The sequence below is a fragment of the Oncorhynchus gorbuscha genome, unplaced genomic scaffold, assembly GCF_021184085.1.
Source record: "Oncorhynchus gorbuscha isolate QuinsamMale2020 ecotype Even-year unplaced genomic scaffold, OgorEven_v1.0 Un_scaffold_472, whole genome shotgun sequence".
NCBI classification, from domain to species: domain Eukaryota; kingdom Metazoa; phylum Chordata; class Actinopteri; order Salmoniformes; family Salmonidae; genus Oncorhynchus; species Oncorhynchus gorbuscha.
In genome coordinates, this window is record NW_025745304.1 from 1 (window position 1) to 71,859 (window position 71,859).

The 71,859-nt window shown below is 46.0% G+C and overlaps 4 protein-coding genes across 5 annotated transcripts in view; 2 read left to right on the plus strand and 2 right to left on the minus strand.

Moving 5' to 3' along the window:
• Positions 1–264: 264 nt before the first annotated feature.
• On the minus strand, positions 265–41,110 carry pibf1 (progesterone immunomodulatory binding factor 1). The gene is made up of 10 exons (XM_046333581.1): positions 40,559–41,110; positions 38,090–38,190; positions 36,802–37,000; positions 34,195–34,314; positions 33,042–33,175; positions 32,763–32,871; positions 31,992–32,173; positions 29,219–29,344; positions 21,559–21,657; positions 265–534 (listed from the first exon to the last, which is right to left on the minus strand). Exons 1-10 carry the CDS (start codon positions 40,817–40,819, stop codon positions 513–515), a joined length of 1,353 nt encoding a protein of 450 aa, XP_046189537.1. The 5' UTR covers positions 40,820–41,110; the 3' UTR covers positions 265–512.
• Positions 41,111–43,318: 2,208 nt separating this feature from the next.
• On the plus strand, positions 43,319–45,656 carry LOC124018309 (tRNA methyltransferase 10 homolog C-like). The gene is given in 2 exon segments (XM_046333580.1): positions 43,319–44,476; positions 44,479–45,656. Coding segments are annotated over 2 exon segments (1,359 nt in total). The 5' UTR covers positions 43,319–43,617; the 3' UTR covers positions 44,979–45,656.
• Positions 45,657–51,047: 5,391 nt separating this feature from the next.
• Positions 51,048–58,571, minus strand: LOC124018311 (golgin-45-like). Of its 2 annotated transcripts, none has more exons than XM_046333582.1 (7): positions 58,369–58,571; positions 57,175–57,334; positions 56,509–57,017; positions 53,836–54,035; positions 53,517–53,645; positions 51,871–52,117; positions 51,048–51,566 (listed from the first exon to the last, which is right to left on the minus strand). In XM_046333582.1, the coding sequence occupies exons 2-7, from the start codon at positions 57,200–57,202 to the stop codon at positions 51,372–51,374; spliced, it is 1,308 nt and encodes a 435-aa protein (XP_046189538.1). In that variant the 5' UTR covers positions 57,203–57,334; positions 58,369–58,571; the 3' UTR covers positions 51,048–51,371. The 2 variants fall into 2 exon arrangements, with proteins under 2 accessions (XP_046189538.1, XP_046189539.1); XM_046333583.1 differs by having other exon boundaries at positions 58,364–58,571.
• A 41-nt stretch (positions 58,572–58,612) lies between these two features.
• LOC124018315 (DNA excision repair protein ERCC-5-like) overlaps positions 58,613–71,859 on the plus strand; it is a 25,629-nt gene continuing 12,382 nt past the window's right edge. Inside the window, 9 exon segments of the mRNA XM_046333586.1 lie at positions 58,613–58,748; positions 58,855–58,960; positions 60,081–60,256; positions 60,855–60,970; positions 63,283–63,430; positions 63,724–63,867; positions 69,158–69,365; positions 69,992–70,520; positions 70,567–71,359. Coding sequence (XP_046189542.1) covers positions 58,873–58,960; positions 60,081–60,256; positions 60,855–60,970; positions 63,283–63,430; positions 63,724–63,867; positions 69,158–69,365; positions 69,992–70,520; positions 70,567–71,359 — 2,202 coding nt within the window. The 5' untranslated portion in view covers positions 58,613–58,748; positions 58,855–58,872.

The following is a 71,859-nucleotide window of genomic DNA, read 5'->3' on the forward strand; positions in this document are numbered from 1 at the left end:
TTGTGGAAGGATACCCGAAACATTTGACCCAAGTTAAACAATTTAAAGGCAATTGCTACCAAATACTAATTGAGTGTATGTAAACTTCTGACCCACTGGGAATGTGATGAAAGAAATAAATGCTGAAATAAATAATTATCTCTACTATTATTCTGACATTTCACATTCTTAAAATAAAGTGGTGATCCTAACTGAACTAAAACAGGGATGTAAAAAAACTAGGATTAAAATGTCAGGAATTGTGGAAAAACTGAGTTAAAACGTATTTGGCTAAGGTGTATGTATGAACTTCTGACGTCAACTGTATAAACTGTTGTTTCTCAATCAGAGCGTCAGTTTGTATTGTATTCTGTTTGAGGCTGACGCAGAGAGACTAGCTGTGGAGGGGAGTCACCAGTTTACTGTTTTACTCCTGAGTTTCTGTTGGCCGCATAGGCAAGTCCGGACAGGGCATATGGCACCTCTCACACGGGCTCACCACCACACGCTCCAGGGTTTCCGTTAGCCCACATCTAATTAGCGCTGGCAAATTGCCTGGTAGAAGAAAGAAAAATTCTAACATTTAATGATTAAGCAAGAACTTGTGTTGACAGTTTGGCAAATTTCTTTAAAAAAAAAACCATGTTATAACATTGGTAACCATGTTATAACATTCATCATTTTACACACAATACCCCATAATGACATCACAATACCCCATAATGACATCACAATACCCCATAATGACATCACAATACCCCATAATGACATCACAATACCTTATAATGAAAAAAACAAAAACAGGTTCAAGAAATATGACATTTACATAAGTATTCAGACCCTTTACTCAGTTCTTTGTTGAAGCACCTCTGCCAGCGATTACAGCCTCGAGTCTTCTTGGGTCTGATGCTACAAGCTTGAGTGGCTGCTGCCAACACACTGTCATTGACACTGACCCAACTCCAGCCACTTTAATAATGGGAATTGATGGGAAATTATGTAAATATATCACTAGCCACTTTAAACAATGCTACCTTATATAATGTTACTTACCCTACATTATTCATCTCATATGCATATGTATATACTGTCATGTTTGTCATTTATTATCATGTCTTGTCCCTGTGCTCCCCATTCTATTCGTTTCCCTCTGCTGGTCTTATTAGGTTCTTTCCCTCTTTCTATCCTCTCTCTCTCCCTCCCTCTCTCACTCTCTCGCTCTCTCTTCTCTCTATCGTTTCGTTCCTGCTCCCAGCTGTTCCTATTCCCCTAATCATCATTTAGTCTTCCCACACCTGTTCCCGATCCTTTCCCCTGATTGGAGTCCCTATTTATTCCTTTGTGTTCCGTTCCTGTCCTGTCGGTTCCTTGTTTAGAATTCACCGTGCTGTGATTGTGTATCGCCCTGTCCTGTCGTGTTTTTGCTGTGATTGTGTATCGCCCTGTCCTGTCGTGTTTTTGCCTTCATCAGATGCTGCGTGTGAGCAGGTGTCTCTGTCAACTACGGCCTGCGCCTACCCGAAGCGACCTGCAGTCTGTGGCCGCTTCTCCTGTTATTCCCCTCTACAGACTAGAGGATTTCTGTTATTCCCTGTTTGGACTTGAATAAACTCTGTTTCTGTTAAGTCGCTTTTGGGTCCTCTTTCACCTGCATGACATATACTATTTTCTCATATGCATATGTATATATTGTACTCTACATCATCGACTGCATCCTTATGTAATACATGTATCACTAGCCACTTTAACTATGCCACTTTGTTTACTTTGTCTACACACTCATCTCATATGTATATACTGTACTCGATACCATCTACTGTATGCTGCTCTGTACCATCACTCATTCATATATCCTTATGTACATGTTCCTTATCCCCTTACACCAGGGGTGTCAAAGTCAAATGGACGGAGGGCCAAATAAAAAATTTAGCTACAAGCCGAGGGCCGGACTGTTCGAATGTTCATTGAAAAATTTTAAATGACGCATATAGTCTAGTGAACCTAATTGAACCTACTGAAAACCTAACAAATATATTCCAATATGATCAGATAAATAAAGCAATATTTTCTTATGGCTCTGTCAGTAATCTTTAATTTTCAACAGACACAAAAGACAAATTTCCTTTATATAAAAATCCCCATAACATGAACATTAAATGAAAGAAACCGGTATTCAAGGCACCATCAGTAGCCTATATTTTCTATTTTAGCAAAAGTGGGCTAAATTTACTTCAAAGAAAAAAACAATAATAGCAATTTTCTATCATCCACTCAACTGAAATATTTTTAAAATATAATTGGATTGAAATACAATAAAATAAAGTGCAAAAATCTATTAATCAAAAACAACACTTTGTTTAAGGAGAAGTAACATGCAGTGAAAACAAATATTAAACTTTAACTTTTAAACTTGAACTGAGTAAAAACTCTAAATATGTGATTGCACAGTAATGTTCACTTGTTTGAGGTTGAGGGTGATACTTGGTGGTGTCCCATCTTTTCCACAAGTTCATCAATGTTCGGGGTAAGGCTCTGAGCTGAGGAAATCCTCAGAATTGAGTGGAGGTGTTCAGCAGTAAGTCGACTTCTGTGTGATGTTTTGTTCAAGTTCATCAAAGAAAACAGTTGTTCACACAGGTATGTGCTGCCAAACATAGACAACGTTTGAGCAGCCTGGATGCGCAGCTGGGGCATTGTGTCGGGAGGAAACGGGCGAACTCCGCAGCACCCACTGCCGCATATTTTGCCCTCAGTGCATCATTGCATTGGAGGTCAATCAACTCCATTTGGAGGTTTGGTGGTGAGCTTTCCACGTCAACAGCAAATGGGTTACCGAGCAGTTCCAACCTGCTTTTTTGTGCTTCAAAGTCAGCAAATCGGCGTCGAAAGTCAGCGGCAAGCATACCTATTTTATCAGCCAACTGTGCGCTCGGGAACGCACTGGTAGAGAGCTTCTCTTTCATGGTCTGGCAGCTGGGAAAGTGGCTCAAATTTTCTTTCCGCATCTGCGTCTCCCACAGAGTCAGTTTGGTTTTAAATGCCTTCACTGTACTGTACATATCAGAGATGACACGATCCCGACCCTGCAGCTGCAAGTTCATTGCATTCAGATGACTCGTAATGTCACACAGAAAAGCCATTTCACACAGAAACATTTCGTCTCGGAGTTGTGTTGTGTCTTTCCCTTTGCTGTCCAAGAACAGACAAATCTCCTCACGAAGCTCGAAACATCTTTGAAGCACCTTTCCCTGGCTTAGCCATCGCACCTCTGTGTGATAAGGCAAATCACCATGCTCCGTTTCTAACTCCGTCAGAAATGCCTTGAACTGGCGGTGATTCAAACCTTTGGCTCTGATAAAGTTAACTGTGCGCGTGATGATGCTCATTACATGCTCCATTTTCAAGGCTTTACCGCACAACGCTTCCTGGTGTATGATACAATGATAAGCTGTCAGCTCACCTGTCGCATTTTCCTCTTGCATCTTTTCCCGTATCTTCGCCACCAGTCCGCTCCTGTGTCCACACATCGCAGGTGCTCCGTCGGTTGTCAAACCCACAAGTTTTTCCCAAGGCAGCTCCATCTCATTTACACATCTTGACACCTCTTCATACAAATCATGCCCCGTAGTTGTGCCATGCATAGGACGTAAAGCCAAAAACTCCTCTGTCACGCTTAGGCTGGAGTCCACTCCGCGGATGAAAATTGACAACTGGGCAATGTCAGAAATGTCGGTGCTCTCATCCACAGCCAAGGAATATGCAATGAAATCTTTTCCCTTTTTCACAAGCTGCTCTTTTAGATTGATGGACAACTGGTCTACTCTCTCGGCAATGGTGTTTCTGCTCAGACTCACATTTAAAAAGAGTTGCCTTTTTCTGGGCAAACTTCGTCACAAACTTTAATCATGCAGTTTTTGATGAAATCCCCCTCCGTAAATGGCCGGGCTGATTTAGCGATCTCTTCTGCCAAAATAAAACTGGCCTTGACAGCAGCCTGGCCTTGTGATTTGGCTTTTTTGAACAGAGCCTGTCGAGATTTGAGGCCTCGTTTTAATTCCTCTGCCTTTTGTAGCCTTTGTTCCATGTCCATATTCTTGTTTTTGTCCGCGTGTTTCGTTTCATAATGTTGTCTCAGATTATACTCTTTCAGTACCGCCACACTTTCTCCACACAGAAGACACACAGGTTTTCCAGCTACCTCCGTGAACAAATACTCCGACTCCCACCTTGTTTGAAACCCCCGGTTCTCAGTGTCCACCTTCCGTTTTGCCATTTTTGATGGGTATCTGAAAGTTAATTTTACTGTGATGCTGACAACTGCTGTGCCAATAAATATTGAAATGAAGCAGCCTACTGCTCGGTGCGTCACCGTTGCATTGTGGGAAATGTAGTATTGGTGCGTGTAAAAGATCTGCGGGCTGCCGGCTTGCTGCGGTCTGCGGGCCGGTTCTAATAACAAATCAAGATCATCCCAGGGGCCGTAAAAAACCTTCTCGCGGGCCGGATGTGGCCCGCGGGCCTTGACTCTGACATATGTGCCTTACACTGTGTATAAGACAGTAGTTTTGGAATTGTTAGTTAGATTACTTGTTGGTTATCACTGCATTGTCGGAACTAGAAGCACAAGCATTTCGCTACACTCGCACTAACATCTGCTAACCATGTGTATGTGACAAATAACATTTGATTTGATTTGATTTGGCACAGCTGTATTTGGGGAGTCTCTCCCATTTTTCTCTGCAGATCCTCTCAAGCTCTGTCAGGATGGATGGGGAGTGTCGCTGCACAGCTATTTTCAGGCCTCTCCAGAGATGTTCTATCAGGTTCAAGTCCGGGCTCTGGCCTGGCCACTGAACGACATTCAGAGACTTGTCCTGAAGCCACTCCTGCGTTGTTTTGGCTGTGTGCTTAGGGTCGTTGTCCTGTTGGAAGGTGAACCTTCACCCCAGTCTGAGGTCCTGAGTGCTCTGGAGACGGTTCTCATCAAGGATCTCTCTGTTTATCTTTCCCTCAATCCTGACTAGTCTCCCGGTCCCTGCCAATGAAAAACATCCCCCTCAACCTGATGCTGCCACAACCACCATGATTCACCGTAGGGATGGTGCCAAGTTTCCTCCAGGCCTTGACGCTTGGCATTCAGGCCAAAGAGTTTAATCTTGGTTTCATAAGACCAGAGAATCTTGTTTCTCATGAACTGAGAGTCCTTTAGATGCCTTTTAGAAAACTCCAAGCGGGCTGTCATGTGCCTTTTACTGAGGAGTGGCTTCCGTCTGGCCACTCTACCATGAAGCCTAATTGGCGGAGGGCTGCAGAGATAGTCTTGGTGGATCCAAACATTAAAAATGATGGAGGCCACGGCGTTCTTCGGGACCTTTAATGCTGCAGACATTTTTTGTTACCCTTCCCCAGATCTGTGCCTCGACACAATCCTGTCTCGGAGTTCTACAGACAATTCCTTCGACCTCATGGCTTGGTTTTTGCTCTGACATGAACTGTCAACTGTGGGACCTTATATAGACAGGTGTGTTGCCTTTCCAAATCACATCCAATCCTATTGAATTTACCACAGGTGGACTCCAATAAAGTTGTAGAAACATCGCAAGGATGATCAATGGAAACAGGATGCACCTGAGCTCAATTTAGAGTCTCATAGCAAAGGGTCTGAATACTTATGAAAATAAGGTTTCTGTTTTTAGTTATTTTTAATACATTTGCAAAAATGTCTTAAAAACCTGTTCCCACTTCGTCAATATGGGGTATTGTGTGTAGATAGGCGGCGCGGTATCCTAGTGGTTGGAGCGTTGGACAAGTAACCGAAAGGTTGCAAGGTCGAATCCCCGAGCTGACAAGGCACACATCTGTCGTTCTGCCCCTGTTCCTAGGGCCACCATTGTAAATTAGAATTTGTTCTTAAACTGACTTGCCTAATTAAATTAAGGTTAAAAAAAAATAAGATTTACGAGGTAAAAAAAAAATATTTAATCAATTTTAGAATTAGACTGAACAGTAAAACAAAAGGTGCAAAAATAAATCAAGGGTCTGAAAACGGAGGTGTAGAAGACTTACGGGAGCTATTAAGGTGAAGTGCCTTGCTCAAGGGCACAGTGGTAGATGTTCCACGTGGTCAGGGATTTGAACCAGTGGCATTTCTCTAGTGTTACTGTATCAATACTGGGCCATAATGTCGAACTACCATAAAAGAAGTCTGTCTGTGGCATAGTGGCAAGCCTTTCTCTAGTGTTACTGTATCAATACTGGGCCATAATGTCGAACTACCATAGAAGAAGTCTGTCTGTGGCATAGTGGCAAGCCTTTCTCTAGTGTTACTGTATCAATACTGGGCCATAATGTCGAACTACCATAGAAGAAGTCTGGTTGTGGCATAGTGGCAAGCCTTTCTCTAGTGTTACTGTATCAATACTGGGCCATAATGTCGAACTACCATAGAAGAAGTCTGGTTGTGGCATAGTGAAAAGGCAGGTGAAAATGCAGGTGCTGGCCTGCGGGGAAGGAGAATACCTCCACTGAAAACCACATCACTGTTGATTAATACAGGTGTTGGCCTGCGGGGAAGGAGAATACCTCCACTGAAAACCACATTACTGTTGATTAATAAATACACTGGAATTATTACCAAATCATATCAGTGTTTGGAGTTGGACACCACTGACATTAGAGACCCAGTATATAATGTGTTCTGTTGGGGGTTCTGGAACCACTGACATTAGAGACCCAGTATATAATGTGTTCTGTTGGGGGTTCTGGAACCACTGACATTAGAGACCCAGTATATAATGTGTTCTGTTGGGGGTTCTGGAACCACTGGCATTAGAGACCCAGTATATAATGTGTTCTGTTAGGGGTTCTGGAACCACTGACATTAGAGACCCAGTATATAATGTGTTCTGTTAGAGGTTCTGGAACCACTGACATTAGAGACCCAGTATATAATGTGTTCTGTTGGGGGTTCTGGAACCACTGGCATTAGAGACCCAGTATATAATGTGTTCTGTTAGGGGTTCTGGAACCACTGACATTAGAGACCCAGTATATAATGTGTTCTGTTGGGGGTTCTGGAACCACTGACATTAGAGACCCAGTATATAATGTGTTCTGTTGGGGGTTCTGGAACCACTGACATTAGAGACCCAGTATATAATGTGTTCTGTTGGGGGTTCTGGAGGACTGGAACCACTGACATTAGAGACCCAGTATATAATGTGTTCTGTTGGGGGTTCTGGAACCACTGACATTAGAGACCCAGTATATAATGTGTTCTGTTGGGGGTTCTGGAACCACTGACATTAGAGACCCAGTATATAATGTGTTCTGTTGGGGGTTCTGGAACCACCGACATTAGAGACCCAGTATATAATGTGTTCTGTTGGGGGTTCTGGAGGACTGGAACCACTGGCATTAGAGACCCAGTATATAATGTGTTCTGTTGGGGGTTCTGGAACCACTGGCATTAGAGACCCAGTATATAATGTGTTCTGTTGGGGTTCTGGAACCACTGACATTAGAGACCCAGTATATAATGTGTTCTGTTGGGGGTTCTGGAGGACTGGAACCACTGGCATTAGAGACCCAGTATATAATGTGTTCTGTTGGGGGTTCTGGAACCACTGGCATTAGAGACCCAGTATATAATGTGTTCTGTTGGGGGTTCTGGAACCACTGACATTAGAGACCCAGTATATAATGTGTTCTGTTGGGGGTTCTGGAGGACTGGAACCACTGGCATTAGAGACCCAGTATATAATGTGTTCTGTTAGAGGTTCTGGAACCACTGACATTAGAGACCCAGTATATAATGTGTTCTGTTGGGGGTTCTGGAACCACTGACATTAGAGACCCAGTATATAATGTGTTCTGTTGGGGGTTCTGGAACCACTGACATTAGAGACCCAGTATATAATGTGTTCTGTTGGGGGTTCTGGAACCACTGACATTAGAGACCCAGTATATAATGTGTTCTGTTGGGGGTTCTGGAACCACTGACATTAGAGACCCAGTATATAATGTGTTCTGTTGGGGGTTCTGGAACCACTGACATTAGAGACCCAGTATATAATGTGTTCTGTTGGGGGTTCTGGAACCACTGGCATTAGAGACCCAGTATATAATGTGTTCTGTTGGGGGTTCTGGAACCACTGACATTAGAGACCCAGTATATAATGTGTTCTGTTGGGGGTTCTGGAGGACTGGAACCACTGACATTAGAGACCCAGTATATAATGTGTTCTGTTGGGGGTTCTGGAACCACTGACATTAGAGACCCAGTATATAATGTGTTCTGTTGGGGGTTCTGGAACCACTGACATTAGAGACCCAGTATATAATGTGTTCTGTTGGGGGTTCTGGAACCACTGGCATTAGAGACCCAGTATATAATGTGTTCTGTTGGGGGTTCTGGAACCACTGACATTAGAGACCCAGTATATAATGTGTTCTGTTGGGGGTTCTGGAGGACTGGAACCACTGACATTAGAGACCCAGTATATAATGTGTTCTGTTGGGGGTTCTGGAACCACTGACATTAGAGACCCAGTATATAATGTGTTCTGTTGGGGGTTCTGGAACCACCGACATTAGAGACCCAGTATATAATGTGTTCTGTTGGGGGTTCTGGAGGACTGGAACCACTGACATTAGAGACCCAGTATATAATGTGTTCTGTTGGGGGTTCTGGAACCACTGACATTAGAGACCCAGTATATAATGTGTTCTGTTGGGGGTTCTGGAGGACTGGAACCACTGGCATTAGAGACCCAGTATATAATGTGTTCTGTTGGGGGTTCTGGAGGACTGGAACCACTGACACTAGAGACCCGGTATATAATGGGTTCTGTTAGGGGTTCTGGAGGACTGGAACCACTGACACTAGAGACCCGGTATATAATGGGTTCTGTTAGAGGTTCTGGAGGACTGGAACCACTGACACTAGAGACCCGGTATGGTGACAGCATGTACAGAAATGTATTGACACCATAGATATCAAACATGTCCTTATCTTTCCTTATCCCAGAATAGTGGTATGTCGTACATCGTGTGATTGGGGGGGCTGGGCTGCTGGAGCAGCATCTGTCGTTGTTGGCCCCACAACAAGTGCCTTCTGCCTGGGTGAATGGGAGCCGTGAGGGGGGTGGTTGAAGGGACTGGGAGCTCCATGCCCCCAGCAGAACAACAGAGGACGGCCAGCTGCTGTACAGGACCTACAGGAATGTGCGGAGGAATGTGTGGCACGCAGCCCTGGGACTCGCTCAGTGACAGTCCTACATCCCTCTGAGATCACTACTGCTCTGCTGGGGAGGAGGACTCGGGAAACCAGGCCTGAGATACAGTAGCCGGGACCTAAATACTCCCATTAGGATCTACAACAACCAGGGAGAAATATGTTACTGATCTACACGGGGGGGGTAGACGTCCATAGTTACCGTGACACCCATCACACTGACCATTACTGTTACCGTGACGTCCATAGTTACCGTGACACCCATCACACTGACCATTACTGTTACCGTGACGTCCATAGTTACCGTGACACCCATCACACTGACCATTACTGTTACCGTGACGTCCATAGTTACTGTGACACCCATCACATTGACCATTACAGTTACCGTGACGTCCATAGTTACCATGACACCCATCACATTGACCATTACTGTTACCGTGACGTCCATAGTTACCGTGACACCCATCACACTGACCATTACTGTTACCGTGACGTCCATAGTTACTGTGACACCCATCACATTGACCATTACAGTTACCGTGACGTCCATAGTTACCATGACACCCATCACATTGACCATTACTGTTACCGTGACGTCCATAGTTACCATGACACCCATCACATTGACCATTACTGTTACCGTGACGTCCATAGTTACCGTGACACCCATCACACTGACCATTACTGTTACCGTGACGTCCATAGTTACCGTGACACCCATCACACTGACCATTACTGTTACTGTGACACCCATCCTTATCAACGTCTATCAACGGGCAGCTTGACATGTAGAGAAGACAGAATGTATATATCATTATTCGTGGGTCACTATGTGGACACATGATGTCAACAGGAAGAGGACCGTTGTACGAGGAGCTCCCCCAGGAAGAGGACCGTTGTACGAGGAGCTCCCCCAGGAAGAGGACCGTTGTACGAGGAGCTCCCCCAGGAAGAGGACCGTTGTACGAGGACCTCCCCCGGGCTACAGGGATGAAATGTGACTGGAGCAGTTTCAGGAGACCTCTGAACACTGTCACCACCGATAAATCCACTGCTCTTAAACGCAAGTAAAACTAAAACGATCACTGCCCGCACCTGCTCGCCCGTCCAGCATCACCACTCTGGACGGTTCTGACTTAGAATATGTGGACAACTACAAATACCTAGGTGTCTGGCTAGACTGTAAACTCTCCTTCAGACTCATATTAAACATCTCCAATCCAAAATTAAATCTAGAATCGGCTTCCTATTTCTCGACAAAGCATCCTTCACTCATGCTGCCAAACATAGCCTCGTACAACTGACCATCCTACCGATCCTTGACTTCGGTGATGTCATCTATAAAATAGCCTCCAACACTCTACTCAACAAACTGGATGCAGTCTATCACCGTGCCTTCCGTTTTGTCACCAAAGCCCCATACACTACCCACCATTGCGACCTGTACTCTCTCGTTGGTTGGCCCTCGCATCATACTCGTCGCCAAACCCACTGGCTACAGGTTATCTACAAGTTTCTGCTAGGTAAAGCCCCGCCTTATCTCAGCTCACTGGTCACCATAGCAGCACCCACTCGTAGCACACGCTCCAGCAGGTATATCTCACGGGTCATCCCCAAAGCCAATTCCTCCTTTGGCCGCCTCTCCTTCCAGTTCTCTGCTGCCAATGACTGGAACGAACTGCAAAAATCACTGGAGCTGGAGACTCTTATCTCCCTCACTAGCTTTAAGCACCAACTGTCAGAGCAGCTCACAGATTACTGCACCTGTACATAGCCCATCTATAATTTAGCCCAAACAACTACCTCTTTCCCGACTGTATTTATTTATTTATTTATTTTGCTCCTTTGCACCCCATTATTTTTTATCTCTACTTTGCACATTCTTCCACTGCAAAACTACCATTTACAGTGTTTTACTTGCTATATTGTATTTACTTTGCCACCATGGCCTTTTTTTGCCTTTACCTCCCTTATCTCACCTCATTTGCTCACATTGTATATAGACTTGTTTCTACTGTATTATTGACTGTATGTTTGTTTTACTCCATGTGTAACTCTGTGTCGTTGTATCTGTCAAACTGCTTTGCTTTATCTTGGCCAGGTCGCAATTGTAAATGAGAACTTGTTCTCAACTGGCCTACCTGGTTAAATAAAGGTGAAATATATATATCTATTTTTTTAAGTACTGGGACATTACACTGGAGAAACCATCAAACATCATCTATATATTTTAGAGACCTCTAAAGTACTGGGATATTACACTGGAGAAACCTTCAAACAACATCTATATATTGTAGAGACCTCTAAAGTACTGGAGAAACCATCAAACAACATCTATATATTGTAGAGACCTCTAAAGTACTGGAGAAACCTTCAAACAACATCTATATATTGTAGAGACCTCTAACGTACTGGAGAAACCATCAAACAACATCTATATATTGTAGAGACCTCTAAAGTACTGGAGAAACCATTAAACAACATCTATATATTGTAGAGACCTCTAAAGTACTGGGATATTACACTGGAGAAACCTTCAAACAACATCTATATATTGTAGAGACCTCTAAAGTACTGGAGAAACCTTCAAACAACATCTATATATTGTAGAGACCTCTAAAGTACTGGAGAAACCATCAAACAACATCTATATATTGTAGAGACCTCTAAAGTACTGGGATATTACACTGGAGAAACCATCAAACAACATCTATATATTGTAGAGACCTCTAACGTACTGGAGAAACCATCAAACAACATCTATATATTGTAGAGACCTCTAAAGTACTGGAGAAACCATCAAACAACATCTATATATTGTAGAGACCTCTAAAGTACTGGAGAAACCTTCAAACAACATCTATATATTGTAGAGAGCTCTAACGTACTGGAGAAACCATCAAACAACATCTATATATTGTAGAGACCTCTAAAGTACTGGGATATTACACTGGAGAAACCATCAAACAACATCTATATATTGTAGAGACCTCTAACGTACTGGAGAAACCATCAAACAACATCTATATATTGTAGAGACCTCTAAAGTACTGGAGAAACCATCAAACAACATCTATATATTGTAGAGACCTCTAAAGTACTGGAGAAACCTTCAAACAACATCTATATATTGTAGAGACCTCTAACGTACTGGAGAAACCATCAAACAACATCTATATATTGTAGAGACCTCTGAAGTACTGGGATATTACACTGGAGAAACCATCAAACAACATCTATATATTGTAGAGACCTCTAACGTACTGGAGAAACCATCAAACAACATCTATATATTGTAGAGACCTCTAAAGTACTGGAGAAACCATCAAACAACATCTATATATTGTAGAGACCTCTAAAGTACTGGGATATTACACTGGAGAAACCATCAAACAACATCTATATATTGTAGAGACCTCTAAAGTACTGGAGAAACCATCAAACAACATCTATATATTGTAGAGACCTCTAAAGTACTGGGATATTACACTGGAGAAACCATCAAACAACATCTATATATTGTAGAGACCTCTAAAGTACTGGAGAAACCTTCAAACAACATCTATATATTGTAGAGACCTCTAACGTACTGGAGAAACCATCAAACAACATCTATATATTGTAGAGACCTCTAAAGTACTGGAGAAACCATCAAACAACATCTATATATTGTAGAGACCTCTAAAGTACTGGAGAAACCTTCAAACAACATCTATATATTGTAGAGACCTCTAAAGTACTGGAGAAACCATCAAACAACATCTATATATTGTAGAGACCTCTAAAGTACTGGAGAAACCATCAAACAACATCTATATATTGCAGGCCTGACCCTGTCAAAGACACACTGACAGCTAAAAACATCTTAAAACAAACTGTGCCAAAAGCCAAAGATGTTACCGAACATTGTGAAACTAACTTCCTCGTAAATCATAAATGTTATTCACCTTCAAGCTGTAGCTAAACGTTTGTTCATTGCGAAGCTGTGACGCCAGTTGACCCCTGACTGACTGTACTTCCATATGAACACCCTTTAATTAAACATCATTAACCACTCAGTCAGTCAGTCAGCCAGTCAGCCAGCCAGCCAGTCAACAAGCCAGTCAACCAGTCAGTCACTTAGTCAGTCAACCAGCCAGTCAGTCAGTCAGTCAACCAGTCAGTCAGTCAGTCAACCAGACAGTCAGTCAACCAGCCAGTCAGTCAACCAGTCAGCCAGTCAGTCAACCAGCCAGTCAACCAGCCAGTCAACCAGCCAGTCAGTCAGTCAACCAGTCAGTCAGTCAGTCAGCCAGCCAGCCAGCCAGTCAACCAGCCAGTCAACCAGTCAGTCACTTAGTCAGTCAACCAGCCAGTCAGTCAGTCAGTCAACCAGTCAGTCAACCAGCCAGTCAGTCAACCAGTCAGTCAGCCAGTCAGTCAACCAGCCAGTCAGTCAGCCAGCCAGTCAGAGAAAGCACAACACAACCAGGTGTTCTCCCCAACATGTAAAGGTCAAGCTGATAACCATGAGACAGACATCTCAGTGGAATCCAGTTAGACGAGTTATTACGTACATAATGATACACCTTTGAAGTGCTACCAAATTATGTCCTCTAGGAAGGAACAAACATGTTAACAGGGTATCATCAAAGTAGCTTTAGTAACGTATACTAACCTGAACTACAATATAACCTAATATAAATATAAACTCTGTACCGGTACTGCCTGTATATAGTCTGGCTATTGTTATTTTCCTGCTGCCATAATTATTTGTTACTTGGATTTCTTACTCGTATTCATATTTTTGAAACAGCATTTGTTGGTTAAGGACTTGTAAGTTAGCATTTCACTGTAAGGTCTACCTACACCTGTTGTATTCAGCATTTCACTGTAAGGTCTACCTACACCTGTTGTATTCAGCATTTCACTGTGAGGTCTACTACCTGTTGTATTCAGCATTTCACTGTAAGGTCTACCTACACCTGTTGTATTCAACATTTCACTGTGAGGTCTACTACACCTGTTGTATTCAGCATTTCACTGTGAGGTCTACTACACCTGTTGTATTCAACATTTCACTGTGAGGTCTACTACACCTGTTGTATTCAACATTTCACTGTAAGGTCTACCTACACCTGTTGTATTCAGCATTTCACTGTAAGGTCTACCTACACCTGTTGTATTCAGCATTTCACTGTAAGGTCTACCTACACCTGTTGTATTCAGCATTTCACTGTAAGGTCTACCTACACCTGTTGTATTCAGCATTTCACTGTAAGGTCTACTACACCTGTTGTATTCAGCATTTCACTGTAAGGTCTACTACACCTATTGTATTCAGCATTTCACTGTAAGGTCAACCTACACCTGTTGTATTCAGCATTTCACTGTAAGGTCTACCTACACCTGTTGTATTCAGCATTTCACTGTGAGGTCTACTACACCTGTTGTATTCAGCATTTCACTGTGAGGTCTACCTACACCTGTTGTATTCAGCATTTCACTGTAAGGTCTACTACACCTGTTGTATTCAGCATTTCACTGTAAGGTCTACCTACACCTGTTGTATTCAGCATTTCACTGTGAGGTCTACTACACCTGTTGTATTCAGCATTTCACTGTAAGGTCTACTACACCTGTTGTATTCAGCATTTCACTGTAAGGTCTACCTACACCTGTTGTATTCAGCATTTCACTGTGAGGTCTACTACACCTGTTGTATTCAGCATTTCACTGTAAGGTCTACCTACACCTGTTGTATTCGGGAGCATTTGACAAATACATTTTGATTTTGATTTAAAAGCAACGTTAAAAAGTGTTGGTCTCATGTTTCATGATCTGAAATAAAAGATCACAGAAATGTACCATACGCACAAAAAGCTTAATTCTCTCAAAATGTTTCGCACAAATTTGTTTACATCCCTGTCAGTGAGCATTTCTCTTTTTGCCAAGATAATCCATCCACCTGACAGGTGTAGCATGTCAAGACGCTGATTAAAACAGCATGATCGTTACACAGGTGCGCCTTGTGCTGGGGGACAGTAAAAAGGCCGCTTTAAAATGTGCAGTTGTCGTCACACAACACAACGCCCACAGATGACAGTGGTTTTGAGGTGCACTGAGCATGCTGAAGGCAGGAATGTTCACCAGAGCTGTTGCCAGAGGATTTCGTGTTAATTTCTTTACCACAAGCTGCCGCCAACGTAATTTTAGAGGAATTTGGAAGTAACGTCAAACCGGCCTCACAACTGCAGACCACGTGAACGGCTTGGTGTGGGCGAGCAGTTTGCTGACGACAACGTTGTGAAACAGAGCGCCCCGTGGTGGCGGTGGGGTTATGGTGACGGGCAGGCATGAGCTACGGACAACGTTGTGAAACAGAGCGCCCCGTGGTGGCGGTGGGGTTATGGTGACGGGCAGGCATGAGCTACGGACAACGTTGTCTCTTACTGTTCTAGTAGCTGGTAGTATCTGGCCTGTGTCTCTGTCTTACTGTTCTAGTAGCTGGTAGTATCTGGTCTCTCTCTTACTGTTCTAGTAGCTGGTAGTATCTGGTCTCTCTCTTACTGTTCTAGTAGCTGGTAGTATCTGGTCTCTCTCTCTCTTACTGTTCTAGTAGCTGGTAGTATCTGGTCTCTCTCTTACTGTTCTAGTAGCTGGTAGTATCTGGCCTCTCTCTCTCTTACTGTTCTAGTAGCTGGTAGTATCTGGTCTCTCTTTTACTGTTCTAGTAGCTGGTAGTATCTGGTCTCTCTCTCTCTCTTTTACTGTTCTAGTAGCTGGTAGTATCTGGCCTGTGTCTCTTACTGTTCTAGTAGCTGGTAGTATCTGGTCTCTCTCTTACTGTTCTAGTAGCTGGTAGTATCTGGTCTCTCTCTTACTGTTCTAGTAGCTGGTAGTATCTGGTCTCTCTCTCTCTTACTGTTCTAGTAGCTGGTAGTATCTGGTCTCTCTCTCTCTTACTGTTCTAGTAGCTGGTAGTATCTGGTCTCTCTCTCTTACTGTTCTAGTAGCTGGTAGTATCTGGCCTCTCTCTCTTACTGTTCTAGTAGCTGGTAGTATCTGGTCTCTCTCTCTCTTACTGTTCTAGTAGCTGGTAGTATCTGGTCTCTCTCTTACTGTTCTAGTAGCTGGTAGTATCTGGTCTCTCTCTCTCTCTTACTGTTCTAGTAGCTGGTAGTATCTGGTCTCTCTCTTACTGTTCTAGTAGCTGGTAGTATCTGGCCTGTGTCTCTTACTGTTCTAGTAGCTGGTAGTATCTGGTCTCTCTCTCTTACTGTTCTAGTAGCTGGTAGTATCTGGTCTCTCTCTCTCTTACTGTTCTAGTAGCTGGTAGTATCTGGTCTCTCTCTCTCTTACTGTTCTAGTAGCTGGTAGTATCTGGTCTCTCTCTCTCTCTTACTGTTCTAGTAGCTGGTAGTATCTGGTCTCTCTCTTACTGTTCTAGTAGCTGGTAGTATCTGGTCTCTCTCTTACTGTTCTAGTAGCTGGTAGTATCTGGCCTGTGTCTCTTACTGTTCTAGTAGCTGGTAGTAATCTGGTCTCTCTCTCTCTCTTACTGTTCTAGTAGCTGGTAGTATCTGGTCTCTCTCTCTCTCTTACTGTCCTAGTAGCTGGTAGTATCTGGTCTCTCTCTTACTGTTCTAGTAGCTGGTAGTATCTGGTCTCTCTCTTACTGTTCTAGTAGCTGGTAGTATCTGGTCTCTCTCTCTCTTACTGTTCTAGTAGCTGGTAGTATCTGGTCTCTCTCTTACTGTTCTAGTAGCTGGTAGTATCTGGTCTCTCTCTCTTACTGTTCTAGTAGCTGGTAGTATCTGGTCTCTCTCTCTCTTACTGTTCTAGTAGCTGGTAGTATCTGGTCTCTCTCTCTCTTACTGTTCTAGTAGCTGGTAGTATCTGGTCTCTCTCTCTCTTACTGTTCTAGTAGCTGGTAGTATCTGGTCTCTCTCTCTCTCTTACTGTTCTAGTAGCTGGTAGTATCTGGTCTCTCTCTTACTGTTCTAGTAGCTGGTAGTATCTGGTCTCTCTCTCTTACTGTTCTAGTAGCTGGTAGTATCTGGTCTCTCTCTTACTGTTCTAGTAGCTGGTAGTATCTGGTCTCTCTCTTACTGTTCTAGTAGCTGGTAGTATCTGGTCTCTCTCTCTCTTACTGTTCTAGTAGCTGGTAGTATCTGGTCTCTCTCTCTCTCTTACTGTTCTAGTAGCTGGTAGTATCTGGCCTGTGTCTCTTACTGTTCTAGTAGCTGGTAGTATCTGGCCTGTGTCTCTTACTGTTCTAGTAGCTGGTAGTATCTGGCCTCTTTCTTACTGTTCTAGTAGCTGGTAGTATCTGGTCTCTCTCTCTCTCTTACTGTTCTAGTAGCTGGTAGTATCTGGCCTCTTTCTTACTGTTCTAGTAGCTGGTAGTATCTGGTCTCTCTCTCTCTTACTGTCCTAGTAGCTGGTAGTATCTGGTCTCTCTCTTACTGTTCTAGTAGCTGGTAGTATCTGGTCTCTCTCTCTCTTACTGTTCTAGTAGCTGGTAGTATCTGGTCTCTCTCTCTCTTACTGTTCTAGTAGCTGGTAGTATCTGGTCTCTCTCTCTCTTACTGTTCTAGTAGCTGGTAGTATCTGGTCTCTCTCTCTCTTACTGTTCTAGTAGCTGGTAGTATCTGGTCTCTCTCTCTCTCTTACTGTTCTAGTAGCTGGTAGTATCTGGCCTCTCTCTCTTACTGTTCTAGTAGCTGGTAGTATCTACCTACACCTGTTCTCTCTCTCTTACTGTTCTAGTAGCTGGTAGTATCTGGTCTCTCTCTCTTACTGTTCTAGTAGCTGGTAGTATCTGGTCTCTCTCTCTCTTACTGTTCTAGTAGCTGGTAGTATCTGGTCTCTCTCTCTCTTACTGTTCTAGTAGCTGGTAGTATCTGGTCTCTCTCTCTCTTACTGTTCTAGTAGCTGGTAGTATCTGGTCTCTCTCTCTCTTACTGTTCTAGTAGCTGGTAGTATCTGGTCTCTCTCTCTCTCTTACTGTTCTAGTAGCTGGTAGTATCTGGTCTCTCTCTCTCTTACTGTTCTAGTAGCTGGTAGTATCTGGCTCTCTCTCTCTTACTGTTCTAGTAGCTGGTAGTATCTACCTACACCTGTTCTCTCTCTCTTACTGTTCTAGTAGCTGGTAGTATCTGGTCTCTCTCTCTTACTGTTCTAGTAGCTGGTAGTATCTGGCCTCTCTCTCTCTTACTGTTCTAGTAGCTGGTAGTATCTGGTCTCTCTCTCTCTTACTGTTCTAGTAGCTGGTAGTATCTGGCCTGTGTCTCTTACTGTTCTAGTAGCTGGTAGTATCTGGTCTCTCTCTCTCTTACTGTTCTAGTAGCTGGTAGTATCTGGTCTCTCTCTTACTGTTCTAGTAGCTGGTAGTATCTGGTCTCTCTCTCTCTTACTGTTCTAGTAGCTGGTAGTATCTGGTCTCTCTCTCTCTCTTACTGTTCTAGTAGCTGGTAGTATCTGGCCTCTCTCTCTCTTACTGTTCTAGTAGCTGGTAGTATCTGGTCTCTCTCTCTCTCTCTTACTGTTCTAGTAGCTGGTAGTATCTGGTCTCTCTCTCTCTCTTACTGTTCTAGTAGCTGGTAGTATCTGGTCTCTCTCTCTCTCTTACTGTTCTAGTAGCTGGTAGTATCTGGTCTCTCTCTCTCTTACTGTTCTAGTAGCTGGTAGTATCTGGTCTCTCTCTCTCTCTTACTGTTCTAGTAGCTGGTAGTATCTGGCCTCTCTCTCTCTTACTGTTCTAGTAGCTGGTAGTATCTGGCCTCTCTCTCTTACTGTTCTAGTAGCTGGTAGTATCTACCTACACCTGTTCTCTCTCTCTTACTGTTCTAGTAGCTGGTAGTATCTGGTCTCTCTCTCTCTTACTGTTCTAGTAGCTGGTAGTATCTGGCCTCTTTCTTACTGTTCTAGTAGCTGGTAGTATCTGGTCTCTCTCTCTCTTACTGTTCTAGTAGCTGGTAGTATCTGGTCTCTCTCTTACTGTTCTAGTAGCTGGTAGTATCTGGCCTCTCTCTCTTACTGTTCTAGTAGCTGGTAGTATCTGGTCTCTCTCTCTCTCTTACTGTTCTAGTAGCTGGTAGTATCTGGCCTCTCTCTCTCTTACTGTTCTAGTAGCTGGTAGTATCTGGTCTCTCTCTCTTACTGTTCTAGTAGCTGGTAGTATCTGGTCTCTCTCTCTCTTACTGTTCTAGTAGCTGGTAGTATCTGGTCTCTCTCTCTTACTGTTCTAGTAGCTGGTAGTATCTGGGCTCTCTCTCTCTTACTGTTCTAGTAGCTGGTAGTATCTGGTCTCTCTCTCTCTCTTACTGTTCTAGTAGCTGGTAGTATCTGGTCTCTCTCTTACTGTTCTAGTAGCTGGTAGTATCTGGTCTCTCTCTCTTACTGTTCTAGTAGCTGGTAGTATCTGGTCTCTCTCTCTCTTACTGTTCTAGTAGCTGGTAGTATCTGGTCTCTCTCTTACTGTTCTAGTAGCTGGTAGTATCTGGTCTCTCTCTCTTACTGTTCTAGTAGCTGGTAGTATCTGGTCTCTCTCTCTCTTACTGTTCTAGTAGCTGGTAGTATCTGGCCTGTGTCTCTTACTGTTCTAGTAGCTGGTAGTATCTGGCCTGTGTCTCTTACTGTTCTAGTAGCTGGTAGTATCTGGCCTCTTTCTTACTGTTCTAGTAGCTGGTAGTATCTGGTCTCTCTCTCTCTTACTGTTCTAGTAGCTGGTAGTATCTGGCCTCTTTCTTACTGTTCTAGTAGCTGGTAGTATCTGGTCTCTCTCTCTCTCTTACTGTCCTAGTAGCTGGTAGTATCTGGTCTCTCTCTTACTGTTCTAGTAGCTGGTAGTATCTGGTCTCTCTCTCTCTTACTGTTCTAGTAGCTGGTAGTATCTGGTCTCTCTCTCTCTTACTGTTCTAGTAGCTGGTAGTATCTGGTCTCTCTCTCTCTTACTGTTCTAGTAGCTGGTAGTATCTGGTCTCTCTCTCTCTCTTACTGTTCTAGTAGCTGGTAGTATCTGGTCTCTCTCTCTCTCTTACTGTTCTAGTAGCTGGTAGTATCTGGCCTCTCTCTCTTACTGTTCTAGTAGCTGGTAGTATCTGGTCTCTCTCTCTTACTGTTCTAGTAGCTGGTAGTATCTGGTCTCTCTCTCTCTTACTGTTCTAGTAGCTGGTAGTATCTGGTCTCTCTCTCTTACTGTTCTAGTAGCTGGTAGTATCTGGGCTCTCTCTCTCTCTTACTGTTCTAGTAGCTGGTAGTATCTGGTCTCTCTCTCTTACTGTTCTAGTAGCTGGTAGTATCTGGTCTCTCTCTCTCTTACTGTTCTAGTAGCTGGTAGTATCTGGTCTCTCTCTTACTGTTCTAGTAGCTGGTAGTATCTGGTCTCTCTCTCTTACTGTTCTAGTAGCTGGTAGTATCTGGTCTCTCTCTCTCTTACTGTTCTAGTAGCTGGTAGTATCTGGCCTCTCTCTCTTACTGTTCTAGTAGCTGGTAGTATCTGGTCTCTCTCTCTCTTACTGTTCTAGTAGCTGGTAGTATCTGGTCTCTCTCTCTCTTACTGTTCTAGTAGCTGGTAGTATCTGGCCTCTCTCTCTCTTACTGTTCTAGTAGCTGGTAGTATCTGGTCTCTCTCTCTCTTACTGTTCTAGTAGCTGGTAGTATCTGGTCTCTCTCTCTCTTACTGTTCTAGTAGCTGGTAGTATCTGGCCTCTTTCTTACTGTTCTAGTAGCTGGTAGTATCTGGTCTCTCTCTCTCTTACTGTTCTAGTAGCTGGTAGTATCTGGTCTCTCTCTCTTACTGTTCTAGTAGCTGGTAGTATCTGGTCTCTCTCTCTCTTACTGTTCTAGTAGCTGGTAGTATCTGGCCTCTCTCTCTCTTACTGTTCTAGTAGCTGGTAGTATCTGGTCTCTCTCTTACTGTTCTAGTAGCTGGTAGTATCTGCTCTCTCTCTCTCTTACTGTTCTAGTAGCTGGTAGTATCTGGTCTCTCTCTCTCTTACTGTTCTAGTAGCTGGTAGTATCTGGCCTGTGTCTCTTACTGTTCTAGTAGCTGGTAGTATCTGGCCTGTGTCTCTTACTGTTCTAGTAGCTGGTAGTATCTGGTCTCTCTCTCTCTTACTGTTCTATTAGCTGGTAGTATCTGGTCTCTCTCTCTCTTACTGTTCTAGTAGCTGGTAGTATCTGGCCTCTCTCTCTTACTGTTCTAGTAGCTGGTAGTATCTGGTCTCTCTCTCTCTTACTGTTCTAGTAGCTGGTAGTATCTGGCCTGTGTCTCTTACTGTTCTAGTAGCTGGTAGTATCTGGCCTGTGTCTCTTACTGTTCTAGTAGCTGGTAGTATCTGGCCTGTGTCTCTTACTGTTCTAGTAGCTGGTCATATCTGGCCTGTGTCTCTCTCTCTGCCGTCGTCGCTCTGTCCTTCTCCAGCACTGCGTTGTCCCGCGTCTCACGGAGGTTCCTAGAGGACAGACAGAAGCAGTAAGAATTAAAACAGAATTAATAAACAATCAACTTTATGTAAAAAAATATATAATTTTAAAGTCTCCCAATCAAACTGGCTCAAATGACACCTGGGTTCTAGTCAAAAGTAGTGCACTATCGAATAGGGTGCATGGCGCTACTTTCAACAAGGGCACTAAATAGGGAATAAGGTGCATTTTTAAGGGCACCGATTCACACAATTTGTTGAATTTCTAATACATGGTCTGGTAAAGTACAGTACTGTATTCAGAACACAGTGAAAGAGTTTCTAGTGGACAGCTGGCATCTCTATCATCTCACCTGTTCTCTCTCTGGTACATCTCTATCATCTCACCTGTTCTCTCTCTGGTACATCTCTATCATCTCACCTGTTCTCTCTCTACATGGTCTGAGTAATGTCAGTACTGTATTCAGAACACAGTGAAAGAGTTCATCTCTATAATCTCACCTGTTCTCTCTCTGCTTCATCTCTATAATCTCAGTAGCTCTAGTATCTCTCTCTCTCTCTCTCTCTCTCTCTGGTACATCTCTATCATCTCACCTGTTCTCTCTCTGGTACATCTCTATCATCTCACCTGTTCTCTCTCTACATGGTCTGAGTAAAGTACAGTACTGTATTCAGAACACAGTGAAAGAGTTCCCTCTAGTCTGGCATCTCTATCATCTCACCTGTTCTCTCTCTGGTACATCTCTATATCTCACCTGTTCTCTCTCTGGTACATCTCTATCATCTCACCTGTTCTCTCTCTGGTACATCTCTATCATCTCACCTGTCTCTACATGGTCTGAGCTACAGTACTGTATTCAGAACACTGAAAGAGTTCATCTCTATAATTCACCTGTTCTCTCTCTGCTTCATCTCTATAATCTCACCTGTAGTCTCTCTCTCTCTCTCTCTTCTGTTCTAGTCTCTCTCTCTCTCTGGTACATCTCTATCATCTCACCTGTTCTCTCTCTGGTACATCTCTATCATCTCACCTGTTCTCTCTCTGGTACATCTCTATCATCTCACCTGTTCTCTCTCTGGTACATCTCTATCATCTCACCTGTTCTCTCTCTGGTACATCTCTATAATCTCACCTGTTCTCTCTCTCTCTCTGGTACATCTCTATCATCTCACCTGTTCTCTCTCTGGTACATCTCTATCATCTCACCTGTTCTCTCTCTGGTACATCTCTATCATCTCACCTGTTCTCTCTCTGGTACATCTCTATCATCTCACCTGTTCTCTCTCTCTCTGGTACATCTCTATAATCTCACCTGTTCTCTCTCTCTCTCTCTCTCTCTCTCTGGTTCATCTCTATAATCTCACCTGTTCTATCTCTCTCTCTCTCGCTCATCTCTATAATCTCACCTGTTCTCTCTCTCTCTGGCACATCTCTATAATCTCACCTGTTCTGTCTCTCTCTCTCTGGTTAATCTCTATAATCTCACCTGTTCTCTCTCTCTCTCTCTGGTTCATCTCTATAATCTCACCTGTTCTCTCTCTCTCTGGTACATCTCTATAATCTCACCTGTTCTCTCTCTCTCTGGTACATCTCTATCATCTCACCTGTTCTCTCTCTCTCTCTCTCTCTCTCTCTCTCTTCTACTCTCTGGTATATCTCTATAATCTCACCTGTTCTCTCTCTCTCTGGTACATCTCTATAATCTCACCTGTTCTAGTCTCTGGTACATCTCTATCATCTCACCTGGTCTCTCTCTCTCTCTCTCTCTCTCTGGTATATCTCTATAATCTCACCTGTTCTCTCTCTCTCTGGTTCATCTCTATAATCTCACCTGTTCTCTCTCTCTCTCTCTGGTACATCTCTATAATCTCACCTGTTCTCTCTCTCTCTCTCTCTGGTTCATCTCTATAATCTCACCTGTTCTCTCTCTCTCTCTGGTACATCTCTATAATCTCACCTGTTCTCTCTCTCTCTCTGGTACATCTCTATAATCTCACCTGTTCTCTCTCTCTCTCTCTCTCTCTCTCTGGTACATCTCTATAATCTCACCTGTTCTCTCTCTGGTACGTCTCTATAATCTCACCTGTTCTCTCTCTGGTACATCTCTATAATCTCACCTGTTCTCTCTCTCTCTGGTTCATCTCTATAATCTCACCTGTTCTCTCTGGTACATCTCTATCTCTCACCTGTTCTCTCTCTACATGGTCTGAGTAAAGTACAGTACTGTATTCAGAACACAGTGAGTTCCCTCTAGTGGACACGGGCGGCATCTATCATCTCACCTGTTCTCTCTAGTATCTCTCTCTCTCTCTCTGGTACATCTCTATAATCTCACCTGTTCTCTCTCTGGTACGTCTCTATAATCTCACCTGTTCTCTCTCTGGTACATCTCTATCATCTCACCTGTTCTCTCTCTGGTACATCTCTATCATCTCACCTGTTCTCTCTCTCTCTCTCTCTCTCTCTCTCTCTCTGGTACATCTGGTATAATCTCACCTGTTCTCTCTCTGGTACATCTCTATCATCTCACTGTTCTCTCTCTACATGGTCTAGTAGTACTGTATTCAGAACACAGTGAAAGAGTTCCCTCTAGTGGACACGGGCGGCATCTCTATCATCTCACTGTTCTCTCTCTGGTACATCTCTATCATCTCACCTGTTCTTCTCTGGTACATCTCTATCATCTCACCTGTTTTCTAGTCTGGTACATCTCTATCATCTCACCTGTTCTCTCTCTGGTACATCTCTATCATCTCACCTGTTCTCTCTCTGGTACATCTCTATAATCTCACCTGTTCTCTCTGGTACATCTCTATCATCTCACCTGTTCTAGTCTCTGGTACATCTCTATCATCTCACCTGTTTCTCTCTCTCTGGTACATCTCTATCATCTCACCTGTTCTCTCTCTGGTACATCTCTATCATCTCACCTGTTCTCTCTCTGGTACATCTCTAGTATCTCACCTAGTATCTCTCTCTCTCTGGTACATCTCTATAATCTCACCTGTATCTCTCTCTCTCTCTCTCTTCTGGTTCATCTCTATAAGCTGGTAGTATCTCTCTCTCTCTCTCTGGCTCATCTCTATAATCTCACTGGTATCTCTATAATCTCACCTGTTCTCTCTCTCTCTCTCTGGTTAATCTCTATAATCTCACCTGTTCTCTCTCTCTCTCTCTGGTTCATCTCTATAATCTCACCTGTTCTCTCTCTCTCTCTGGTACATCTCTATAATCTCACCTGTTCTCTCTCTCTCTGGTACATCTCTATCATCTCACCTGTTCTCTCTCTCTCTCTCTCTCTCTCTCTCTCTCTCTCTCTCTCTCTCTCTCTCTCTCTGGTATATCTCTATAATCTCACCTGTTCTCTCTCTCTCTGGTACATCTCTATAATCTCACCTGTTCTCTCTCTCTCTGGTACATCTCTATCATCTCACCTGTTCTCTCTCTCTCTCTCTCTCTCTCTCTCTCTCTCTTCTCTCTGGTATATCTCTATAATCTCACCTGTTCTCTCTCTCTCTGGTTCATCTCTATAATCTCACCTGTTCTCTCTCTCTCTCTCTCTGGTACATCTCTATAATCTCACCTGTTCTCTCTCTCTCTCTCTCTGGTTCATCTCTATAATCTCACCTGTTCTCTCTCTCTCTCTGGTACATCTCTATAATCTCACCTGTTCTCTCTCTCTCTCTGGTACATCTCTATAATCTCACCTGTTCTCTCTCTCTCTCTCTCTCTCTCTCTGGTACATCTCTATAATCTCACCTGTTCTCTCTCTGGTACGTCTCTATAATCTCACCTGTTCTCTCTCTGGTACATCTCTATAATCTCACCTGTTCTCTCTCTCTCTGGTTCATCTCTATAATCTCACCTGTTCTCTCTCTGGTACATCTCTATCATCTCACCTGTTCTCTCTCTACATGGTCTGAGTAAAGTACAGTACTGTATTCAGAACACAGTGAAAGAGTTCCCTCTAGTGGACACGGGCGGCATCTCTATCATCTCACCTGTTCTCTCTCGCTCTCTCTCTCTCTCTGGTACATCTCTATAATCTCACCTGTTCTCTCTCTGGTACATCTCTATCATCTCACCTGTTCTCTCTCTACATGGTCTGAGTAAAGTACAGTACTGTATTCAGAACACAGTGAAAGAGTTCCCTCTAGTGGACACGGGCGGCATCTCTATCATCTCACCTGTTTTCTCTCTCTCTCTCTGGTACATCTCTATCATCTCACCTGTTCTCTCTCTGGTTCATCTCTATAATCTCACCTGTTCTCTCTCTGGTACATCTCTATCATCTCACCTGTTCTCTCTCTGGTACATCTCTATCATCTCACCTGTTCTCTCTCTGGTACATCTCTATCATCTCACCTGTTCTCTCTCTGGTACATCTCTATCATCTCACCTGTTTTCTCTCTGGTACATCTCTATCATCTCACCTGTTCTCTCTCTGGTACATCTCTATCATCTCACCTGTTCTCTCTCTGGTACATCTCTATAATCTCACCTGTTCTCTCTCTGGTACATCTCTATCATCTCACCTGTTCTCTCTCTACATGGTCTGAGTAATGTACAGTACTGTATTCAGAACACAGTGAAAGAGTTCATCTCTATAATCTCACCTGTTCTCTCTCTGCTTCATCTCTATAATCTCACCTGTTCTCTCTCTCTCTCTCTCTCTGGTACATCTCTATCATCTCACCTGTTCTCTCTCTGGTACATCTCTATCATCTCACCTGTTCTCTCTCTGGTACATCTCTATCATCTCACCTGTTCTCTCTCTGGTACATCTCTATCATCTCACCTGTTCTCTCTCTGGTACATCTCTATCATCTCACCTGTTCTCTCTCTACATGGTCTGAGTAAAGTACAGTACTGTATTCAGAACACAGTGAAAGAGTTCCCTCTAGTGGACACGGGCGGCATCTCTATCATCTCACCTGTTCTCTCTCTGGTACATCTCTATCATCTCACCTGTTCTCTCTCTGGTACATCTCTATAATCTCACCTGTTCTCTCTCTCTCTCTGGTACATCTCTATCATCTCACCTGTTCTCTCTCTGGTACATCTCTATCATCTCACCTGTTCTCTCTCTGGTACATCTCTATCATCTCACCTGTTCTCTCTCTGGTACATCTCTATCATCTCACCTGTTCTCTCTCTCTCTGGTACATCTCTATAATCTCACCTGTTCTCTCTCTCTCTCTCTCTCTCTCTCTGGTTCATCTCTATAATCTCACCTGTTCTCTCTCTCTCTCTCTCTCTGGCTCATCTCTATAATCTCACCTGTTCTCTCTCTCTCTGGCACATCTCTATAATCTCACCTGTTCTCTCTCTCTGGTTAATCTCTATAATCTCACCTGTTCTCTCTCTCTCTCTGGTTCATCTCTATAATCTCACCTGTTCTCTCTCTCTCTGGTACATCTCTATAATCTCACCTGTTCTCTCTCTCTCTGGTACATCTCTATCATCTCACCTGTTCTCTCTCTCTCTCTCTCTCTCTCTCTCTGGTATATCTCTATAATCTCACCTGTTCTCTCTCTCTCTGGTTCATCTCTATAATCTCACCTGTTCTCTCTCTCTCTCTGGTACATCTCTATAATCTCACCTGTTCTCTCTCTCTCTCTCTCTGGTTCATCTCTATAATCTCACCTGTTCTCTCTCTCTCTCTGGTACATCTCTATAATCTCACCTGTTCTCTCTCTGGTACATCTCTATAATCTCACCTGTTCTCTCTCTCTCTCTGGTACATCTCTATAATCTCACCTGTTCTCTCTCTCTCTCTCTCTCTCTCTCTGGTTCATCTCTATCATCTCACCTGTTCTCTCTCTGGTACATCTCTATAATCTCACCTGTTCTCTCTCTGGTACATCTCTATAATCTCACCTGTTCTCTCTCTCTCTCTGGTACATCTCTATAATCTCACCTGTTCTCTCTCTCTCTCTCTCTCTCTCTCTGGTTCATCTCTATAATCTCACCTGTTCTCTCTCTGGTACATCTCTATAATCTCACCTGTTCTCTCTCTCTCTCTGGTACATCTCTATAATCTCACCTGTTCTCTCTCTGGTCCATCTCTATAATCTCACCTGTTCTCTCTCTGGTACATCTCTATAATCTCACCTGTTCTCTCTCTCTCTCTGGTACATCTCTATAATCTCACCTGTTCTCTCTCTGGTACATCTCTATAATCTCACCTGTTCTCTCTCTCTCTGGTTCATCTCTATAATCTCACCTGTTCTCTCTCTCTCTCTCTGGTACATCTCTATAATCTCACCTGTTCTCTCTCTGGTACATCTCTATCATCTCACCTGTTCTCTCTCTACATGGTCTGAGTAAAGTACAGTACTGTATTCAGAACACAGTGAAAGAGTTCCCTCTAGTGGACACGGGCGGCATCTCTAGCATCTCACCTGTTTTCTCTCTGGTACATCTCTATCATCTCACCTGTTCTCTCTCTGGTACATCTCTATCATCTCACCTGTTCTCTCTCTGGTACATCTCTATCATCTCACCTGTTCTCTCTCTGGTACATCTCTATCATCTCACCTGTTCTCTCTCTGGTACATCTCTATCATCTCACCTGTTCTCTCTCTGGTACATCTCTATCATCTCACCTGTTCTCTCTCTACATGGTCTGAGTAATGTCAGTACTGTATTCAGAACACTGAAAGAGTTCATCTCTATAATCTCACCTGTTCTCTCTCTGCTTCATCTCTATAATCTCACCTGTTCTCTCTCTCTCTCTCTCTCTCTCTCTCTCTCTGGTACATCTCTATCATCTCACCTGTTCTCTCTCTGGTACATCTCTATCATCTCACCTGTTCTCTCTCTACATGGTCTGAGTAAAGTACAGTACTGTATTCAGAACACAGTGAAAGAGTTCCCTCTAGTGGACACGGGCGGCATCTCTATCATCTCACCTGTTCTCTCTCTCTCTCTCTGGTTCATCTCTATCATCTCACCTGTTCTCTCTCTGGTACATCTCTATCATCTCACCTGTTCTCTCTCTGGTACATCTCTATCATCTCACCTGTTCTCTCTCTCTCTCTGGTACATCTCTATCATCTCACCTGTTCTCTCTCTCTCTCTGGTACATCTCTATAATCTCACCTGTTCTCTCTCTCTCTCTCTCTCTCTGGCACATCTCGATAATCTCACCTGTTCTCTCTCTGGTTCATCTCTATAATCTCACTTGTTCTCTCTCTCTCTCTGGTACATCTCTATCATCTCACCTGTTCTCTCTCTGGTTCATCTCTATAATCTCACTTGTTCTCTCTCTCTCTCTCTGGTACATCTCTATCATCTCACCTGTTCTCTCTCTCATCTCTATCATCTCACCTGTTCTCTCTCTCTCTGGTACATCTCTATCATCTCACCTGTTCTCTCTCTCTCTCTCTCTCTCTCTGGTACATCTCTATAATCTCACCTGTTCTCTCTCTCTCTCTCTGGTACATCTCTATAATCTCACCTGTTCTCTCTCTCTCTGGTACATCTCTATAATCTCACCCGTTCTCTCTCTCTCTCTGGTACATCTCTATAATCTCACCTGTTCGCTCTCTCTCTCTCTCTCTCTCTGGTACATCTCTATAATCTCACCTGTTCTCTCTCTCGTACATCTCCTTTGAGGTCCTCTGCAGGCTATCGATCTCCTGGCTGGTCTTCAGACGAATGTTCTCCAGTTCCTCAGCAAGTTTATTCTCGTACTCTGTCTTGTAGTGGTCTCTGTGGAAAAAACATTATATTATACCTGATTGTAGCCATCCTTTGCCTTGATGACAGCTTTGCACACTCTTGGCATTCTCTCAACCAGCTTAATGAGGTAATCACCTGGAATGCATTTCAATTAACAGGTGTGCTTTGTTAAATTGTGGAATTTATATAATTTCTTTCCTTCTTCATGCTTTTGAGCCAATCAGTTGTGTTGTGACAAGATAGGGGTGGTATACAGAAGATAGCCCTATTTGGTAAAAGACCAAGTCCATATTATGGCAAGAACAGCTCAAATAAGCAGAGAGAAACGACAGTCCATCATTACTTTAAGACATGAAGGTCAGTCAATACGGAACATTTCAAGAACTTTGAAAGTTTCTTCAAGTGCAGTCGAAAAAACCATCATGCTCTGTGATGAAACTGGCTCTCATGAGGACCACCGCAGCAATGGAAGACCCAGAGTTCCCTCTGCTGCTGAGGATAAGTTCATTAGAGTTCCCTCTGCGGCAGAGGATAAGTTAATTAGAGTTACCAGCCTCAGAAATGGCAGCCCAAATAAATGCTTCACTGTTCAGAGGAGACTGCGTGAATCAGACCTTCATGGTCGAATTGCTGCAAATAAGCCACTACTAAAAGACACCGATAAGAAGAAGAGACTTGCTTGGACCAAGAAACACGAGCAATGGACATTAGACCGGAGGAAACATGTCCTTCGGTCTGAGGAGTCCAAATATGAGATTTTTGGTTCCAACCGCCGTGTCTTCGTGAGATGCAGAGTAGTTGAACAAATGATCTCTGCATGTGTGGTTCCCACCGTGAAGCATGGAGGAGGAGGTGTTATGGTGCTTTGCTGGTGACAATGTCAGTGGTTTATTTAGAATTCAAGGCATATTTAACCAGCATGGCTACTACAGCATTCTGCAACAATACACCATCCCATCTGGTTTGGGCTTAGTGGGACTATCATTTGTTTTTCAACAGGACAATGACCCAACACACCTCCAGGCTGTGTAAGGGCTATTTGACCAAGAAGGAGAGTGATGGAGTGCTGCATCAGATGACCTGGCCTCCACAATCCCCCGGCCTCAACCCAATTGAGATGGTTTGGGATGAGTTGGACCTCAGAGTGAAATAAAAGCAGCGAACAAGTGCTCAGCATATGTGGGGACTCCTTCAAGACTGTTGGAAAAGCATTCCAGGTGAAGTTGGTTGAGAGAATGCCAAGAGTGTGCAAAGCTGTCATCAAAGAAAAGGGTGGCTACGTGGAAGAAACTAATGTTTTGTTTAACACTATTTTGGTTACTACATGATTCCATATGTGTTATTTCATAGTTTTGATGTCTTCACTATTATTATATAATGTAGAAAATAGCAAAAATAAAGAAAAACCCTTGAATGAATTAGGCGGAGTACTGATATAGAAGGGTTAGGGAGGAGTACTGACCCAGAAGGGTTAGGGAGGAGTACTGACCTAGAAGGGTTAGGGAGGGGTACTGACCTAGGGGGGTTAGGGAGGGGTACTGACCTTGGAGGGTTAGGGAGGAGTACTGACCCAGAAGGGTTAGGGAGGAGTACTGACCCAGAAGGGTTAGGGAGGGGTACTGATATAGAAGGGTTAGGGAGGGGTACTGACCCAGAAGGGTTAGGGAGGAGTACTGACCCAGAAGGGTTAGGGAGGGGTACTGACCCAGAAGGGTTAGGGAGGAGTACTGATATAGAAGGGTTAGGGAGGGGTACTGATATAGAAGGGTTGGGGAGGGGTACTGACCCAGAAGGGTTAGGGAGGGGTACTGACCCAGAAGGGTTAGGGAGGGGTACTGATATAGAAGGGTTAGGGAGGGGTACTGACCCAGAAGGGTTAGGGAGGGGTACTGATATAGAAGGGTTAGGGAGGGGTACTGATATAGAAGGGTTAGGGAGGGGTACTGATATAGAAGGGTTAGGGAGGGGTACTGACCCAGAAGGGTTAGGGAGGGGTACTGACCCAGAAGGGTTAGGGAGGGGTACTGATATAGAAGGGTTAGGGAGGGGTACTGACCCAGAAGGGTTAGGGAGGGGTACTGACCCAGAAGGGTTAGGGAGGGGTACTGATATAGAAGGGTTAGGGAGGGGTACTGACCCAGAAGGGTTAGGGAGGGGTACTGATATAGAAGGGTTAGGGAGGGGTACTGATATAGAAGGGTTAGGGAGGGGTACTGATATAGAAGGGTTAGGGAGGGGTACTGACCCAGAAGGGTTAGGGAGGGGTACTGACCCAGAAGGGTTAGGGAGGAGTACTGACCCAGAAGGGTTAGGGAGGGGTACTGACCCAGAAGGGTTAGGGAGGGGTACTGACCCAGAAGGGTTAGGGAGGGGTACTGATATAGAAGGGTTAGGGAGGGGTACTGACCTAGAAGGGTTAGGGAGGAGTACTGATATAGAAGGGTTAGGGAGGAGTACTGACCCAGAAGGGTTAGGGAGGAGTACTGACCCAGAAGGGTTAGGGAGGAGTACTGACCCAGAAGGGTTAGGGAGGGGTACTGACCCAGAAGGGTTAGGGAGGGGTACTGACCCAGAAGGGTTAGGGAGGGGTACTGATATAGAAGGGTTAGGGAGGGGTACTGACCTAGAAGGGTTAGGGAGGAGTACTGATATAGAAGGGTTAGGGAGGGGTACTGACCTAGAAGCGATGTATTTGTGATAGACCTCCTCCCTGGCCCTCTGGGCGTCATCCAGCTGGGTCTGCAGCCTCTCTAGACGGTCTTCCTGGTGGGCACAGCGCACATTCAGCTCCATGCTCTGTCTGTGAACATATTCCTTATCCTTCTGGAGGAGGGTCACCGTCTGCTGCAGAGTAGACACCTGGAACACAGAGGGGTTAGAGGTAGTCAATCCATCTGGAGGAGGGTCACCGTCTGCTGCAGAGTAGACACCTGGAACACAGAGGGGTTATAGGTAGTCAATCCATCTGGAGGAGGGTCACCGTCTGCTGCAGAGTAGACACCTGGAACACAGAGGGGTTATAGGTAGTCAATCCATCTGGAGGAGGGTCACTGACTTCTGCAGAGTAGACACCTGGAGGACAGAGGGGTTAGAGGTAGTCTATCCATCTGGAGGAGGGACACCGTCTGCTGCAGAGTAGACACCTGGAGGACAGAGGGGTTAGAGGTAGTCTATCCATCTGGAGGAGGGACACCGTCTGCTGCAGAGTAGACACCTGGAGGACAGAGGGGTTAGAGGTAGTCTATCCATCTGGAGGAGGGGCACCGTAAGCTGGAGGACATTTAACGTGACATGTTGTCATTTAGCAGATGCTGTAATTCAGAGAGACTTTCAGTCAGTATCTTCCACTAAGGAAGGTGAGACAACATCTATCAGCCAATCAGTGGTACTGTGTTGGCAACATCAAGGTGTTAGGCAGGTAGCAGTAGTATCCAGGTTGGTGTTGTACCTCTCGACTCAGCTCAGTCCTCTCCCTGGTCTGGACCTCATGAGTCATCTCCAGCAGCTCCAGCCTCTTCCTCAACTCTCTCACCTCACACTCAAACGCATCACGCTCACTGGAAAGGAAGGGAGGATCGACGTTTAGTTTCTAAATGTCTAAACACATAAATACATTTTTCAAAGTGAAAAGAGTCCATTTTGTAAATCCTTCTCCAGACATTTGAACTGACAGGGACACTTGATGAAAACAGAGGTGGACCGAGGTGGTCTTTCCTCCCTCTCTTACCGTTTGATGTTAGAGTAGTTGTCCCTCTTGAAGTCTCCCTCCTGGATGAGCCCTTTAGTGTCAGCCAGCTCCAGAGTTAGTCTCTGGTTCCTGATCTCCAGCTCTGACCTCGCCTTGCGCTCCTCCTCGTAACTCTACACCACAGGAGGAGGGTTATAATACGATCACATGGACCGACACTGCTCTAAGACAAACAGTACCTCCATGAAGGCTCTGATCTGTCCTCTCTCTGTCTGTACCTCCATGAAGGCTCTGATCTGTCCTCTCTCTCTGTCTGTACCTCCATGAAGGCTCTGATCTGTCCTCTCTCTGTCTGTACCTCCATGAAGGCCCTGATCTGTCCTCTCTCTCTGTCTGTACCTCCATGAAGGCCCTGATCTGTCCTCTCTCTGTCTGTACCTCCATGAAGGCCCTGATCTGTCCTCTCTGTCTGTACCTCCATGAAGGCCCTGATCTGTCCTCTCTCTCTGTCTGTACCTCCATGAAGGCCCTGATCTGTCCTCTCTCTCTGTCTGTACCTCCATGAAGGCCCTGATCTGTCCTCTCTCTGTCTGTACCTCCATGAAGGCCCTGATCTGTCCTCTCTCTGTCTGTACCTCCATGAAGGCTTTAATCTGTCCTCTCTCTGTCTGTACCTCCATGAAGGCTCTGATCTGTCCTCTCTCTGTCTGTACCTCCATGAAGGCTCTGATCTGTCCTCTCTCTGTCTGTACCTCCATGAAGGCTCTGATCTGTCCTCTCTGTCTGTACCTCCATGAAGGCTCTGATCTGTCCTCTCTGTCTGTACCTCCATGAAGGCCCTGATCTGTCCTCTCTCTGTCTGTACCTCCATGAAGGCCCTGATCTGTCCTCTCTCTGTCTGTACCTCCATGAAGGCTCTGATCTGTCCTCTCTGTCTGTACCTCCATGAAGGCTCTGATCTGTCCTCTCTCTGTCTGTACCTCCATGAAGGACCTGATCTGTCCTCTCTGTCTGTACCTCCATGAAGGCCCTGATCTGTCCTCTGTGTGTGTGTGTGTGTGTGTGTGTGTGTGTGTGTGTGTGTGTGTGTGTGTGTGTGTGTGTGTGTGTGTGTGTGTGTGTGTGTGTGTGTGTGTGTGTGTGTGTGTGTGTGTGTGTGTGTGTGTGTGTGTGTGTGTGTGTGTGTATCTACCTTCATAAGGGCCTTGATCTCAGTCCTATGTGTCTCCAGGTCGTCTGCCAGGCTGTTCCTCTTGACATGGAGCTCAGAGAGCTGGGCTTTGAGAGGACTCACCACCTCATAGAAACACACCTGGGAGAACACCACACAGCATTAACACACCTGGGAGAACACCACACAGCATTAATTAACACACCTGGGAGAACACCACACAGCATTAACACACCTGGGAGAACACCACACAGCATTAACACACCTGGGAGAACACCACACAGCATTAACACACCTGGGAGAACACCACACAGCATTATAACACAACACACTGCATTATAACACTACACACTGCATTATAACACAACACACTGCATTATAACACAACACACTGCATTACCACAACACACTGCATTATAACACAACACACTGCATTATAACACAACACACTGCATTATAACACAACACACTGCATTATAACACAACACACTGCATTATAACACAACACACTGCATTATAACACAACACACAACATTATACCACAACACACTGCATTATAACACAACACACTGCATTATAACACAACACACTGCATTATAACACACCACACAACATTATAACACAACACATTGCATTACCACAACACACTGCATTATAACACAACACACTGCATTATAACTCAACACACTGCATTATAACAACACACTGCATTATAACACAACACATTGCATTACCACAACACACTGCATTATAACACAACACACTGCATTATAACACAACACACTGCATTATAACACAACACACTGCATTATAACACAACACACTGCATTATAACACACCACACAACATTATAACACAACACATTGCATTACCACAACACACTGCATTATAACACAACACACTGCATTATAACACAACACACTGCATTATAACACAACACACTGCATTATAACACAACACACTGCATTATACCACAACACCTGCATTATAACACAACACACTGCATTATAACACAACACACTGCATTACCACAACACACTGCATTATAACACAACACTCTGCATTATAACACACCACATTACCACGACACACTGCATTAACATACCACAACACACTGCATTAACACACCACATTACCACAACACACTGCATTAACACACCACATTACCACACCACACTGCATTAACATACCACATTACCACACCACACTGCATTAACATACCACATTACCACACCACACTGCATTAACATACCACATTACCACAACACACTGCATTAACATACCACATTACCACAACACACTGCATTAACATACCACATTAACACAACACACTGCATTAACATACCACAACACACTGCATTAACACACCACATTACCACAACACACTGCATTAACACACATCATTAACACACTGCATTAACATACCACATTACCACAACACACTGCATTAACATACCACATTACCACAACACACTGCATTAACATACCACATTACCACAACACACTGCATTAACATACCACATTACCACAACACACTGCATTAACATACTACAACACACTGCATTAACACACCACATTACCACAACACACTGCATTAACACAACACACTGCATTAACATACCACAACACACCACATTACCACAACACACTGCATTAATACACATCATTAACACACTGCATTACCACACCACACTGCATTACTACACCACACTGCATTACCACACATCATTAACACACTGCATTAACATACCACATTAGCACAACACACTGTATTACCACACCACACTGCATTAACACACCACATTACCACACCACACTGCATTAACACACTGCATTAACACACATCATTAACACACCACACTGCATTAACACACCACACCACTATGCATTAACACACATCATTAACACACCACTCTGCATTAACACACCACACTGCATTAACACACATCATTAACACACCACACTGCATTAACACACCACACTGCATTAACACACATCATTAACACACCACTCTGCATTAACACACCACACTGCATTAACACACATCATTAACACACCACTCTGCATTAACACACCACACTGCATTAACATACCACATTACCACACCACACTGCATTAACACACATCATTAACACACCACACTGCATTAACACACCACACTGCATTAACACACATCATTAACACACCACTCTGCATTACCACACCACACTGCATTAACATACCACATTACCACACCACACTGCATTACCACACCACACTGCATTACCACACCACACTGCATTAACACACCACACTGCATTAACACACACATTACACTGCATTAACACACACATTACACTGCATTAACACACCACACTGCATTAACACACATCATTAACACAACACACTGCATTAACACATCACATTACACTGCATTAACACACCACACTGCATTACCACACCACATTGCATTACCACACCACACTGCATTACCACACCACACTGCATTACCACACCACACTGCATTACCGCACACACTGCATTACCACACCACACTGCATTAACACACTGCATTACCACACCACACTGCATTACCACACCACACTGCATTAACACACCACATTAGCAGGATCTCTCCCCAGTTCTCACCGCTACGTATTCAGTGATAGAGAGTCTCTCCTCTGGGATATCTCGGAGCTCCTTGTATTTGTCCTCAGTGAGCTCCAGGTCCCTGAGGCTGCGTCGCAGGTCTCCTGCCTTGTCACACAGCCGTCTGTTCGTCTCCTCCAGCTGCTTCTGTCTCAGGAGGATCCCATCCATCTCCTGCTTCCTCAGAGCCTGCTGCTTCCTACAGGACAGACAGAGAACCACACTGACTAGAGGCAAATATAAAAAGAGGGCACCCTTTCCATGCCTGCTTGGTTGAACATCTTCCAATCTTTTAGAGGATCTGGGTTCAGCAAGGTGATCCTGTGTTGACCTACGACCCCTACGACTGATCAGAGAGACTCTGTACCGGCCATATTATTATGGCTAAGGTAAGTCAAGGTCTCAACTCTGTTCCTACCTCCCCTCATCCTGGGTGAGTTGCAGCTGTCTGTCCAGTCTCAGATCTGTTCCTACCTCCTCTCCTCCTGGGTGAGTTGCAGCTGTCTGTCCAGTCTCAGATCTGTTCCTACCTCCTCATCCTGGGTGAGTTGCAGCTGTCTGTCCAGTCTCAGATCTGTTCCTACCTCCTCATCCTGGGTGAGTTGCAGCTGTCTGTCCAGTCTCAGATCTGTTCCTACCTCCTCATCCTGGGTGAGTTGCAGCTGTCCAGTCTCAGATCTGTTCCTACCTCCTCATCCTGGGTGAGTTGCAGCTGTCTGTCCAGTCTCAGATCTGTTCCTACCTCCTCTCATCCTGGGTGAGTTGCAGCTGTCTGTCCAGTCTCAGATCTGTTCCTACCTCCTCTCCTCCTGGGTGAGTTGCAGCTGTCCAGTCTCAGATCTGTTCCTACCTCCTCTCCTCCTGGGTGAGTTGCAGCTGTCCAGTCTCAGATCTGTTCCTACCTCCTCTCCTCCTGGGTGAGTTGCAGCTGTCTGTCCAGTCTCAGATCTGTTCCTACCTCCTCTCCTCCTGGGTGAGTTGCAGCTGTCTGTCCAGTCTCAGATCTGTTCCTACCTCCTCTCATCCTGGGTGAGTTGCAGCTGTCTGTCCAGTCTCAGATCTGTTCCTACCTCCTCTCCTCCTGGGTGAGTTGCAGCTGTCCAGTCTCAGATCTGTTCCTACCTCCTCTCATCCTGGGTGAGTTGCAGCTGGCTGTCCAGTCTCAGATCTGTTCCTACCTCCTCATCCTGGGTGAGTTGCAGCTGTCTGTCCAGTCTCAGATCTGTTCCTACCTCCTCTCATCCTGGGTGAGTTGCAGCTGTCTGTCCAGTCTCAGATCTGTTCCTACCTCCTCTCATCCTGGGTGAGTTGCAGCTGGCTGTCCAGTCTCAGAGCCAGAACCTGTTTCTGGTGCAGGGCAACATTCAGCCTCTCCTCCAGCTCCTCCGTCTAGAGAAGAGAGCACAGAACAAGTAGAGGGATACATAAGCATGTCCCCAGCTCCAGCTCCTCCGTCTAGAGAAGAGAGCACAGAACAAGTAGAGGGATACATAAGCATGTCCCCAGCTCCAGCTCCTCCGTCTAGGGAAGAGAGCACAGAACAAGTAGAGGGATACATAAGCATGTCCCCAGCTCCAGCTCCTCCATCTAGGGAAGAGAGCACAGAACAAGTAGAGGGATACATAAGCATGTCCCCAGCTCCAGCTCCTCCGTCTAGGGAAGAGAGCACAGAACAAGTAGAGTGATACATAAGCACGTCCCCAGCTCCAGCTCCTCCGTCCTCCGGACAGGTTGTGTTTGGAGCTAAAAGGGTGGGACTAAAAACAACAAGATAACGAAATGCAAATTATACTGGGTCTGGAAAATGTATTTAGGTTCACAACCTTTTGTGAAACAGCACAGTTAAAAAATTATATGGCATAGTTTTTCAACAGGACAATGACCTAACACCAAGAAGGAGAATGAGGCATCAGATGACCTGGCCTCCACAATCACTCAACCTCAACCCAATTGAGATGGTTTGGGATGAGTTGGACTGCAGAGTGAAGGAAAAGCAGCCAACAAGTGCTCAGCAAGACCGTTGGAAAATGATTCCAGGTGAAGCTGGTTGAGAGAATGCAAAGCGTGTGCAAAGCTGTCATCAAGGCAAATGGTGGCTACTTTGAAGAATCTCAAATATATTTTTATTTGTTTAACACTTTATGAGTAAATGTTTTTAAAACTTTAGCTGACGTGGGCTAGTTGAAATGTTGTTATTTTTTAACTTTAGCTGACGTGGGAATGTTGTTATTTTTTAACTTTAGCTGTGGGCTAGTTGAAATGTTGTTATTTTTGTAACTTTAGCTGACGTGGGAATGTTGTTATTTTTTAACTTTAGCTGTGGGCTAGTTGAAATGTTGTTATTTTTTAACTTTAGCTGACGTGGGAATGTTGTTATTTTTTAACTTTAGCTGTGGGCTAGTTGAAATGTTGTTATTTTTTAACTTTAGCTGACGTGGGAATGTTGTTATTTTTTAACTTTAGCTGTGGGCTAGTTGAAATGTTGTTATTTTTTAACTTTAGCTGACGTGGGAATGTTGTTATTTTTTAACTTTAGCTGTGGGCTAGTTGAAATGTTGTTATTTTTTAACTTTAGCTGACGTGGGAATGTTGTTATTTTTTAACTTTAGCTGTGGGCCAGTTGAAATGTTTTTATTTTTTAACTTTAGCTGTGGGCTAGTTGAAATGTTTTTATTTTTTAACTTTAGCTGTGGGCTAGTTGAAATGTTGTTATTTTTTAACTTTAGCTGTGGGCTAGTTGAAATGTTGTTATTTTTTAACTTTAGCTGACGTGGGAATGTTGTTATTTTTTTACTTTAGCCGACGTGGGCTAGTTGAAATGTTTTTATTTTTTAACTTTAGCCGACGTGGGCTAGTTGAAATGTTTTTATTTTTTAACTTTAGCCGACTTGGGCTAGTTGAAATGTTTTTATTTTTTAACTTTAGCCGACGTGGGCTAGTTGAAATGTGGTTATTTTTTAACTTTAGCCGACGTGGGCTAGTTGAAATGTGGTTATTTTTAAACTTTAGCCGACGTGGGCTAGTTGAAATGTGGTTATTTTTTAACTTTAGCCGACGTGGTCTAGTTGAAATGTGGTTATTTTTAAACTTTAGCTGACGTGGGCTAGTTGATCTGGACATCTCTGACACGTTATGAATATCTCTCTACGGTCTGTAATGACTGACATGACAAGAGGACCTGATTATGCACCACCCAATTTAGAAATTGCACCTTGTGCATTCTACTATTAAAACTGCCAAGAGTAACTTTAAAGCGGGACAGATGTTTTTTTAGGGTGGGGGGGGTCTAGAGGAGTGTCCATAGGGTCTGTGAAGCAAGTCACATTTTATGTCACATTCTCCATAGACAAGTGTAAACTAACAGTGAAATGCTTACTTACTTACAAGTCCTTTTCCAACCACGTAGAGTTAAAGATAACATAAGAGAAGCAGGCTGAACGTCGTTTGACGTCCCTACTTTAGGGCCCTCTAGTCACAAGTAATAGAATAGGAGACTAGTCACAAGTAATAGAATAGACTAGTCATAAGTAATAGAATAGGAGACTAGTCATAAGTAATAGAATAGACTAGTCACAAGTAATAGAATAGGAGACTAGTCATAAGTAATCGAATAGACTAGTCATAAGTAATAGAATAGACTAGTCATAAGTAATAGAATAGGAGACTAGTCATAAGTAATAGAATATGAGACTATTTGAGAAGCATGTATGCTGATGTGAAGGTTTGGTAGCTCGACAGAACATCTTTGAGATCCTACCTTTGTCAAGTGGTCCACTTTCATGTTATCTATGATGAGATTTTTCTGCGACATCTCTATTTTTAACAGCTGTAAGTTGTGCAGTAGCTCTTTCCTCTCGATGAGCTGTCGGGTGACTTTCTGCGTCCCGGTGCGGTCCCGTTCGTCCGACGACGAGATGTCTTCCGTGGGCACCGTGGTCTCCAGACTGAACTCTTCCGACTCCTCCAGGGAGCTGGAGATATTCACCGACGGGGTTTTCTGCTGCTTCTTCGGAGGCATTTTGAAGCTAGATAACGTTAGCTACCTCTGCTTTTGTTTTTGCCAGCTAACTACTGAGCATATAACTGTAGTATTAGCGAAGATTAAGGATTAGCGAACTCAAAGAGTTCAAAGGACAGTTAAAGGCGTTAGCCAGCTGGTTGTATGATTGTACTAACTAGCTAACAACGGCGACTGTTGCACGACATATCCTGGTAACTAGCTCCTTGTCTGGTAGCATTAACTGTTAGCTACTGTACAGTACTAGTTAGTTAGCTAGTTATAGTTAGCTAATGTACAGTACTAGTTAGTTAGCTAGTTATAGTTAGCTAATGTACAGTACTAGTTAGTTAGTTATAGTTAGCTAGTTATAGTTAGCTAATGTACAGTACTAGTTAGTTAGCTAGTTATAGTTAGCTAACGTCGAATAGTTGGAAAAGTTCACTGTCCGACAAGTAGCTTCATTAGCTAGCTGGCTAATTCCTTACAAATTATAATTTTTAAATTGTTGTTAATATCCATAAATTAAATGGGGTTTAGCATTGACTATTTATATTCGCGAACAACCCTGAATGTTCGGTGGTCGCTGTTTTCATCATTTCAACGGTCCCGCTTCGAATCGCATAGAAACCGCCGCTCGCGGATCACAACAAACAAACGGAAGTGACATCCGAGTCACTTCCGTTTGTTTTGCAACCACATAAAATGTCCGCCAGAAACAACAGCAACATTTAATAATAATTTATTCAACTTTTTTTTTTTTGCGCTATTCATTACATAAAGGATCTCAACGCGCTTTAAAGAAACAAAACAAAACATCATGAGATTGACAGTCAATGGAAAATTCATGGCTTTGAGTGGTCATCTGAGGGAGATGGTTAAGAGGGAGGGGGAGAGAAAGTTCGGAGGCAGGCAGTCAGCACGGTTTTCTTCTTCGAGGTTTTATTGGCGGACTACATCCCAAAATGGTGCATTGCCACCACCTACTGGGTGGGGTGAAAACATACATTTTAACAACTAAAAATAAAATAATAATAATGTACAAAGATTTTCATCCCAGAAACAGTTCAGCTACATTAACAATTATATCAATCTTTCTTGATTTACTTTCAACTTGTGCAGTTCCGTCTATCGCCAATGCTTTAAATTACACAGAGTCCACTATCTTCACATGAAGGATTTCTGGGTCCTGCTGTTGATTCTCAGCCTGTGCTGAAGGCTCCAATGTAGGCATACCATTCTACACTACCGCAGGACCTTCAGATATACTCACTCTTTCAACTCTTTTGACAGCCTCTGCATAGGAGAATTATATCCATCAGCTTGTTTGATGTCCAACAGACATATCTTCTGTTGCTCAGAAATAGGAAAATATAAAAACACCAGGCGATGTATATAAACCCTAGATGTATTTAAACCATGGATTGATGATTCTATGTATTGGCCATTGAGATGCTTTGAAGCCACTGGTCGGCCATATTGCCACTCGCCAGTAGGCGCAGTCTTCCATTGGAGTGAATGTAATTCTACAGTATTCAGAAATCACTCCACCATTTCCTGGTTGCTTAACATTTAGAATATTTCGCCTCATTTCAGTTCATGTGACAAAACAAGCAAGTATAGTGTAGAGAATCATTGTACCATCTAAACCGCTGTGAAATATATTAGCCATAACCAATATATATATGTTTTCAGCGGTTTGAAGCTGGTGTACAAAACCTAAAGTAGAGGACACAAAAACTTTTTTTTTAACTTACGGGAAGCATAGAGATAGGACACATCTACTGATTCTTAGACTTGCTTTCAATGAGAATGACAGATCTATAGCACACATTTCTATGTGAATTTGGTGGGGTATTCCAAAAACGTTCATATTGCAGCTTTAAATGTTTCAAGGACAAAATGACATTTATTTAAGTATTTGGAAACAATAACATTCGTAATCTAAAACAATTATACTTTAAGGAATTTAAAAAATATATATTTTATGTTTCGCTAAAATAATATAATTTAAAAGTATGCATTAAGGTGTTTGTAATATAATAAAAATGGCAAAAAAACGAATATAGAATATTTAGCTAGCAACCTCCATGGGAATTCGCTATTAATTATGCTAATTTTGTTAGCATTCTGATAATAGACACCCAATGGGCTTTTTAGCGTTTGTTGGAGCACCCTTTCCAAAGCTTCCAAAATATGCTTTACGACGGTGGGGGAGTGTCAAGATGGAGGCACGGTGGCTTCAACACAGCGCCCCCTATCAGTCACCTAGTTTATAGACGAACCATTGAGCAGGACTCAGGTGAAGTTTAAACTCAGTTGGTCGTTTAGGGTAATTTCCTGTTCCAAATTGTCTCTTGCATTAAACGTTGTTTACTATGTATTGACGTGGGAAAATAACATATTTTTTCTCTATGATTGGTGAAATGTGAGACAGTCTTCTGTACAAATTGTTATGCCCAGAACATTAATCCCGGAACAAATATTTTTTGCACTTGCATCAGCACGACTGAATAATGGCGTTGCACACGTTTACAACGTGACCTTTCGACACTTTTTTTTTCGATGAGCACGGATGTAAATTGAATTCAGACTGACACAAATGTAAGACATTCAATGGAATATTACCACGATTATATGACCCATTCTGTCCTTGTTGAGAGTGGACCTTAATTGCAGTTTGTATTATTTTTTTGGAACATAAACACAGTCGCTTTCTATCTTGTCTGCACGTCGAACGGTATTTCTTCCTCTCCTGATGGACAGTTCTGGAACTTTAAATATAACGACGTGAGTGTCAACATCTTGACTCCATATGCATGTATCATCAAACCATTGAAATGATGAGGTTTATCACACCACCGCTTTTGAACGAGCTGCGGCGGCGTCTCTCGCTGTTATCCACTGTCGCAAATAAACAGCTACCACTCACCTGCCTTCTCCCACCCCACCACTCTGCACCCCTAAAACGGCCTCTCTATACTGGGGCCACACTAAGAAAAGACGTACCCCTCCCTCAGTCTAAAGAAGATCAGACTGAAGAGAAACTGGACCTGGACATATGGAAGTCTGTGATGAGGTTTCAGGTCCCAGCGGTGGAGGCGGAGAAACAGGGAGGTGGTGGTGCTGCTCCTTCAGGACCAGGAGGAGGTGTTGCAGGGCAGGAGGAGGTCTCCCCACTGGAGGCCACCAGAGAGCTGATAGTGATGTGGCGTCAGGCTGGGAAGCTGGTGCCAGAGATCATGACTGACGAGGAGCTGGGGATCCTGGCCGAGTTCCAAACCAAGTCCTCCAAGAAGAAGTATCTGAAGTACCTGGCCATCAAGGAGGGCCACAAGAACAACCACAAGCAGAAACAGGAGAAGAAGAAGGCAGAGAGGAGCGAGAGGTTTCTGGAGGACGATAGGATCAGGCCTGGCGGTGTGAGAGGAGAGGAGGGTGAACTGAGGAACACTTTCCTTCTCCAGTTCTGGGGTCGTTCCCTGGACAAGCTGCTGGGTTGGAGGTCGGCCCAGGCCATGGTGTTCGGCCAGCCGCTGGTGTTCGATATGTCCTACGAACAGCAGATGGCGCGTCGGGAGGTGGAGAACACTGTGTCCCAGCTGATGGAGGTGGAGGGGTGGAACCGCCGAGCCCCGGACCCCTTCCACCTACACTTCTGTAACTTGCAGCCGGACGGGGTTACCACAGGGAGCTGGTTAAACGCTACGGCGCCGAGGCCTGGGAGCGCCTCCTCATCACCTCCACAGAGCGACGTCACGTGGACCTGTTCCCCCGGGACGACCTGGTCTACCTGACGGCTGACTCCCCCAACGTCCTGCGTACCTTCGACCACTCTAAGGTCTACATCGTGGGCTCCATGGTGGACCGCTCCATCCAATCAGGGCTCTCCCTGGCCAACGCCAAGCGTCTGCAGCTGAATACGGCCCGTCTGCCACTCGATGACTTCCTCCAATGGGAGACGGGGGCCAAGAACCTGACCCTGGATCAGATGATACGCATCTTGCTGACACTGAAGGAGAGCGGGAGGTGGGAGGAGGCGCTGGAGCACGTACCCAAGAGGAAACATGATGGATTCTACCAGGAGAAACCCCAGCAGGACAGAGACAGAGGCTCAGATAAGGACAGGAGGTTTAGTGGCAGAACCAGAGGACACAGGGTTCAGGGCTGGGGACAGTGACCAAGCAATCAGGACTGGAGACAGAGGAGACAGTGACAGAGCAGTCAGGACTGGAGACAGAGGAGACAGTGACAGAGCAGTCAGGACTGGAGACAGAGGAGACAGTGACAGAGCAGTCAGGACTGGAGACAGAGGAGACAGTGACAGAGCAGTCAGGACCGGAGACAGTGACAGAGCAGTCAGGACTGGAGACAGAGACAGTATGGAGGAGTGGAGACAGAAACAGATGAATGGTGTGGTCAGAGAGAGAGGATCCACTAGAAGACATAGAGACAGTGTATTCAGTAGCAGAGACACGGTAGCAGTCAGTAAGGAAGCAGCAGGGGATGCAGAGAACAGACAGACCACCACCAGGGTACGGACATCACTAAAAACCAAGATGGAGGATCGGAACAGTACAGCCAAGAGCAGGAAGAAATTGCAGGAGGAAGAGTAGCCTTATTGGGCCAAATATTCTGAGACATTTCTCCTCTGAATGTTCTTCAGTTTCACCCTGTTGTGTTAATGGATTCAGAGATGACCTGATGAAAAGCACTTCTAAATGCCTTGAACACCTGACAGGTGCGGCATATCAAGACGCTGATTAAACAGCATGATCATTACACAGGTGCACCTTGTGCTGGGGACAATAAAAGGTCCAGTTCGGCAACAGCTCCAGGTGGACCATGAACATAAACATTTTTTGATAAGCAACTCAGTGAGACTGTTGATTGTTTGGAATCTTTGGCGTATTTGCTACTTTGTGTCAATGTACACAGAGGAAAAATATATATAAACGCAACATGTGAAGTGTTTGTCCCATGTTTTTTGAGCTGAAATAAAAGATCCATAACATTTTCCACATGTACAAAAAGCTTATTTCTCTCAAAAAAATTGCACACATTTGTTTTACATCCCTGTTAGTGAGCATTTCTTATTTGTCATGATGATCCATCCACTTGACAGGTGTGGCATATCAAGAAGCTGATTAAAACAGCATGGTCGTTACACAGGTGCACCTTGTGCTGGGGTACAATAAAAGGCCACTAAAATGTACAGTAGTCATAACCTTTGACCTGAATTCAAAATGGATTCAATTGATCTTTTTTTTTTTTATCTCACCCATCTACAAATAATACTCCATAATGACAAGGTGAAAATGTGTTTAGAAATTTTAGCAAACGTGTTGAAAAATAAATTAGCTGAAATATCTCATGTTTTCACACCTTAAACAAAAGATCAAATCTACACTAGAGTTGCGACCAAGACAGTGGATGTTCCTGACTAGATAGTTTAGACATCTACTTGAACATCTATGGAAAGACCTAAAGAAAATGGCTGTCAATGATCAACAACTAATTTGAATAATTCTCACCCATCTACACACAATACCCCATAATGACAAAGTGAAAATGGTCAATACCTTAGATAAGCACCTTTGGCAGCGATTAAAACTGCTAGGCTTTCTGGGTAAATCTCTAAAGAGTTTTCCACACCTGGATTGTGCAACATTTGCCCATTTATTATTTTCGATCTTCTTCAAGCTCTGTCTCATTGGTCGTTGATCATTACTACTCAACTATTTTCAGGTGTTGACATAAGATTGCGAAGTAGATTTAGGTCAGCTGTAACTCGGCCACTCAGGATCATTCACGGTCTTCTTGGTGAGTAACTCCAGTGTAGATCTTGACCTTGTGTTTTAGGTTTATTGTCCTGATGAAAGGTGAACTCCTCTCCCAGTGTCTGGTGGAAAGCAGACTGAACCAGGTTTTCCTCTAGGATTCTTCCTGTTTAGTTCCACACATCTACAACCTCCTGTCTGTCAGAAACATCCTCTGACCACAGCCCTGCCTCTCCACATCTAAAACCTCCTGTCTGTCAGAAACATCCTCTGACCACAGCTCTGCCTCTCCTGTTTCCACACATCTACAACCTTCTGTCTGTCAGAAACATCCTCTGACCACAGCTCTGCCTCTCCTGTTTCCACACATCTAAAACCTCCTGTCTGTCAGAAACATCCTCTGACCACAGCCCTGCCTCTCCTGTTTCCACACATCTAAAACCTCCTGTCTGTCAGAAACATCCTCTGACCACAGCCCTGCCTCTCCTGTTTCCACATCTACAACCTCCTGTCTGTCAGAAAACCTCCTGTCTGTTTCCACACAAAATCCTCTGTCTGACCAGAAACAGCCCTGCCTCCTGTTTCCACATCTAAAACCTCCTGTCTGTCAGAAACATCCTCTGACCACAGCCCTGCCTCTCCTGTTTCCACACATCTACAACCTCATCTGATCTTCAATAAATATAACACACAGAATTTTTAAAAACCTGATGGTGAATCAATCATACTGCTTGGGAACATCAGGTAGCCTAGTGGTTAGATCAATCATGGGCCAGTAACCGAAAGGTTGCTGGATCGAATCCACGAGCTGAACAAGGTTAAAAATCAGTCGTTCTGCCCCGGTCGGCCGTCATTGTAAATAAGAATTTGTTCTTAACTGACTTGCCAAGTTAAATAAAGGTTAAACAATAATAAGACCATTGAGGAATGCATTTCTATATACACAACATTTAGTTTGATGAATAGCATCTTAGCCTGAGTTCAAGTCTTCAGCAATAGGGTTCTCATCAATAGATGCTGTCTCTAACACTGAGGGCATCATGACTCCCTAGTCTTCAATAGATGCTGTCTCTAACACTGAGGGGGCATCATGACTCCCTAGTCTAGATCTGCAGGGTTCTAGTCTTCAATAGATGCTGTCTCTAACACTGAGGGCATCATGACTCCCTAGTCTTCAATAGATGCTGTTCTAACACAGGGCATCATGACTCCCTAGTCTTCAATAGATGCTGTCTCTAACACTGAGGGCATCATGACTCCTAGTCTTAGTCTTCAATAGATGCTGTCTCTAACACTGAGGGCATCATGACTCCCTAGTTAAATAGATGCTGTCTTCAATAGATGCTGTCTCTAACACTGAGGGCATCATGACTCCTAGTCTTCAATAGATGCTGTCTCTAACACTGAGGGCATCATGACTCCCTAGTCTTCAATAGATGCTGTCTCTAACACTGAGGGCATCATGACTCCCTAGTCTTCAATAGATGCTGTCTCTAACACTGAGGGCATCATGACTCCCTAGTCTTCAATAGTCTTCAATAGATGCTGTCTCTAACACTGAGGGCATCATGACTGACCCTAGTCTTCAATAGATGCTGTCTCTAACACTGAGGGCATCATGACTCCTAGTCTTCAATAGATGCTGTCTCTAACACTGAGGGCATCATGACTCCCTAGTCTTCAATAGATGCTGTCTCTAACACTGAGGGCATCATGACTCCTAGTCTTCAATAGATGCTGTCTCTAACACTGAGGGCATCATGACTCCCTAGTCTTCAATAGATGCTGTCTCTAACACTGAGGGCATCATGACTCCCTAGTCTTCAGCAGGGTTCTCTCAATAGATGCTGTCTCTAACACTGAGGGCATCATGACTGACCTAGTCTTAGTCTTCAATAGATGCTGTCTCTAACACTGAGGGCATCATGAGAGTCTTCAATAGATGCTGTCTCTAACACTGAGGGCATCATGACTCCTAGTCTAGTCTTCAATAGATGCTGTCTCTAACACTGAGGGCATCATGACTCTAGTCCTAGTCTTCAATAGATGCTGTCTCTAACACTGAGGGCATCATGACTCCCTAGTCTTCTAGGGTCTTCAATAGATGCTGTCTCTAACACTGAGGGCATCATGACTCCCTAGTCTTCAATAGATGCTGTCTCTAACACTGAGGGCATCATGACTCCCTAGTCTTCTAGATGCTGTCTTCAATAGATGCTGTCTCTAACACTGAGGGCATCATGACTCCTAGTCTTAGGGTTCTTCAATAGATGCTGTCTCTAACACTGAGGGCATCATCATGACTCCCTAGTCTTCAGCAGGGTTCTTCAATAGATGCTGTCTCTAACACTGAGGGCATCATGACTCCCTAGTCTTCAATAGATGCTGTCTCTAACACTGAGGGCATCATGACTCCCTAGTCTTCAATAGATGCTGTCTCTAACACTGAGGGCATCATGACTCCCTAGTCTTCAATAGATGCTGTCTCTAACACTGAGGGCATCATGACTCCCTAGTCTTCAATAGATGCTGTCTCTAACACTGAGGGCATCATGACTCTCTAGTCTTCAGCATGGTTCCTAGTCTTCAACAGATGCTGTCTCTAACACTGAGGGCATCATGACTCCCTAGTCTTCAATAGATGCTGTCTCTAACACTGAGGGCATCATGACTCCCTAGTCTTCAATAGATGCTGTCTCTAACACTGAGGGCATCATGACTCCCTAGTCTTCAATAGATGCTGTCTCTAACACTGAGGGCATCATGACTCCCTAGTCTTCTGCAGGGTTCTTCAATAGATGCTGTCTCTAACACTGAGGGCATCATGAGTCTTCATGTCTCCAGGGTTCTTCAATAGATGCTGTCTCTAACACTGAGGGCATCATGACTCCCTAGTCTTCAATAGATGCTGTCTCTAACACTGAGGGCATCATGACTCCCTAGTCTTCAATAGATGCTGTCTCTAACACTGAGGGCATCATGACTCCCTAGTCTTCTGCAGGGTTCTTCAATAGATGCTGTCTCTAACACTGAGGGCATCATGACTCCCTAGTCCTAGTCTTCAATAGATGCTGTCTCTAACACTGAGGGCATCATGACTCCCTAGTCTTCAGCAGGGTTCTCTTCAATAGATGCTGTCTCTAACACTGAGGGCATCATGACTCCCTAGTCTTCAGGGTTCTCTCAATAGATGCTGTCTCTAACACTGAGGGCATCATGACTCTTAGTCAATAGATGCTAGTCTTCAATAGATGCTGTCTCTAACACTGAGGGCATCATGACTCCCTAGTCTTCTGCAGGGTTCTCTCAATAGATGCTGTCTCTAACACTGAGGGCATCATGACTCCCTAGTCTTCAGCAGGGTTAGACAACCAGGTGAAGGGAGTTCTCTAACACTGACTAATTAGTAAGGGTTAGACAACCAGGTGAAGGGAGTTGCTTACTAATTAGTAACCTAGACAACCAGGTGAAGGAGAGTTCCTTACTAATCTAGTAACCTAGACAACCAGGTGAGGAGAGTTCCTTACTAATTAGTAACCTAGACAACCAGGTGAGGGGAGTTCCTTACTAATAAGTTACCTAGACAACCAGGTGAAGGGAGTTGCTTACTAATTAGTAAACTAGACAACCAGGTAGGAGTTGCTTACTAATTAGTAACCTAGACAACCAGGTGAGTTGCTTACTAATCTGTAACCTAGACAACCAGGTGAGGAGAGTTCCTTACTAATCAGTAACCTAGACAACCAGGTGAGGGGAGTTCCTTACTAATAAGTTACCTAGACAACCAGGTGAAGGGAGTTGCTTACTAATTAGTAAACTAGACAACCAGGTGAAGGGAGTTGCTTACTAATTAGTAACCTAGACAACCAGGTGAGGAGAGTTCCTTACTAATCAGTAACCTAGACAACCAGGTGAGTGGAGTTCCTTACTAATCAGTAACCTAGACAACCAGGTGAGGGGAGTTCCTTACTATTAAGTTACCTAGACAACCAGGTGAAGGGAGTTGCTTACTAATTAGTAAACTAGACAACCAGGTGAAGGGAGTTGCTTACTAATTAGTAACCTAGACAACCAGGTGAAGGGAGTTGCTTACTAATTAGTAACCTAGACAACCAGGTGAGGAGAGTTCCTTACTAATCAGTAACCTAGACAACCAGGTGAGGGGAATTAGTAAACCTAGACAACCAGGTGAGGGAGTTCTTACTTACTAATCAGTAACCTAGACAACCAGGTGAGGAGAGTTCCTTACTAATCAGTAACCTAGACAACCAGGTGAGTGGAGTTCCTTACTAATCAGTAACCTAGACAACCAGGTGAGTGGAGTTCCTTACTAATCAGTAACCTAGACAACCAGGTGAGTGGAGTTCCTTACTAATCAGTAACCTCAATTCACCAGTCAAGTACAAGGAAGGACCAGAAACCCACAGACACTCGGCCGTCCGTGGTCCGACTTTGACCATATTATTTTTGGGAAGCCCCATTGATTCTAAGATGGAACACTTTCAGATTCTCCGAACTCACTTCCTTGTTTAAATCACTTGCTCTGCTCACGTTCTGAAGCCCACAATGTCGTGGGAGGTTCTAAGAGTTATGAGACGGTGACGGACTGAGAGAGATCAGCCAATTAAAATCAGCGGTTGTTTCGTCAGCTTCTGCCGTGCTTCCAGTCAAGTCCCGCTCTGAGGCCGCTGTGAAACCAGACGGTTCGACGGAGGGAGAGCCGGCTGGTGTTCCTCACAGCGGCCTGCGTCGACCTGTCCAGGTTAAAGGTCACGACCCCTGCCCTCTGACCCCTAGAGGACCAGGATGTCTCCGCTGCAGCGCTCGCAGCAGTTGAAGGTGATGTTCTCATAGCGAGTGTAAGGGTGGAACCGGCCGATGCTCTTCTTATTGGTCAGGAAGGCCGAGGGGGAGGAGTCGGAGATAGAGAGGGGGGAGGGCTCTTCCTTGTTGTCTGAACGGGAAATAGGGTCCAGGATCTTCAACACCTGAGAGGGGGGAGAAAGAGAAGGGAAGGAGGGGGGGAGAGAAAGACAGAGAGAAGAGAAAGACACGGGGGGGAGAAAGACACGGGGGGAGAAAGAGACGGGGGGGGGGGAGAGGGGGAGAGAAAGAGACGGGGGGGGGGAGAGAAAGAGACGGGGGGGGGGGAGAAAGAGACGGGGGGGGGGGAGAGAAAGAGAGAGAAGAGACGGGGGGAGGAGAGAAAGACAGAAAGAGTGAGCGGGTTGTTTCTGGATTAGAGGCCAGTGTGAGAGTCCTGCTGGGGGGGGGTCCCACTCCACTTCCTACCTTCTCAGCCATCTTCTCAGCAGGCGTGTGTGAGGTGTTAGGGAGCTCTGAGATCTGTCTTCCTTTCCCCAGCCCGGCTCCACTGCTGCCCCCTACTGGCCCAACCTTCCCCAGCAGGCGGGAGTTGATGGCGTCCGCCAGCTTGTGATTGGCTAGGGCTAGTTCTCCCGTGCTGAGTGGCTGGCCACTGGGGTAGTAGGTCTGCTGTCGACCCCACTGGAGAGAGACCAGCAGCTGCTCCAGAGACCTGGGAGAGAGAGACACACAAACACATCCTCTGTATCGCCGGTAGTGTGGTGGGGATCTCAGTAACTTTATGTTCCTATGTGAGTTTTACCACTAGTGTGTTGTATAGAAGTCCTCCTGTACCTGTGGGTTAGCGTCATGTCTGTGTGTTGTACCTGTGGGTTAGCATCATGTCTGTGTGTTGTACCTGTGGGTTAGCATCATGTCTGTGTGTTGTAACTGTGGGTTAGCATCATGTCTGTGTGTTGTACCTGTGGGTTAGCATCATGTCTGTGTGTTGTACCTGTGGGTTAGCATCATGTCTGTGTGTTGTACCTGTGGGTTAGCATCATGTCTGTTGTGTTGTAACCTGTGGGTTAGCATCATGTCTGTGTGTTGTACCTGTGGGTTAGCATCATGTCTGTGTGTTGTACCTGTGGGTTAGCGTCATGTCTGTGTGTTGTACCTGTGGGTTAGCGTCATGTCTGTGTGTTGTACCTGTGGGTTAGCGTCATGTCTGTGTGTTGTACCTGTGGGTTAGCATCATGTCTGTGTGTTGTACCTGTGGGTTAGCGTCATGTCTGTGTGTTGTACCTGTGGGTTAGCGTCATGTCTGTGTGTTGTACCTGTGGGTTAGCATCATGTCTGTGTGTTGTACCTGTGGGTTAGCATCATGTCTGTGTGTTGTACCTGTGGGTTAGCATCATGTCTGTGTGTTGTACCTGTGGGTTAGCATCATGTCTGTGTGTTGTACCTGTGGGTTAGCATCATGTCTGTGTGTTGTACCTGTGGGTTAGCATCATGTCTGTGGGTTAGCATCATGTGTGTTGTACCTGTGGGTTAGCATCATGTCTGTGTTGTACCTGTGGGTTAGCATCATGTCTGTGTTGTACCTGTGGGTTAGCATCATGTCTGTGTTGTACCTGTGGGTTAGCATCATGTCTGTGTGTTGTACCTGTGGGTTAGCATCATGTCTGTGTGTTGTACCTGTGTGTTGTTAGCAGCGTCATGTCTGTGTGTTGTACCTGTGGGTTAGCGTCATGTCTGTGTGTTGTACCTGTGGGTTAGCGTCATGTCTGTGTGTTGTACCTGTGGGTTAGCATCATGTCTGTGTGTTGTACCTGTGGGTTAGCATCATGTCTGTGTGTTGTACCTGTGGGTTAGCATCATGTCTGTGTGTTTGGGTTAGCATCCTGTGGGTTAGCATCATGTCTGTGTTGTACCTGTGGGTTAGCATCATGTCTGTGTGTTGTACCTGTGGGTTAGCATCATGTCTGTGTGTTGTACCTGTGTGGTTACCTGCGTCATGTCTGTGTGTGTTGTACCTGTGGGTTAGCATCATGTCTGTGTGTTGTAACTGTGGGTTAGCATCATGTCTGTGTGTTGTACCTGTGGGTTAGCATCATGTCTGTGTGTTGTACCTGTGGGTTAGCATCATGTCTCTAGAGAACTCGTCTCTCTCACTCAGCAGGTCTGTTATGGCGCTCTGAGCCTCTCTGGTCTGGTGCTGGAGAGAAACCCTGGCATTGGTCAGCTCCTCCGCCATCACTCTTGAAGAAATACCACACACACAACAGTCAGTCGATACACACTGACACACTGACACACACACACACACACACACACACACACACACACACACACACACACACACACACACACACACACACACACACACACACACACACACACACACACACACACACACACACACACACACACTCCTTCCCTCACCCCTACCTGGACGCTAGGAACTTGCTCCTCCAGACATCACATTGTATAGACATGCGTTCCAGCTGTTCTGCTGTGGAGGCCCGGCTGCGACCCAGAGCCTCGTTCTCTAAGATCAGCTGGTTCTTCTCTCTGGCCAGACGCTCAAAATGGTACTGCAGGTCATCACCTACAGAGGCTACCAGCAGCTTCTTCAACTCTCTGTTCACCTATAGGACAACACAGAGTTGAGTCGGTTCAAATATGGACCAGAGTACTATCCTTATCGGGACAAAGGCAAGTGCTGAAAACTCAGATTAACTCCTACAGTCACTGAACAAAACTCAGGGTCCAGATTAACTCCTACAGTCACTGAACAAAACTCGGGGTCCAGATGAACTCCTACAGTCACTGAACAAAACTCAGGGTCCAGATTAACTCCTACAGTCACTGAACAAAACTCAGGGTCCAGATTAACTCCTACAGTCACTGAACAAAACTCGGGGTCCAGATGAACTCCTACAGTCACTGAACAAAACTCAGGGTCCAGATTAACTCCTACAGTCACTGAACAAAACTCAGGGTCCAGATTAACTCCTAGTCACTGAACAAAACTCAGGGTCCAGATTAACTCCTACAGTCACTGAACAAAACTCGGGGTCCAGATTAACTCCTACAGTCACTGAACAAAACTCAGGGTCCAGATTAACTCCTACAGTCACTGAACAAAACTCAGGGTCCAGATTAACTCCTACAGTCACTGAACAAAACTCAGGGTCCAGATTAACTCCTACAGTCACTGAACAAAACTCAGGGCCCAGATTAACTCCTACAGTCACTGAACAAAACTCAGGGATTAACTCCTACAGTCACTGAACAAAACTCAGGGTCCAGATACAGTCACTGAACAAAACTCAGGGTCCAGATTAACTCCTACAGTCACTGAACAAAACTCAGGGTCCAGATTAACTCCTACAGTCACTGAACAAAACTCAGGGTCCAGATTAACTCCTACAGTCACTGAACAAAACTCAGGGTCCAGATTAACTCCTACAGTCACTGAACAAAACTCAGGGTCCAGATTAACTCCTGCAGTCACTGAACAAAACTCAGGGTCCAGATTAACTCAGATTAACTCACTACAGTGAACAAAACTCAGGGTCCAGATTAACTGAACAAAACTCAGGGTCCAGATTAACTCCTACAGTCACTGAACAAAACTCAGGGTCCAGATTAACTCCTACAGTCACTGAACAAAACTCAGGGTCCAGATTAACTCCTACAGTCACTGAACAAAACTCAGGGTCCAGATTAACTCCTACAGTCACTGAACAAAACTCAGGGTCCAGATTAACTCCTACAGTCACTGAACAAAACTCAGGGTCCAGATTAACTCCACAGTCACTGAACAAAACTCAGGGTCCAGATTAACTCCTACAGTCACTGAACAAAACTCAGGGTCCAGATTAACTCCTACAGTCACTGAACAAAACTCAGGGTCCAGATTAACTCCTACAGTCACTGAACAAAACTCAGGGTCCAGATTAACTCCTACAGTCACTGAACAAAACTCAGGGTCCAGATTAACTCCTACAGTCACTGAACAAAACTCAGGGTCCAGATTAACTCCTACAGTCACTGAACAAAACTCAGGGTCCAGAGTCACTTCCAGAACTCCTACAGTCACTGAACAAAACTCAGGGTCCAGATTAACTAACTCCTACAGTCACTGAACAAAACTCAGGGTCCAGATTAACTCCTACAGTCACTGAACAAAACTCAGGGTCCAGATTAACTCCTACAGTCACTGAACAAAACTCAGGGTCCAGATTAACTCCTACAGTCACTGAACAAAACTCAAAAGGGTCCAGATTAACTCCTACAGTCACTGAACAAAACTCAGGGTCCAGATTAACTCCTACAGTCACTGAACAAAACTCAGGGTCCAGATTAACTCCTACAGTCACTGAACAAAACTCGGGGTCCAGATTAACTCCTACAGTCACTGAACAAAACTCAGGGTCCAGATTAACTCCTGCAGTCACTGAACAAAACTCAGGGTCCAGATTAACTCCTACAGTCACTGAACAACTCTAAATAACGTGTTTCATAGTGTTAAAGGCCCAAATGCAGCTGTTTTTTTTTTTAAATCTCTCAATATCAAATTATTTCTGGGGAACAATTAAGGTCCTCACCGTGATCGTCTTCAATTAAAAATGGTTTTATAAAAAAGAAACAGAAATAGCTTCTTAGCTAAGAATAATTTCTCAAGCAAGAATTTAGTTTGGACTGTCTGGGCGTGGCCTGAGTGGTGAAGGGAAAGCTGAAAACTAGCTGTTATTGGCAGAGAGGTTTGGAACTCTTTCTTATTGGTCTATTATTGGTCTATTAACTTTACCTCCTGGTGATGTCACCAGACAGGCCAAACCTCCATCCCACCAAAACTAGCTGTTATTGGCAGAGAGGTTTGGAACTCTTTCTTATTGGTCTATTAACTTTACCTCCTGGTGATGTCACCAGACAGGCCAAACCTCCATCCCACCAAAACGGGCTCAGGAAGTCTTTTCCAACAGCTCTTACACTAAAAGGTCCTTATCATAATTTTCACAGTAGTTCTCCAAACTCAGTGTGGAAATATATATAAAACACAGTAATTTGATGTTTTTGATGGCACTGGGCCTTTAAGTTAACTCATTTACCCACCTCAGTCTGCACGTGGAGCTGGTTGAGGAGCCCCTCCTTGTCCTGCAGCAGTCTTCTCTCTGAGTTCTGCAGCTTCTCCATGGCTCCTCTCAGGTCCTCCAGAGGAGGGGAGGGAGGCCGCTCCTCCATCTGCTGCCCAGCCCAGGCCTCTCCTTTCTCCTCAGCCGGACCCACATGACCCCCACTCCGGCTGATGGCGGCACGGGGAACAACGATCCTCACCGCCTCCACCACCATGCAGGCCTCCCGAGGAACCTTCCCCAGGTGGAGCACCCCGGGGGGCTGGGGCGCAGACGGGGTGGCTCTGGGGCTCTGCTGCGGGGTGGAGTGGGGGCTGTGCTGGAGGCTGGCGGGGGCAGGGTGCGTCTTCTTGGGGCTTTGTTTGGGACAAGCTACCTTAAGTAGTGGCACCGAAGACAGAGGCGTATCCACGACACCGATCTCCTTAGCGACTGGGGGCTTGTCTGTCTCCATGCCGTCGCCGGGGCCCCTGACTGGACGGACGGAACCTGGAACATGGCAAACATTCTGGAATGTTATCTCTCTCTCTCAATGTATTGGCTGGAGGAGTTATCAGGTCTCAACATGGCTGTGTGTGATTGGCTGAGAGGATGCAGGGGGAGGATGTAAACAACAGTGGAATGATAGGGGGTGATAACGGCTTACCTCTGTCTGCTACTGTAGCGGTAGACATGACGGTGGAGGAAGTCTTCACAACAGTCCAGTGGAATGATAGGGGGACAGGGCGGTGGACGACTTCCAGGATGGCAGTTTAGATCTCTCTCCCGAAGACAGACAGACAGATGTTGATTCGGAGTTTACCACCCTGTCAGACATGTTAAATGAATCAAATAAAATAAGAAAGTAGCGAGAGAATCTCGCACAGCTCCTGTAACTAGCCAATGGACTTTTTCTGCCTTCAATTATTTTATTTTTTTAATATGTTTTGAATTGGTAAAATTAAGAGTCAAAACAGCTGCCCTTTCCAACTAGTTGTTTAACCTGGCTAGCCCTTTCCAACTAGTTGTTTAACCTGGCTAGCCCTTTCCAACTAGTTGTTTAACCTGGCTAGCCCTTTCCAACTAGTTGTTTAACCTGGCTAGCCCTTTCCAACTAGTTGTTTAACCTGGCTAGCCCTTTCCAACTAGTTGTTTAACCTGGCCAGCCCTTTCCAACTAGTTGTTTAACCTGGCTAGCCCTTTCCAACTAGTTGTTTAACCTGGCTAGCCCTTTCCAACTAGTTGTTTAACCTGGCTAGCCCTTTCCAACTAGTAGTTTAACCTGGCTAGCCCTTTCCAACTAGTTGTTTAACCTGGCTAGCCCTTTCCAACTAGTTGTTTAACCTGGCTAGCCCTTTCCAACTAGTTGTTTTCCAACTAGTTGTTTAACCTGGCTAGCCCTTTCCAACTAGTAGTTTAACCTGGCTAGCCCTTTCCAACTAGTTGTTTAACCTGGCTAGCCCTTTCCAACTAGTTGTTTAACCTGGCTAGCCCTTTCCAACTAGTAGTTTAACCTGGCTAGCCCTTTCCAACTAGTTGTTTAACCTGGCTAGCCCTTTCCAACTAGTTGTTTAACCTGGCTAGCCCTTTCCAACTAGTTGTTTAACCTGGCTAGCCCTTTCCAACTAGTTGTTTAACAGCAGTGGCAGCACATGATCAACACCCAGCCGGTCAGATAAGGATATAAGAGAAGGGAGTTCAGCTTTCCTCAACTAACAGACACTAACAACAAAGCAAACCGAGTAGGAAACAAAGACCCTGGACATAAACGTGTAAACATTGATAACTAACATCAGCAGTGTAAAATGAGTGTAACGTAAGAGAGATATCAAAACGGTATGAGAATAAACATGCACATTACTGTTGTTGAAAAGATTTCCTCTGTTAAATCTTGGTCGCCATCTTGTTTGTGTTCTCAGCGACCGGACGCTGTTGGCTTGGCGGACGTGGAGGGGTTTCCGGCAGGAAACAGACTCTGAATCAGCTTGGACGATTTCTCATCCATAGTGGGGACAGTAAACAGATATCCCAAATCTGATTCAGGATCAGTAAACGGAAGTTGAGACGACAGCGTTACAAAATTACCAAACCGCGGAATAATATTAATAATAACCGGAACTATTATCCGCACTACTGTGTTCCACCGTAGGAACTAAAATATTGTTACACCCACAGAAGACAACTTTTAAAAAATGTACCGAAGATAATAAATTCTGGTTAAACTATTGTCCTCTAGTACAGGTGAGTTTGATATCCACCTGTGTGTGTATTTGAATCAAGCTTTTCAAATAACTACTACGATATGGGCGATTTGCTATAGTCTTATTTTGGTCTTGATGTTGTCTAGGCTGTCACTCGGAGAGCAATGGGGGTACACGGGCTGTGGAAGCTGCTTGAGACCACCGGGAAGCCCGTCAACCCCGAGACGCTCGAGGGCAAGATCCTGGCTGTCGGTATCCTTCCGGACAGAACAAGGAAGTCCCCCACCTATCGCTCTCTTAAACTCTTTATTTCTCTCTCCTTGTTCTTGACTTGTTTTTAAAAGTAGGGTTCCCTGCGTCTTATCCCCCAATCTCCCACCCATAACTACGGCACATCCCAGTCATAACATGTGTCTGCATCTTACATAGAGTTGGTGTCTTGTGTATTGTGGAGGAAACCTAATTACTCCATGTGTAACTCTGTGTTGTTGTTTGTGTCACACTGCTTTGCTTTATCTTGGCCAGGTCGCAGTTGTAAATGAGAACTTGTTCTCAACTAGTTTACCTGGTTAAATAAAGTTGAAATAAAAATGATTTTAAAAATTGGTCACACACATGGTTAGCAGATGTTAATGCGAGTGTAGCGAAATGCTTGTGCTTCTAGTTCCGACAATGCTGTGATAACCAACAAGTAATCTAACTAACAATTCCAAAACTACTGTCTTATACACAGTGTAAGGGGATAAGGAACATGTACATAAGGATATATGAATGAGTGATGGTACAGAGCGGCATAGGCAAGATGCAGTAGATGGTATTGAGTACAGTATATACATATGAGATGAGTATGTAAACAAAGTGGCATAGTTAAAGTGGCTAGTGATACATGTATTACATAAGGATGCAGTCTATGGTATAGAGTACAATATATACATATACATATGAGATTAATAATGTAGGGTATGTAAACATTATATAAAGTGACTAGTTATACATTTATTACATCAAGATGGCAAGATGCAGTAGATGATATAGAGTACAGTATATACATATGAGATGAGTAATGTAGGGTATGTAAACATTATATTAAGTAGCATAGTTTAAAGTGACTAGTGATACATTTATTACATTAAGATGCAGTAGATGATATAGAGTACAGTATATACATATGAGATGAGTAATGTAGGGTATGTAAACATTATATAAAGTGGAATTGTTTAAAGTGGCTAGTGATACATTTATTACATGAAGATGCAGTAGATGATATAGCTGTTCAGTATATACATATGAGATGAGTATGTAAACATTCTGTAAAGTTAGCTAGTTGTCTGCCTGTGTCTCTGTAGAGATCCTTGACCTGTCCCTCTCCCAGACATCAGTATCTGGTTGAACCAGGCAGTGAAGGGTGTGAGAGACAGGGAGGGTAACAGTGTCCAGAATGCCCACCTCCTCACCCTGTTCCATCGTCTTTGTAAATTGCTCTATTTCCGCATCAGACCTGTCTTCGTGTTCGATGGAGACGCACCTCTGATCAAGAAACAGACCCTGGTGTGTGTTGTCTGTCTGTCTCTGTCTGTCTGGACCCTGGTGTGTTGTCTGTCTGTCTCTGTCTGGACCCTGGTGTGTGTGTGTTCATGTTGTCTGTCTGTGTGTGTGTGTTTATTCTGTCTGTATGTATGTGTGTGTGTGTGTGTGTGTGTGTGTGTGTTTATTCTGTCTGTGTGTGTGTGTGTGTGTGTTCATGTTGTGTGTGTGTGTGTGTTCATGTTGTGTGTGTGTGTTTATTCTGTCTGTGTGTGTGTGTGTGTGTGTGTGTGTGTGTGTGTGTGTGTGTGTGTGTGTGTGTGTGTGTGTGTGTGTGTGTGTGTGTGTGTGTGTGTGTGTGTGTGTGTGTGTGTGTGTGTGTGTGTTCGGTGTGTGTGTGTGTGTTTATTCTGTCTGTGTGTGTGTGTGTGTGTGTTCATGTTGTCCGTCTGTGTGTGTGTGTGTGTGTGTGTGTGTGTGTGTGTGTGTGTGTGTGTGTGTGTGTGTGTGTGTGTGTGTGTGTGTGTGTGTGTGTGTGTGTGTGTGTGTGTGTGTGTGTGTGTGTGTGTGTGTGTGTGTGTGTGTGTGTGTGTGTGTGTGTTAACCCTGTGCTTCCCTCCAGGCCATCAGAAGACAGAGAAAGGAGGAGAAGACTATGGAGTCCAAGCAGACCAATGACAAACTCCTCAAGACCTTCCTGAAGAGACAAGCCATCAAAGCTGCTCTGGGAGAGAGGAGGTGAGGAGAGGAGAGGAAGGTCTGTATATAGGTCTGTAACCATAGAGGTCTGGTCTGTAACCATAGAGATCTGGCCTGTAACCATAGAGGTCTGGTCTGTATATAGGTCTGTAACCATAGAGGTCTGGTCTGTAACCATAGAGATCTGGTCTGTAACCATAGAGGTCTGGTCTGTAACCATAGAGATCTGGTCTGTAACCATAGAGGTCTGGTCTGTAACCATAGAGGTCTGGTCTGTAACCATAGAGGTCTGGTCTGTAACCATAGAGGTCTGGTCTGTAACCATAGAGGTCTGGTCTGTAACCATAGAGGTCTGGTCTGTAACCATAGAGGTCTGGTCTGTAACCATAGAGGTCTGGTCTGTAACCATAGAGATCTGGTCTGTAACCATAGAGATCTGGTCTGTAACCATAGAGATCTGGTCTGTAACCATAGAGGTCTGGTCTGTATATAGGTCTGTAACCATAGAGGTCTGGTCTGTAACCATAGAGGTCTGGTCTGTAACCATAGAGGTCTGGTCTGTAACCATAGAGGTCTGGTCTGTAACCATAGAGGTCTGGTCTGTAACCATAGAGGTCTGGTCTGTAACCATAGAGATCTGGTCTGTAACCATAGAGATCTGGTCTGTAACCATAGAGGTCTGGTCTGTAACCATAGAGATCTGGCCTGTAACCATAGAGGTCTGGTCTGTATATAGGTCTGTAACCATAGAGGTCTGGTCTGTAACCATAGAGATCTGGTCTGTAACCATAGAGGTCTGGTCTGTAACCATAGAGATCTGGTCTGTAACCATAGAGGTCTGGTCTGTAACCATAGAGGTCTGGTCTGTAACCATAGAGGTCTGGTCTGTAACCATAGAGGTCTGGTCTGTAACCATAGAGGTCTGGTCTGTAACCATAGAGGTCTGGTCTGTAACCATAGAGGTCTGGTCTGTAACCATAGAGATCTGGTCTGTAACCATAGAGATCTGGTCTGTAACCATAGAGATCTGGTCTGTAACCATAGAGGTCTGGTCTGTATATAGGTCTGTAACCATAGAGGTCTGGTCTGTAACCATAGAGGTCTGGTCTGTAACCATAGAGATCTGGTCTGTAACCATAGAGATCTGGTCTGTAACCATAGAGATCTGGTCTGTAACCATAGAGATCTGGTCTGTAACCATAGAGGTCTGGTCTGTAACCATAGAGGTCTGGTCTGTAACCATAGAGGTCTGGTCTGTAACCATAGAGATCTGGTCTGTAACCATAGAGATCTGGTCTGTAACCATAGAGATCTGGTCTGTAACCATAGAGGTCTGGTCTGTAACCATAGAGATCTGGTCTGTATATAGGTCTGTAACCATAGAGGTCTGGTCTGTATATAGGCCTGTAACCATAGAGATCTGGTCTGTAACCATAGAGGTCTGGTCTGTAACCATAGAGGTCTGGTCTGTAACCATAGAGATCTGGTCTGTAACCATAGAGATCTGGTCTGTAACCATAGAGGTCTGGTCTGTAACCATAGAGGTCTGGTCTGTATATAGGTCTGTAACCATAGAGATCTGGTCTGTATATAGGCCTGTAACCATAGAGATCTGGTCTGTAACCATAGAGATCTGGTCTGTAACCATAGAGGTCTGGTCTGTAACCATAGAGGTCTGGTCTGTATATAGGTCTGTAACCATAGAAGTCTGGTCTGTAACCATAGAGGTCTGGCCTGTAACCATAGAGGTCTGGTCTGTATATAGGTCTGTAACCATAGAGATCTGGTCTGTAACCATAGAGGTCTGGTCTGTATATAGGTCTGTAACCATAGAGATCTGGTCTGTAACCATAGAGGTCTGGTCTGTATATAGGCCTGTAACCATAGAGATCTGGTCTGTAACCATAGAGATCTGGTCTGTAACCATAGAGATCTGGTCTGTATATAGGTCTGGTCTGTAACCATAGAGATCTGGTCTGTAACCATAGAGATCTGGTCTGTAACCATAGAGGTCTGGTCTGTAACCATAGAGATCTGGTCTGTAACCATAGAGATCTGGCCTGTAACCATAGAGGTCTGGTCTGTATATAGGCCTGTAACCATAGAGGTCTGGCCTGTAACCATAGAGGTCTGGTCTGTATATAGGCCTGTAACCATAGAGGTCTGGTCTGTGTTGTGATTCTCCTCCAGTCAGGATCATCTGCCCAGCCTGTATATAGGCCTGTAACCATAGAGGTCTGGTCTGTGTATAGGTCTGTAACCATAGAGGTCTGGTCTGTATATAGGTCTGTAACCATAGAGATCTGGTCTGTAACCGTAGAGATCTGGTCTGTGTTGTGATTCTCCTCCAGTCAGGATCATCTGCCCAGCCTGTCTGCTGTGAGGAGAGAGGAGGACATGTTCATGCTGCCTGCCCTGCCAGCCCAGGAGGAGGAGAGAGAGAGGAGCAGCTCAGAGGAGGAGGAGCAGGTGGAGGAGGACAGCCGTCACATCTACCAGGTGAGGTCAACACCCACGTCATGTGACAGAGGAGAAAACAGAGAGGGTGGTGCTTTATCGTCTTGTCCAATAAGAACACTGGATTCCTTTTTGTTTCATTAAGTTTTGCTACCTTGTGTCACCTGTCTGTCTGCCTGTCTGCCTGTCTGCCTGTCTGTCTGTCTGTCTGTCTGTCTGTCTGTCTGTCTGTCTGTCTGTCTGTCTGTCTGTCTGTCTGTCTGTCTGTCTGTCTGTCTGTCTGTCTGTCTGTCTGTCTGTCTGTCTGTCTGTCTGTCTGTCTGTCTGTCTGTCAGGGGGATTTCTATGAAGACTCTAACTCTGTGGACATCAACTCTGAGGAGTTTTCTGCCATGCCTCCTGAGGTGAAACATGAGATCCTTAAAGACATGAAGGAATTCAGCAAGAGACGACGCACCATGTACCACACCCCCCCTGAGGTACCACACCCCCCCTGAGGTACCACACACCCCCTGAGGTACCACACACCCCCTGAGGTACCACACACCATGTACCACACCCCCTGAGGTACCACACCCCCTTGAGGTACCACACCCCCTGAGGTACCACACCCCCCTGAGGTACCATACCCCCCTGAGGTACCATACCCCCTGAGGTACCACACCCCCTGAGGTACCACACCCCCCTGAGGTACCACACCCCCTGAGGTACCACACCCCCCTGAGGTACCACACCCCCCTGGGGTACCACACCCCCTGAGGTACCACACACCTCCTGAGGTACCACACACCTCCTGAGGTACCACACACCATGTACCACACCCCCTGAGGTACCACACCCCCTGAGGTACCACACACCATGTACCATACCCCCCTGAGGTACCACACACACCATGTACCACACCCCCCTGAGGTACCACACACCATGTACCACACCCCCTGAGGTAGCACACCCCCTGAGGTAGCACACCCCCGAGGTACCACACACCATGTACCACACACCCCCTTGAGGTACCACACACCCCCTTGAGGTACCACACCCCCTGAGGTACCACACCCCCCTGAGGTACCACACACCATGTACCACACACACCCTGAGGTACCACACACCATGTACCACACCCCCTGAGGTACCACACACCCCCTGAGGTACCACACACCATGTACCACACCCCCTGAGGTACCACACACCATGTACCACAACCCCCTGAGGTACCACACACCATGTACCACACCCCCTGAGGTACCACACACCATGTACCACACACCCCCTGAGGTACCACACACCCCTGAGGTACCACACGCCCCTGAGGTACCACACACCATGTACCACACCCCCTGAGGTACCACCCCCCTGAGGTACCACCCCCCTGAGGTACCACACACACCAGGTACCACACACCAGGTACCACACCCCCCTGAGGTACCACACCCCCTGAGGTACCACACACACCAGGTACCACACACCATGTACCACACACCCCCTGAGGTACCACACACCCCTGAGGTACCACACACCATGTACCACACCCCCTGAGGTACCACACACCATGTACCACACACCTCCTGAGGTACCACACACCTCCTGAGGTACCACACACCCCTGAGGTACCACACCCCCTGAGGTACCACACACCCCTGAGGTACCACACACCATGTACCACACACCTCCTGAGGTACCACACACCATGTACCACACACACCCTGAGGTATCACACACCATGTACCACACACCCCTGAGGTACCATACACCTCCTGAGGTACCACACACCTCCTGAGGTACCACACACCATGTACCACACACCTCCTGAGGTACCACACACCATGTACCACACACCTCCTGAGGTACCACACCCCCTGAGGTACCAAACACCCCCTGAGGTACCACACACCCCCTGAGGTACCACACCCCCCTGAGGTACCACACACCCCCTGAGGTACCACACACCCCCTGAGGTACCACACACCCCCTGAGGTACCATACCCCCTGAGGTACCATACCCCCTGAGGTACCATACCCCCTGAGGTACCATACCCCCTGAGGTACCACACCCCCCCTGAGGTACCACACCCCCTGAGGTACCACACCCCCTGAGGTACCACACCCCCTGAGGTACCACACCCCCCTGAGGTACCACACCCCCATGGGGTACCACACCCCCTGAGGTACCACACCCCCTGAGGTACCACACTCCCCTGAGGTACCACACACCTCCTGAGGTACCACACACCATGTACCACACCCCCCTGAGGTACCACACCCCCTGAGGTACCACACACCATGTACCATACCCCCTGAGGTACCACACACCATGTACCACACCCCCTGAGGTACCACACACCATGTACCACACCCCCTGAGGTAGCACACCCCCCTGAGGTAGCACACCCCCTGAGGTAGCACACCCCCGAGGTACCACACACCATGTACCACACACCCCTTGAGGTACCACACACCCCCTTGAGGTACCACACCCCCTGAGGTACCACACCCCCCTGAGGTACCACACACCATGTACCACACACACCCTGAGGTACCACACACCATGTACCACACCCCCCTGAGGTACCACACACCCCCTGAGGTACCACACACCATGTACCACACACCCCCTGAGGTACCACACACCATGTACCACAACCCCCTGAGGTACCACACACCATGTACCACACCCCTGAGGTACCACACACCATGTATCACACCCCCTGAGGTACCACACACCCCCTGAGGTACCACACGCCCCCTGAGGTACCACACACCATGTACCACACCCCCTGAGGTACCACACCCCCTGAGGTACCCCCCCTGAGGTACCACACACACCAGGTACCACACACCAGGTACCACACCCCCTGAGGTACCACACCCCCCTGAGGTACCACACACACCAGGTACCACACACCATGTACCACACACCCCCTGAGGTACCACACACCCCCTGAGGTACCACACACCATGTACCACACCCCCCCTGAGGTACCACACACCATGTACCACACACCTCCTGAGGTACCACACACCTCCTGAGGTACCACACACCTCCTGAGGTACCACACACCTCCTGAGGTACCACACACCCCCTGAGGTACCACACACCCCCTGAGGTACCACACACCATGTACCACACACCTCCTGAGGTACCACACACCATGTACCACACACACCCTGAGGTATCACACACCATGTACCACACACCCCCTGAGGTACCATACACCTCCTGAGGTACCACACACCTCCTGAGGTACCACACACCATGTACCACACACCTCCTGAGGTACCACACACCCCCTGAGGTACCACACACCATGTACCACACACCTCCTGAGGTACCACACACCTCCTGAGGTACCACACACCTGAGGTACCACACACCATGTACCACACACCTCCTGAGGTACCACACACCCCCTGAGGTACCACACACCATGTACCACACACCTCCTGAGGTACCACACACCATGTACCACACACCTCCTGAGGTACCACACACCCCCTGAGGTACCACACACCATGTACCACACACCTCCTGAGGTACCACACACCCCCTGAGGTACCACACACCTCCAGAGGTACCACACACCATGTACCACACACCTCCTGAGGTACCACACACCATGTACCACACACCTCCTGAGGTACCACACACCATGTACCACACACCTCCTGAGGTACCACACCCCCCCCCCCTGAGGTACCACACACCATGTACCACACACCCCCTGAGGTACCACACACCATGTACCACACACCCCCTGAGGTACCACACACCCCCTGAGGTACCACACACCCCCTGAGGTACCACACACCATGTACCACACACCTCCTGAGGTACCACACACCTCCTGAGGTACCACACACCCCCTGAGGTACCACACACCCCCTGAGGTACCACACACCATGTACCACACACCTCCGGAGGCACCACACACCCCCTGAGGTACCACACACCATGTACCACACACCTCCTGAGGTACCACACACCCCCTGAGGTACCACACACCATGTACCACACACCTCCGGAGGTACCACACACCCCTTGAGGTACCACACACCATGTACCACACACCCCCTGAGGTACCACACACCCCCTGAGGTACCACACACCATGTAACACACACCATGTACCACACACCTCCAGAGGTACCACACACCATGTACCACACACCTCCCGAGGTACCACACACCATGTACCAAACACCCCCTGAGGTACCACACACCATGTACCACACACCTCCTGAGGTACCACACACACCAGGTACCACACACCATGTAACACACACCATGTACCACACACCCCCTGAGGTACCACACACCATGTACCACACACACCCCCTGAGGTACCACACACCCCCTGAGGTACCACACACCATGCATCACACACCATGTACCACACCCCTTCTGAGGTACCACACACCATGTACCACACACCCCCTGAGGTACCACACACCATGTACCACACACCCCCTGAGGTACCACACACCTCCTGAGGTACCACACACCATGTACCACACACCCCCTGAGGTACCACACACCTCCTGAGGTACCACACACCATGTACCACACACCCCCTGAGGTACCACACCCCTCCTGAGGTAGCACACCCCCCTGAGGTACCACACCCCCTGAGGTACCACACACCATGTACCACACACCCCCTTGAGGTACCCCACCCCCCTGAGGTACCCACACCCCCCTGAGGTACCACACACCATGTACCACACCCCCCTGAGGTACCACACCCCCTAAGGTACCACACACCATGTACCACACACCTCCTGAGATACCACACCCCCCTGAGGTACCACACACCATGTACCACACACCTCCTGAGGTACCACACACCATGTACCACACACCATGTGCCACACACCATGTACCCCACACCATGTACCCCACACCATGTACCACACACCTCCTGAGGTACCACACACCATGTACCACACACCTCCTGAGGTTCCACACACCATGTACCACACACCGCCTGAGGTACCACACACCATGTACCACACACCATGTACCACACCCCCCCTGAGGTACCACGCACCTCCTGAGGTACCACACACCTCCTGAGGTACCACACACCCCCTGAGGTACCACACACACCTCCTGAGGTACCACACACCATGTACCACACACCTCCTGAGGTACCACACCCCCCCTGAGGTACCACACACCCCCTGAGGTACCACACACCTCCTGAGGTACCACACACCTCCTGAGGTACCACACACCATGTACCACACTCCTGAGGTACCACACACACCTCCTGGGGTACCACACACCCCCTGAGGTACCACACACCCCCCTGAGGTACCACACACCCCCCTGAGGTACCACACCCCCTGAGGTACCACACACCTCCTGAGGTACCACACACCCCCTGAGGTACCACACACAATGTATCACACCCCCCCTGAGGTACCACACACCCCCTGAGGTACCACACACCATGTACCACACACCTCCTGAGGTACCACACACCATGTACCACACACCTCCTGAGGTACCACACACCATGTACCACACACCTCCTGAGGTACCACACACCTCCTGAGGTACCACACACCATGTACCACACACCTCCTGAGGTACCACACACCCCCTGAGGTACCACACACCTCCAGAGGTACCACACACCATGTACCACACACCTCCTGAGGTACCACACACCATGTACCACACACCTCCAGAGGTACCACACACACTGTCTCTCTGTGTGTGTGTGTGTGTGTGTGGCATGCACCCTAACCCAGTCCCACCCTCTCCCAGCGGTCAGGGGACTTCTCCCAGTACCAGCTAGCAGGGCTGCTGCAGAGGAACAAGCTGAACGTGCGTCTGGAGGGGGTGGAGAGAGAGATGTCCAACCGTAGTGCTGGGAACGCCCCGGGGGTGGAGCTATGCAACCAGGGGGAGGGGCACAGCGTGGAGACACGACGCCTCCTCTCAGAAGACTCCACCCACTACATCCTCATCAAAGGTTAGAGGTCGAAGTGGGTCGGCGATCAACTTGAGGAATTCTCCGCATTAGACCTGTTCAAACTCATCCCCTCGTCTGTCTGTCTGTCTGTCTGTCTGTCTGTCTGTCTGTCTGTCTGTCTGTCTGTCTGTCTGTCTGTCTGTCTGTCTGTCTGTCTGTCTGTCTGTCTGTCTGTCTGTCTGTCTGTCTGTCTGTCTGTCTGTCTGTCTGTCTGTCTGTCTGTCTGTCTGTCTGTCTGTCTGTCTGTCTGTCTGTCTGTCTGTCTGTCTGTCTGTCTGTCTGTCTGTCTGTCTGTCTGTCTGTCTGTCTGTCTGTCTGTCTGTCTGTCTGTCTGTCTGTCTGTCTGTCTGTCTGTCTGTCTGTCTGTCTGTCTGTCTGTCTGTCTGTCTGTCTGTCTGTCTGTCTGTCTGTCTGTCTGTCTGTCTGTCTGTCTGTCTGTCTGTCTGTCTGTCTGTCTGTCTGTCTGTCTGTCTGTCTGTCTGTCTGTCTGTCTGTCTGTCTGTCTGTCTGTCTGTCTGTCTGTCTGTCTGTCTGTCTGTCTGTCTGTCTGTCTGTCTGTCTGTCTGTCTGTCTGTCTGTCTGTCTGTCTGTCTGTCTGTCTGTCTGTCTGTCTGTCTGTTCTTCAGGTCCGAAGAAGACCGACAACAGTGAGAGGGTGCCAGACATCCAGCCTGCGGCCTCTCCCTGGTTGGGTGGTCCCCTATCAGGGAGGGTTAGGACGGGGGGAGGGGAGAGACCTGAGCCCCTTTGGAGACCCATCTCGGAGGAGGAGAGCCTGGAGGAGGGACCCTCATCATCGTCTAAACATCCCCAGGACCCGAACCCGAGCCTGGGGGATACAGCACCCATCTCCCCCCGGACACTGAAGGCCATCCAGGCTGCCATGGATAGCAGCTTCTCAGACGAGGAGGAGAAGGATAGCTCCTGGGGTAGAGGAGGGAGTAGGGCTGAGGAGGAGGGGGGTGGCAGTGTGTCTCCTCGTACCCTCCTGGCCATTCAGCGAGCCACGGGAGAAGAGTTGGACGTAGGCCCGTCCCCAAACGCCACTACGATTGGCAGTTCTCCTGTTAAGCCCCACCCTCCCAGTCCCCAGCGTCCTGCCAACCGATTGTTCGTCATCAGCAGCTCTGAGGAGGAGACTGAAGGGAAGGACACGCCCTGAGGACAACTCTGACCAATGAGGACAGGCTTGGGGTGGAGAAGGGGATGAGCAACAGTCGCCTCTCCCCCTTCGCCTCCCCATTCCTCCTGCGGACAGGGTGCTCCTCAGCATGGAGGAGGAAACCGTCACCAGGAGGAGCAGGGAGGAGGTGGAGGAGATTCTGAGAAGGAACAGAGAGGAGTTGGAGCAAGCCATCGACAACAGGAACAGAGAGGAGTTGGAGCAAGCCATCGACAACAGGAACAGAGAGGAGTTGGAGCAAGCCATCGACAACAGGAACAGAGAGGAGTTGGAGCAAGCCATCGACAACAGGAACAGAGCTTTCCACTCTGCAGTGGGTCAGGGGGACAGTTTGGGTCAGGCTCTCGGTCTTATTCCCCCATCAGGCCTTGGTCTAAACAGAGAGGAGGAGACTGGGAGGAGCAGCCTAGTGACTGGGCCTTTACCTCCATCGCAGGAGGAGAGGAACACCAGGGAGGAGAGGAATGGACAGAACACTGGGGAGGAGAGGAATGGACAGATTGTGAAGATGGAGGACGGCAAGGAGCACAGTGAGCAGGACAGTGATTCAGAGAGCTTCGTTGACGTGTCTGAGGGGGAGGAGCTAAAGGAGGAGGAGACGGATGATTCGCTGATAGAGGTTGGGGGCGGTACTCCAGCTAAGGCACAGGAAGACGTGGCCAAGAAGGAGGAAGAGGAGGAGGCTTTAAGTAGCAGAGCTATCCCTTTGGAAGAGAGGGAGGAGGAGCCCCAGCCTCCCACAGAGCCCAGCCCAGCTCCTCCTGCCCCAGCGTCTGTTCCTCTACCCAACGAGTGGGAAGACATCAACGTGGTAAGATAAGTACTGCTTATATGTAATGGTGAAAAGACAGAGCATGGAGATGGAGATGACCAGGAAATAGACAGGAAAATGTCTGTTTCTCTGTGTGTGGTTGAGATGTGTTGTTGGAGCTGTTTGTACAGTAGAGATTTCAGGATGCAGTACCTGTGTTGTCCTGTAGGGGGAGCTGTTTGTACAGTAGAGATTTGAGGATGTAGTACCTGTGTTGTCCTGTAGGGGGAGCTGTTTGTACAGTAGAGATTTGAGGATGTAGTACCTGTGTTGTCCTGTAGGGGGAGCTGTTTGTACAGTAGAGATTTGGGGATGTAGTACCTGTGTTGTCCTGTAGGGGGAGCTGTTTGTACAGTAGAGATTTGAGGATGTAGTATCCGTGTTGTCCTGTAGGGGGAGCTGTTTGTACAGTAGATATTTGAGGATGTAGTACCTGTGTTGTCCTGTAGGGGGAGCTGTTTGTACAGTAGAGATTTGAGGATGATGTACCTGTGTTGTCC

Excerpts from the sequence above, each read along its gene's own strand:
- pibf1 (XM_046333581.1), bottom strand. The coding sequence starts at position 40,819 with ATGCCTCCGAAGAAGCAGCAGAAAACCCCGTCGGTGAATATCTCCAGC. Across the intron at positions 37,001-38,089 it reads CTCACCCAGGATGAGAGGAG|GAAGCAGCAGGCTCTGAGGA; the intron begins GTAGGAACAGAT and ends TCTGTCCTGTAG. Across the intron at positions 33,176-34,194 it reads AGATCAAGGCCCTTATGAAG|AGTTACGAGGAGGAGCGCAA; the intron begins GTAGATACACAC and ends CCTGTGGTGTAG.
- LOC124018311 (XM_046333582.1), bottom strand. The coding sequence starts at position 57,202 with ATGTCTACCGCTACAGTAGCAGACAGAG. Across the intron at positions 57,018-57,174 it reads CGCTACAGTAGCAGACAGAG|GTTCCGTCCGTCCAGTCAGG; the intron begins GTAAGCCGTTAT and ends GCCATGTTCCAG. Across the intron at positions 51,567-51,870 it reads CTGAGAAGATGGCTGAGAAG|GTGTTGAAGATCCTGGACCC; the intron begins GTAGGAAGTGGA and ends CCCCCCTCTCAG.